Here is a 72089-nt window from a genome sequence, read left to right on the forward strand (position 1 = left end):
CTACTTTTTTTCCCATTGGAAGAGAGCTCCTTCTTTGCTTTTGCTGGGTGCAAGACTGTTTCTTTAGTGCTAAAATCTAGCATTATTAGTATAATGTTTCTAGCTGTGCTCCTCCTGTGATCTTGCTTGTTAGGTGTTCTGTAAGCCTCTGTTATGTAGGTAAGATTTTCTCTTCTAAGTCTGGGGAAAATTTCAGTGATGATTTATTGAATAAGTGTTGCATTCCTTTGTTCTGGTATTCCTTCCCTTCATTCACCACATATATATGAAGGTTCAATTTCTTGGCACTGTCTGCTTGTTCTTGGACTTCCCTTTGACATATTTTCAGGGCTTTTTCCATATCTGTAACTTTTTTTCCATTGCCTGCATTTTGTCTTCAGTATCTGATATTCTACTTTCCAATTCATTCACTCTATTTACTGCAGCTTCCATTGTGGTTTGCATGTAGAAAATTGAATTTTGCATGGAGGAAATTGAGCCATTTACAATTTCTATGTCGTTTCTTAGAGTATTAATCTCATCTTTTAGAGAGGTGTGCACTGCATCTATTTTTGAGTGTATTTCTTGTTTGGAGGCCTGGATCTCTTTTGATAACTTATTCCTTTGTTCTTTAAATTTCTGATCTATTTCTCACTTTAATTCTTGTGTCATTGTCTCTCTCATCTTTTGGGTGTAGCGTTTGTCTTCCATTTCTTTTGTACTTCCACTGGTGTTCTCCCATGTGTGGTTGCTGGCCTAGGGTCTGATTTGCTATCTTGGCCATTGATGAATCTTGTCCTCTGTGATTTTTGCATGTGGTTTCAGGGATTATTGGAGACCAATTCCAGAACTCTGACTGTCTTGGTCACTAGGTGGCTACCTTTGCTTGTTTCTGGATTTAATCCTGGATCAATTGATGTAGCTTGCTCTTGGCACTGGGCTGGTTGAGAATACTTTTTCTGGTCCCAGTTCTACTTCAGGAGGGGCTGCTTTCCAGTTGCTGGTCTGACCCACACAAGGCCTACTCTTGTTAGATTGTGCTGGGCAGACACATTCCGCCCTCTGCTGTGGTGTGCACTCAGATCCTGACCAGTCAGTGGCAAGCGGTTAAGATAGCTCAGGTTTCTGCCTGGGATACAGGTAGGGTTCCTTCACGTGCCTCCTGGATATCCTAGGCAGTTCCTGCCTTTAGTCAAGGACCAGCATCCTAGACTGCTCCTCTTTCCTCCCAGGGGTGCTCTTGGTCAAGCCTGGCCAGCTGGGTGTGCCCACTGGTTTCTGGTGCACTTGCATATTTCCCAGATTCTATAGGACCTGTAGCCCAGGTATTAGAATGGGGGTGTCCCAGTCAAGTTCTGGGGAGTTCCCACCAGTGCTGGTCTCCCGCGGCAGGGGGGGGGGTGAGGTACAGGGGGAGGTGGGGGGGGGTTCCGCTGTTGGGGTACTTACTTATCCTTGTACTGGTTGGTAGCTGTCCAGGGGTGCTGTGTCAGATCCCTGTTTTTGTCGACTGTAGGTTGCTGGTCACCACTGTGTTGCCTGTTCGTTGAGATGACTGTGGGCTGTGCTGGGTGGTGGCGTGGGTGGAGCTGTGTTTCACAGTGTTTGCCACTGTTTATGGGGTCCGCATCCTTGCTGCAGTTGTTTTTTGCGCTGTCATTCTTCGGGTTGGACCGCTGGGTTTCTGGGGTCCCCGGCCACCACCGCCACTGCAGGCCAGCCTGCTTCCACAGGACCTCATGGGGTCACAGCGGGTCAGGGGTCACTCCACCCTACCCCTCTCCCCCCCCACCGCCGCTGCCACCACCACCGCAGGCCGGGACGCTTGTATGGGACAGAGCAGGGAGGTGCAGCTCCACGATTCTGGGCTCCCTTGCTGCAGCTGTCCGCGGCCAGAGCAGAGAGGCGCTGTCCTGCGAGTCTGGGGTTCCTCCCCGCCCCCTGCCCGGACTGGACCGCTTCTGTGAGCCCGAGCGCAGGGAAGCCGCACTGCGAGTCTGGGGTCCCCGCCGCTGCCGCCGTCGCCGCGGATGCTGCCCTTGGCTGGGCTGGAGCAGAGGGTCACCGGGTCACAAGTCCACTGCCTCCACTGCAGCCTCCTCTGCTGCCGCAGCCTGGGCCCCTTCTGCGGGCCTGAGCAGACAGGGGCTGGGACACAAGCCTGAGGGCCGCCGCTGCCGCTGCCGCCGCTGCCGCCGCTGCCTGGGCCCCTTCCACAGGCTGGAGCACACAGGCGCTGCTACTCAAGCCTGAGGGCCGCCGCTGCCGCCGCTGCCGCCGCTGCCTGGGCCCCTTCCGCGGGCCGGAGCACACAGGCGCTGCACTGGAAACTCACACAGGCGCTGCACTGGAAACTGGGATCCTTCCCTGTCGCCGCTGCAGCCGCCACCCGGCTGGGCTGGGCCGCTTCCACGGGCGGGAGCAGAGACTCCACGGCGGCTGAGGGCCTTCAAGCGGGTTCTGAGTTCCTGTATTCTCCCGGTCAGCACCGGCTCTTGGGAATCTTCTGGAAGCCTCAGACCCTTGTGGCTCTGTGGTCCCCGGTGGGTCCCCAGCCAGGCCGCCTGGGCGGCTCGGCAGGGCCGCAGCCACAGGTGGGGACGGGTCTTCCCGCTTTACCGGCTCTGTGTGGCTTCCCACGCGTTTCCTGTTCTTCTGCTCATTCCCGTCTCTCTCTGAGTGCTGGCCTCTTTGCTGGTGTGGGTCTCTTGTGGAAACAGCTTGGAGGCCCAGCTCTCCATTCGGTGGAGAGCCGGTGGTGTTTCCGGTTTTGGCCCCGCCCTCTCAGTGGTGATTGGATTTGCCTTTCTTTGATGGCCAGAGATGCTGAGCATTTCTTCACCTGTCTCTGGGCCATTCGTTTTTCCTCTTCAGAGACGTCTCTCTTCAAGGCTTGAACCCACTTTTTAATGGGGTGGTTGTTATATGGGGGGTTGTTTTGCGGGGAATTTAATTCTTAAGCTGTGGTCATATTTTAGATATGAGGCTCACGTGTGTTGTATGGATATTGAAGATCTTCTCCCAGTCTGGCCAGTTCTTGCTGATGTATTTCTCAAGAACAGCCGAGGTTTAGGATGTGTCGTTTGCAGAATTGAATACACATTGAATACAGCATGTGTCCACTCTTCTGAGCATGTGGAATCTTCAGCCACAAAGTGCTAACCAACCCCTCATATGACATCCTTATGAACACAGATCAGTCCTAATGCAAGTTTTCCACTACTGACCAAAGAAACTACTGTCCTCCCCACTCTGCCCCTAGTTTTGAAAGAGCATGAACAACGCCTAGCTGTATTTCTGTGTATGATGGTGTTTTATTTGATCCTCCAGAGTGAAGATGCTTAAAATGCTCTCTTTTGTATATGTATACTTCCTACCAGAGTACTGTACACTTTGATGAAGACAAAGAAATGTACTCTTACCTGTAGGGCTCAAGTTGTTTATGATATGTATAACCAACATATTATAATTGTTTTGATCTGTAGCAGACTTTCTTCTGTGTGTTACAGTGTCACATCCTCCATGAAACAAGATTTTTGAGTATGATGATAAAAAAAAATGTTTATTTTACTTGGAGCAGTAGAATTGATTTCTGACACATCTGCCAAACAAGGTTTTGTGAGCTCACAAGCATAAGATACCAGTGTCCTCTGATATAGAAAAGGTAAGATACCTATGTTAGTAAGATGTTCTACAGTTTACTTTGAAGTTCCACTTTTAAATGTTTTCTAAATATAAATATAGAACCCCAGTTTTTGGTGTGTGTGTGTGTGTGTGTGTGTGTGTGTGTGTGTGTGTGTGTGAATTCTGGAGCTTGAATTCAGGGCCTGTGCACTGTCCCTGAGCTTTTTGCTCAAGGCAAGCAGTACACCTGTGGAGATACAGTTTCACTTCAGGCTCTTCTGGTGATTAATTGGTGATAAAAGACGTAGACACTTTTCTGCCTTTGCTGGATTTGAACCAAGCTCCTCAGATCTGAGCCTACTGAGTTGGTATGTGTACTGGTATGAACCACTAGCACCAGAAAAGAGCCCATGTTTTATACTTCAGAATCCCCTTAGGACATAAGATTTGCACATTAAAACCCAAGGACTTAACCAAACCAGTCCTCACAATCATATTATAGTCTATCACCTACGTGATTTCTTGTATTAATTTTGTCTCAATGTTGACCAAGAAGGAAGCAGACAGCACACAGGAATTTGAACAGAGAAACTGAATATAAAGAATATTTTACTTACCAGAGAAGATTGAAGAGGTAGGTTCCTGGATTTGAAACATAACAAAACAAACAAGAAAAAGACACTTTTAAGGAAGCACAGATGTAAGGAATAGCCACCATTTACAGAGAACCTGGCTTCAATGTGTATGGTCCTGCAGAGCATGAGCACAGAGGTGCTGGGTTTGGAAAATACGCTGAGGAATGACAGGGAAGTCTTCCTTGAGTACCTTTTGGCTGCATGTGAAAATACATAAGAGACTAGGCTCAGACAGGATCAGAGAGCACCTGTGAGTGACATGAGCAGATAGCTACTTCTTTGACTATCAGCATCTACTTCATTAGCTTCTCCTTCCCCAGAGTATGTCTATGGCCTCTGGAAGTTTCTTGAGAAACATATAGAGACAAATTGAGGAACATAGGTAAACAAAGAAACGGGCTTGTTTGTTTGCAAATTGATCTGCAACAACATTTGTGTACCACCAGAGGGTAGATGGATGCCACCAAATAGACTAATCAGGGGTGACCAAAAAAGAGAAAGACATCAGTGGGATCGTGGGACCATAATCTGGTACTTTTGTTTCCAAGAATCAGAGTTGTGTCTTAGTAGATCTCTGTTCATCTTTGTTTCTGGTGGCTGTGTACAAGTAGGTATTTTAACAATTTGATGGACACTTGCCAAACCATTTTATTCACAATGACCCAATGACAAGAAACTTGACTGTGATCTGAGGCCAACGCTCACTACCCCATCATCTTGGCCTAGTTGATTCCCTTTTGCCAATGGAGGAAAGGATTTGCCTGAATATTCTACATATTCTTCCTTCCTTTCTTTGTATAGAGTTTTAGTGGTAATATATCCATTCCTAACATCTTCCCTTTTGAAAACAATGTGTCTGACATGTTACATTTGAATTATTTACTTAAACTATTCTTACTTCAAGCCCATCACATTAGCTCATTTACTGAGTGATTATGTAATACCCTATAGCAAACTAAAACTTTGAAGACCACTATTCACTCTAGTATGGATTTTCTATCCATTGCCCAGTTATGAAGTTATTACAGGAATCTGCTGATTATCTCCAAGCTGTGCTCAGGTGCTTGGGTTCATTTACAAGAGTATCTCTAAAGTAGTTCTGGTAAAGCAGATCATCATAACAGCAGAAGGATATGATAGAGGGAAGGTGATCACAGGGGAAGGGGGAGAAAAGGGCCAGGGATAGCACAACAATTTATAATAGGCAGGCATTCACCTCCTTTCTCCATATAAGACCCAACTATTACCACAAAGATGGAAATGTGGTGTCTGTTGCTGGGGATTGAACCAAGAGCCTCATGCATGCATGCATGCATTCTCCACTTGAGCCATACTACCAGCTACTGACTTTATTAGTAGACAGTTTGAGATTCAATAAGGCCACTGGATCAGTAGATAATTTCCACAGTCCCCATGAGGGAAGCATTCATACCTGGGACAGGCACAAGCAGTGAAGCAATGTCTGCTCAAGAGGCAGAAAGGTAGGAGGCAACATGCAAAGAAGTTTCTATGGTGATTCTATACATAGGAAGACAAAAGCAAGCCTGAGTCACCTGAGTGACTTCAGTCCAAACCAGAGCAATCACGTTGCCCTGGGCTATCTAGTCCCTGTTCAATGACTGGTCATAGCAGTGGATAGTGCCTTATCATTGAGGAGCCCGGAATGTTGGTAGTTGAGAGTGTGGGGTCTACACTCTTGGATTATGTATGAAAAGTGTACTCATAAGTAAGTTGTTTGCTGTCTCTCAAGTCTAAGAATTGCTGTCCCTTTTGGATCAGCAAGGCCATACATGCCTAAACATGAGTATAAAAAAAGAAATCACAAATATAAAGACTAATTGTGAGGTTAGTTTTTAGTTTAGCATACCCGGGAATTGAGGAGGAAGAGCAAGACTGGGGTAAGGGTGATTGTTCTTCCTCTTTTACCATGGCACAGACACAACCGTGCTAATCTCTGATTTTCCAAATGAGAGGAGAGATACAGGGCTCCTTACAGGACTCCCTCAATGTTTCCCCATCTCTGAGTAGCCTGGCCATGGCTTCTCACCATCTCACAGAAGCCTTTTTACCACTATCTGCCCCTCTCCTTGACCACATTGCAGAATATTAGGGTGGTGTGATAATACACAGCCTTGACCTGGAACCAGGTGCCTGGGCTTCACAGATGTTGGGCCACAACGTGTACAGGGAAGAATCTGATGCAATCTGTTTTCTCATTTTTCAATGTGGAAAAACCTTGTGGATTCACATAAAATATTGGACGTTTATTGATGTTCCACCTGCAATCGTCCACACTATGAATTTCAGATTATGCACCCCTTTGGCCACCTAATATCACATGGGTAATGTTGTTTTTTTAATTATTGTATTATGCCAAAGTACTGTGAAGTGAAGCCTTAGGCCAGCATTTTGCAAAAAGTCCCATAGACTATAATTTCAGGCTAATACATATTGATCAATCAAAAGATGCCACACCTTTTGCTCTAGGCTCATTGTGGAAAAACAAAGCAGTGTGATGGCCATAAAAATGAGCCTTGACTGTCCTTGTGTCCACTCACCAAACAGGCAGTTAACAGAAGAAATTCATAAAGTAGGTTCTAAAAAGAAAGAATCTGTGGTTTTTGGAGTTAGACAATGAGTTGGTATAGTGACTAGTGGTCCTACCTATGCAGGACAGCATGGGTTAAACAGTCCATAGCAAACTGTGTAAAACACATCCTGTTACTCATATATCACTTAGGCCAGTGAGGCTGTAAGAGTTGGTGGCTGTTGATCTGTTTTGGAAGATTGGAACCAGCAGTTATTCACCAGAGAAATGAGGTTAAAATCTCCTGGACAAAGGTTTGCTGCTAGTGAAATTCCTTCATAAAACTGGGGCAGATAAAAAATGTTATTTGTAATCTAATAGCATGTGTCCTTGAACTTTGAAACTTAGCTAAGACATAGAGCAACAAGAGAAATGCATGATGTTAATACTTGAATTTATTTAATGTGACAGTACTTGGGTTAGAACTCAAGGCCTCGTGCCCTCACTCAGCTTCCTTGCTCATGTTTGGTGATCTATCGCATGAGCCACACCTTTACTTCACCATTTTGTTGTTTCGTTGGAGGAAAAGGAAGTCTCCCAGATTTTCCTGCCTATGCAGGCTTCCAGTCATGATTTTCTGAATCTCATTCTCTTAAGTAGTTAAGATTAGAAGCATAAGGCTTCTAATGTTACTCATTTTATGTGGCTGATAGCTATTTGTCTAAAGCATAGGAAGTAGTTAGGCATGAGAGATCAATGCCATCCTAAAAAACAATAATAAGGATGTAGAGAAGACAAAGGAAGCAGTGTATACTTTGGTGGCAGAATATTATGTGAGAGTATGTCCAAATGGTTCTTGTGGAATATCAAATTGTTTATCTATCTATACATATCTACTGAGATAAATATCGATACATACATATATGTTGATATAAATATATAAGTTGATACACACCTATGGATAGGGTAGAGTCTGTGTTGTCTTAGTCTGCCTTTCTGCCCCAGGATGTTAAGTGTTATTAGGGAGATCAGAAGGCCTTCAGAACCTTCTAGGTCTTTGGGGTCCTCCAGTGAGATAAGAGGCCATATAGCAAGTCAAAAGCCACCTAAAATGGAAACCAGACTCATGTTACAATTATCATTGTGATCATGAATCTGTGTCATGCATAACCAGCCAAACTCACCAACTCAGCCCCAGCCTCTGTAGTATAGCTGATCAGAAAGCAGATGCACCATCACTATGAGAAATTTATAGCTACCAGAGTCCATTGCCTGTAACTTAGCATTGCCATAGCATCAGGGTAACCCCAGAGTGCCTTCATCCCACTTAGAACATGCCATTGTCCCTGACAAGAAAGGGCAGATGCTGAGAAATCATGAAAAAGGCAAATCATCTTTGCAAAGTTCATTCTGTGCAGATTTCATGCACTCTGAAAACCCTGGTGTTCTGAAGAGAGCACCACCAGGAAAGGTGAAGTGGAATCACCTCATTCAAGGTTGAGACAGCAGGTTGAGGCAGCAGTACAACAGCCTTTACCTGAGGATTAGAGTTTCCAAGTCTGGGGAGGCAGGGCTCACCTTGCAGCAAGTCCATAGTCAACCTTGGTCTTTGCAGTGATATGTGTGGAAAAAGAGGACCCTAAGAGTTGTGTCTTAGGACTTCAGTGGTGTGCCTTTTCCCCTATGTGTATACAGGGTTTGAGTGAAGCAATAAAGGAAGTCTCTATCTGACCTCAGTAATGACGTGCAGGTTGGTAGAAATAATGTAAAAATCAGCTTTGATCCAAGGCAAGTAGCAACAAGAATTCCATCTGATGAGAATGATTAGCTTTCCTGGATTTCCTGCTTCTCAGTTCTTACAATTACTTGACAAGCATCAATATCCATAAACCTTAGGAGAAACTGATGAACTCATTCCCACATAGGAGTTGTGTGCACACAGATTGACACTGGTTCCAAAATGGCTCATATAGCTCATTTAAAGAAACTGAGTCTTGAAGGGATAACTGAAATTTGTCTCCAACTCTCCTCCAGGGGTGTATACTTGAGAAGCTAAGAATTTGCTCGATGCCCAGATTTTATCAATTTGCACTACACCTACTGCCAATAAGGAAGGACCCTAGAGTGGTGGTGACCAACCTGCGATTTGGGACAATCCGCATGAGGCTGTTCCAGCCGAAGGCAGTGTCCTCCTGCCCTCGTCGAGGCGTCATCTTCTACCACGGAGGGGCTGCAGTGATAGGCAGCCTGGGTAAAGAGCTTTCCTGTGGTGTGTGGTCCTGGAGGAAGGGCCTCATTACCCATCAGCCTCAGCTAGCTATCCAGTGACCCCTGGGTGGGGCCAATTCTAGCAGTCAATGGAGCTTAGTGGAGTTCAACCAAGTAGAGGTGAGGAACACATCATCAGTGGAATTGTACTTTCCTGGCAATGTTCTTCACAATATGGTCCCTCAGTGCAGGTGCAGGTCAGGATATCCCCAAAGGGGCTTCTAGATACATGGCTATGACTCCTCCCTTCCTTTCCATTACTGCCTTTATCATATCTTCTCTGCCTGTAGAACCTGTGACAAACCCCTGCATTAATCACAGTGGGCCACCCAGAGACACTAAATCCTCACCAAAATCAATAGAAAAAATAGTTAATCTTCCTCCTTCTAATGCAAACTCCTTAGTCCAAACTTCTAGTCCAAAGTCAATTTCAGATGCCTGTGCCTTCTAGGGTCTCAATTCACCCTATTGGAAAATAAGCATTGCAGAAGTTAAGCCTCATGGCCCATGTGAGATATGATATGTGGTAAATTGTAGATAGATATGTGACGTTGCCTACACAGAGATTCACAATGTTATTTCAGAGGAGACAATAATAGAACACATGCAGTCTGTTTTCCAGAGCCCTACAACAGCAGCTGCTCTCAGTGGGCCTGTGGTGGCAAGTATTTGTCCCCATCATGGCCTGAACTCTCTTGTTCCTGTCTTGCAGATGTGTACCACAACACGTGCAGTTCATGGTCCTGAAGACAGACTCAGTGGTGCTCTCAGTGGGGTAAGTGGAGTAAGAGGGGTAGGGTAGCAGCCAGAGCAGTCCAGGAGGAGGATGTGCAAGATCCAGGAGTCCTGACCACAGGTTCCCTTTCATACATTCACTCCCAGCCAGCGGTAAACTGCCATAGGATATCAGAAGGGTGGAAAATCCTCACCAACACTGGGCATGCAAGGATCAGCTGTGGTGGAGTAAACACAAGATTTCATCTTTCCATTTTACACAGTCTCCATCACTTTAACAAACACAGAAGGAATGTATCTTATGGAGAAATAGGATTTTAATTTTGCTCACTATTTGAGGAGTTTAGTCCATGCAGGCTAGCGAGCTTGTTTCATTTCTAGGTCCTTCTGTTAAGGTATGTCATGATTGTGGCAAGAGGACATGACAGAGCCTAGCTGCTCTCACAATTGTAGTCAGGAAGTAGAAAGAGCCAGGAATGTATCAGAAATAAGACACAATACAAACACACTTACCTACTTCCTATAGGTCCTATGGAAGGAAGGTGCTCAAGTGTGAGTATAAACTTTCACACTTGATCACCTAAACGGATGGGGTCTGGACCATGTTTGTTTGTTTTTTTCTTTTTGTCAGTTGCAGGGCTTGAACTCTTGGCTTGGGCAATGTCCCTGTGCTCTTTTGCTCAAGGTGAGCACTCTAATTCTTGAGCCACAGGGCTACTTACTGTTTTCTGGTGGTTTATTTGGGATAAGGGTCTCACAGACTTTCCTGCCCAGGCTGACTTTGAGCTGCAATTGTCAGATCGTAGCCTCCTGAGTAGCTAGGATTTCAGGCAAGAGTCACTGGCGCCCAGCTCTGGACAATTCCTGAGATACTCTCAAGGGATGTTTCCTATTCCTTAAGCAAAATGTTGTTTCCTTTTACTTAACTCTTCTCTTTACTCAACCATACTCTTTGACAGCCATACACAATATGTATAACAGTTTTAATAATAGTTTTCTGGAAAAGAGTATCTATTTTTCCAATGTTCCTGCTTAGTCTTTTTGTTTATAATTATCTCTATCTCCCACAAATTCTGAAGGCATGGACAAAATGGAGCGTTTTTGCTATAATGTTACATGAATGGCATTTAATCCGATTCCCAACAGAATGGTGTCTCCACCCCAGACCTCATGAGCACAATCTGTTATGTCAACATTGCTGTCAGCATTCCAGGCTTCAGAACTTCTCCCAGAATCACCGACTTCCCTCCAGTTCCATACATGGGGGCCTTGCACCTTACATAGTGAAGTTTTCAATATTCCTTTCACAGACCAGTTCCTAGGGCTTAAGTGTGGTCATGGCAACCGTCCTACTTCTCAGCACATTAGTTCAGAGAAGTGTCCTCACACTGACCACTTTGTAAAGATTTATTTTAGTTCATGGTCCCCAAAATATCAACTCATAGCCAGTTTGCTCCACTGATTTGGATTGATCATAAGGTCAAAAACCAAAGCAAGGGGCTGGGAAGGTGGCTCAGTGGTAGAGTGCTTGCCTTGTATGCATGAGGCCCTGGATTTGAGTCCTCGGCCACACATAAGCAAAAAGAAAAATGCTGGAAGTGGCACTGTGGCTCAAGGGGTAGAGCGCTAGCCTTGAGCTGAAGAGCTGAGTGACAGCACCCGGGCCAAGTTCAGACCCTGCAACCGGACCCCTCCACCCCAAAATAAAAAACCAAAGCAAAATTCTCATCAAGTAGTTTCAAAAGAAGATAGTGAGAGTCAGTGTCCAGAGACAAGGTATACTTGAACAGCACCATCAGTAATCTACTTCTTGTAACTAGGTCTTATAAACACTGCCTATAATGCTGAGAGATTGTGAGTCAAGGAGTGTTCCATCCATTGTTGAAATAAGAGCCTCACCTTCTTGGTAACACACTGGCATCTCAGTTGGGTGCCATTCTAGGTTCACCTAATTTCCAGCAAAGTATTGAATAAGACATACATGACCTGTCATGCCAGCTATGCAGGTGACTGAGATCTGAAGGTTACAGTTCAAAGCTAGCACAGGTAGAAATGTCTTTGAGACTTCAATTACCTGGCAGAAATGCCAGATGTGTACCTGTGGCTTTAGTGCTACATTGGTAACCTTGAGAAAAAGAAGCTTAAGGACATCCCTGAATTGAGGTACCAAAACAAAACATTACACACATGAGTACTGAGAGAAGCAGAAGTTCATTTGAGGGAAAGTGGGCTTTAGTGAGTAGGCTACACTCCCCAGGAAGCCAGTGAACCTGAGCAAGACTCTCTCTTGCGAGACTCTCTCTTGCAAGGCCAGAGAAAGGTTGGGTGGGATATTAGGCTGTTTAGACCGAGGCAAAGGGTGGGGAATTTCTCCCACAGGACAGATGCTTTGTCATGGGACAGATTTGAGTGGCTGGTGGTGGTAGTATAATAGTTATATAACTGTGTGTCTGTCCTAACAATGGATTCTGGTACAATAATATTAATGGTATGTAGCACATAAACATAGGAGTTAATTTTAGGGGGGTTCTTCCCAGATTTCTCTTAAGAATACCCTGGCAGTGCACTGTGCATATGATGTGACAAGAAGTGGAATTTTATTTAGTTAACCAATCAAAACTGTTTGCCAAATGTACTTTCTGATTGTTTTAAAGGTATAAAGTCAGGAGCAAATTAATGGGCTGCTCTTACAAGTGACTACAAAACAACAGATCCTGGTTTCTCTGTCTGATTCAATCAGGTCATGTCTCAAGGATTGGCTCTAGGATTTAGGAAACAAGACATGGATAAATGAGCCTTTCCAACATACCTCCTATCCCAATTGTAGAATGACTGAGCTATTAGGGAACACACGAGAGATCTTTTGCGAATGAACCCTAAGAGCAGTTAAGATGTTAAGTAATCTTAGTAAAATTAAGGGAAAATTTTCACAAGTATACAAGAAGTCTGCTAATATCCTTGAGAATTAAAAAAAAAAAGAACACCAAATCAATATTTAAAAATTCACCTAGACACAAAGCAAAAATGTAAAAAGAAAAGGAGAAAAGAAGGTGATCTGAGGGTAGCATGTCTTTCAGGGGAGATATGGATGAAGATGGTAGGGAAGCAGCACTGTCTGCAGGCCAAGGTCAATGTCCTGTTCACTGTATATCATACTTGATGGTTCTACAGGTTGACAATTCTTCATTTAAACACCTACTTATTTACCTACCTATGTACCTTCCTATGTACTTGCCAACCTGCGTATGTACATATTTCCCTACCTAACCACTTCCAGACATGCAGAGATGAATGTGGAGAGTAACTAAGAATAAATCACTGTTCTTGGAGAAATCAACAAATCATTGGAATAAAAAAAGAACAGGCATTGGTCAATATGAATCTGTATCTAAGTCTAAAAGGTCATGACGAGTCAGTGTGATACAGTTTAGAGAAGGGAGTGAGTGAAGTTTTTAAGAAGACTATAACGTTATGCCTCGTTGATGGACTCATTCTATTTGGATTTCCTCTGCATGAGGCGCCAAGGCGCTTTAGGACTCCAGTAAGTTACTAAGCATCTCTAGACTATTTTGAAATCACTAAGGAGAGCAAAATCTTTACAGTGTCAAGACCTGATCTCAACTGGCTACTATAGTATCTGAACTTTTAACAAAATAGTCCATGATCCAAAAAGCCTTGGAGAAAATGAAATTGCCTAACAGAGACCACAGCAAGGTATCCTCGAGCACCTGCACTGATGGCTGCGAGGAATTTCACCGTGTGTTGTTATAGCAGATACTTGCAGAGATCTGGCCCATGGATCAGAGCAGATTGATGGGCAGCTTTGGAATTATACAGGGAGAAAAGGAGCTTCAGACTTACCAGAGGGTGCCATAGGAACAGTCGAAGAGAAGAGGGCTGAGAGAAGTTTCAATTCAGAAATAAGTTCTTCCTTCTTATATTACCCTTCTTCTTTCCCATTTATTTTTCTGTGAAAAAAAACAACAATTTCACTATGACACCAAGTATACTTCCCCATGGCTGCTGAAAGGCTGTGAGATCACCAGTAGCTGAAGTTCCTCCCTGTCCCCATCATTGTGTATTTTCTGTTACCAAAGCAAACAGATTGGAAGTTTCTGAAACCTGTGTTTGTTTGCCTGTGGAAGCAGATAGGGGTTTGGATTGGGAACTTCAGCCACGCTGACTCTAAGCAGCTTCTTCATATGCACACACAGAATAGATGGGAATCCACATGTTTTTTGGCTACACACAAGTCTGAGGATTTTATCAGAAGTGGTCTCCTCAGTGTGGTAGAGGACGTTGTTCAAATGGTCTTCTAACCCTCTACTCACTAGGGTCGTGGGTTTCCTTTTTCCTCCACAGGTACCGCAAGCTTCCTGACTACCATCACCCGCTCTGTTTCAGGGAATGTCTGAATGCCACCATCACTTCCTGAAGACACTAGATATCTATGGGGTGAACCCCTCCTGGGTTGTGGTCTCTGGAGACAGCATTGGAGCTACCATTGTGGCATTCGTCAGCCAGGCCTTGGTGGGCAGAACAGATATTCCAAAGCTCTGGGGACAGATCTTGTTTTACCCTGTTCTGGAGAGCATCAATTTTCAATTACCATCATATCAACAGAACAAAAATGTCCCATTTCCCACCAGAGACCTCATTATGTTTCTGCTGATATTTGACAATTGACCCCTCCTGGAAAGATGACTTGTTAAAAGGTGCGTGTGTTCCTACCCATATCTGGGAGAAGTATAAGAAATGGTTGAGCGCTGACAATCTCCCTGAAAGGTTCAGATACAAGTACCAAGCAGAATTTCCCACACCTTTTAATGAGGCTGCCTATCTGTAAACCAGTCATGTATTTGAGGTAGAAAATGCCCCCCTCATAGCTGATGACCAGATTATCACTCAGCTTCCAGGGACTCTCATAGTGACCTGTGAGTAGGATGTCCTCCGAGATGATGCCTTGCTATACAAGAAGCGCCTGGAAGACCAGGGGGTCCCTGTGACCTGGTACCATGCAGAAGATAGTTTTCATGGATGCTTGCCATTATTTCCTAAAATTCTTCTCCATTTCCCCTGTTGTGAGAAAGTATTATCTGCCATAGTCTAATACTTAATGGAAATATGATAAAATTGTTGTGTCTCTGTTGTAATGAATTTTCCTAATACCTACAAGCCTCTGGGTTTGATTTGTAGAACTGAAAACAGGAAAGAGAGAAAAGTAAACAAAAACTATTAAAAAAAACACAGCCCAAATAAACAGAAAGAAGAACTAAATGGCATATACAAGAGACCCTGATGAAGATGAGCTCAGATGATCTCTCCACCAATTCTACAACACTGAGGAAAATGATACTATCAAAGGCAGACAACATGGCTTTGGGTTTGGTCTCTTCTTTGCAGCATAGAGGCCTGTGCAGAATAAATTGTACTTATGTGTCATGCTGTCACTGGGTGAATCATCCTCTTGATGGTCCAAAAGAGCCCAACTTGCAATGCCTCCAGCTGAGCTGTTAAACCAGTCATCCTTGGGAGGGACTTCAAAAAGAGGTCTTCATAAGAAAGAGAGAGAGAGAAGGAGCAAAGTGAGGAGAAATGGCAGCCAAAGGTGAGTTCTGATGAGCTTCAAGCGTTGTGTAGTTCAAGTCGTTAATCAGAATTTCTGAGGTAGATCCCTGATTCTCAAGAACCAGATTCTAAGGGCCAAGGGATCCATGGGAAGTGTAGAGGGATGTGAATGTCTATACCTAAGAGAGTCGGTGCAGATTCCTTTCTCAGGAGAGCCTCTGTGTCCTGCAGGTGTTTAGAGAGTACATAGAGAGTACATACATACTGCTTCTGCAGTGTCAATATCTCTGCTCATAGATAACTGATGGGGACCTCTCATTGCATGCTGGGTCAGCCGCAGTAGTTGCTGCATGGCCAATGTGCAAGATGGGCATCTGTGAGAGCCCCAGCCACATTGTGGTCCTGATGCAGGGAAGAGATGAAGCTGGAGGATCTCTTCTGTGCAACATCGCTTTCCTGTGTTCCAATGCTGTGCTAGTCACACTTTTCATTCCTATAACTAATGCACAAAGAACCGTTTAAGGGAGGAAGCATTGATGGGGGTCTGTGGGGTTCAGAGCTTTTCAGAAGTTCAATCAATTGTGGTGGAGAGGATATTGCAAAGCTAGATACATCACCGAAGTCAAGAAGCAGAAAGAAAAAAGAGGGGGGGCATGGAGGGAGTGAGGGAGAGAGAATATTCACCCACTGGTTTTCTGTTTTTCTCTTTTTTGTTAGTCTGCTCCCTTTGGGATATTGCATCCTAAATTCATATGGGTCTTTCTCCTTTGTTTAATCCTCTCTAGGAACATCCTCACAGAGAACAATATGCTTTTCTAATCTCTCACACACCTCTCAATGCAATTAAGTTGTCAATCAAGAATAATCAACAGAAATAGTAATGGTAACACACTTCTCTACTACCAGAAGGCATGTGGTGGCATCACAGGCATAGCAAACTCTGGGAGAGTCTAGGCTCCATAGCAAAGCCATGTCCCCAAATAATGAAGCACAGATCAATGGTAACAATCCCTCTTATCCTCTATGATTGATGGAGGGAGTTGTCCTTTAGGCCTCTTGTGTCCACATGGTAGATCCAATTGTATTGGGCTCTTGAGAGTCTAAGCAGACATAGTTCATGGTTTACACATCAGCAGCTTCCTGAATATAGTCCCTGAGCTCTTTTGCTCAAGGTTCGCATTCTACCACTTTGATACACAGCTCCACTTCTATATTTCTGGTGGTTAATTGGAGATAAGAAACTTATGGACTTTCCTGCCTAGGCTGTTTTCAAATCAAAGTCCTCAGGTCTCAACCTCCTGAGTAGCTAGGTTTATAGGCATGAGCCACAAGCCCCAGGGTACATTGGCATCCTTTCCTATGTACACAACAAATGCATCCCAAATTGGGTAACAACACAACACACTAATTATGTCTGGTTTCTGAAGCTCAAGGGTCTCACATAGCTCAACTTAGGTCTGGTTTATGGCTCCACTGGTCTTCTAGGAACATGTTGAAGTTCTGTCTTAGTCTCAACAAGAAATGATCTATATCCAACCTTCAGTTGTTACTTAGAGTATAGACCCGTATGTGAGAGATTGAGAGCCTGTGTTTCTTCTAGCTTGGGACCTGATGTCAGCTCTCCTGCCTTCTCAAATCCATTTAATCTTTTCTTCTTCTGACTTCCACTAAATGGCTGCTCCTCCATAAACAAGCATGAAGGACAGAGAAATATCATCACCAGAAATACTCATGGAGTCACAAACATGTAGATGTGTGCATTCAGTCACCAATACCATGTTTGCTCAGAAGCAAGTCGGAGGTCTTGCTCACATGAGGTAATCACACAGAATATGAATCACACTCATGGAGGTTATAGGACTTTAGGATCTGCTTACATGGAAGCTATTTGGTATAACAATGTCATTTGTGATTTAGGGGTTGGTCTCCACTAATGACAGATTATCACTGGAAGTATTGAATCATATCAGCTTTGATAGAATAGCTGATTATATACTTATACCCTGTCCCTTTGACTAGAGTAGCCCATGTTCACACACATAGTTGCTTTTTATAATACCAATGTATTGTCTTGCAGTCTGAGGTCAGAAATCCAAGATGTGTCTACACAATTGCATTCTTTATTTAGGCACTATGTAAATCTGTTTTAATTTTAATGCAGACTTTATGTATGTGTGAGCATGGGTGTGTGTGTCTGTATGCATGCATGTGTTTGTGTGTGCGTGTGTGTGCAAGTGTATACCCACTTACCAAAACACGTATTTAGGGGCAAATTTGCTCTAAAATGCTACAATTTGATTCTCCTACATGTATCACTGGGCCTCCAGATCAAGAGTCTAAGTTCAAGGTTAGCTTTCACTATAGCCTAGGCTGCCCTCGGTGATGAGGCTCCATTTTTTGCTCACACTTGAACTGGGAATAGTTCCACAAGCATCTACAATGTAGATTACATACAATGTAGAGTAGATAGGCTGTACATTGTGCAATTATGTACAGTGTAGAGTAAATAGACTGCAAAGGGTGCAGCACTATCTCATGCCTTGAAATGTCCATATTTGAGGAATCACACAGCCACTTAAAGTTACTTATAATTTGAAGATTAAAATTGGATGCACTGAGTATCTTAGTTGTATATACTTCAGAACAGCAAGACCTTTGAGAATCTGTTTCTAGCAACTTACAGCCTTAGAAAGGTTTTTCTTTTTCTTTCTTTATTATCTTTAAGTAGTTGTACAAAGAAGTTCTCATTCTACAAAACAGTATATGAGTACAAGGTGTCTGACAACATTGTCACCCATCGCTCCTAACCCATCCCTTCTCTCACGTTTCTTTCTTTTACTATTGAGATTAGGTGATTACATAAATTTCACAGTATTATGGAATAGTGACAGTTAAAGTCGCAAACACATTTTAACCTTCACAAGGCAAAATGTCATTATCATGGTCTATGAGGCTTGTCAATTCTTTAAGCTTTGACAATACAATTTTTTTTCCACATCAGGAGATGTTTACATTTCTTTCCTTTAGCTTAGTGTAAGCTGTTCCCTCTTTCCCTCTCATTCTTCCCTTCCCATCGCTGTCTTTGGGTTGCTTTGCTCATTTTCATTAATGTCCAGTGCAGCTGATGAGGCCTTTGTGGTGTGTTGTTGTGTTTCCTGTTAATTCTGTATAATACTGCAAGTTTCCCTCCTTTGTGTGCATATATATCCCATATATATGGTCAAGAACATGGAGTCATTTAGCAATGATACGACAAAATGAGTGGCTGTCCTTTATTTCACGAGTCTTGTTTACTTGGTCATATTTCCTTGTATGTTGGCTTTAGCATCCACATACCAGGGAGACCATGTGCCATTTGTCTCTCTTTTTTTTTTTTTTTTTTGGCTTACATCGCTAAAATGGTTCACTGTAATTCCATCCATTCTCCTGCAATGCTGCATGATATTCCATTGTATATAGGTACCACAATTTATGGATCCACTCATGAGGAGTTGGGCATCTGGGTTGTTTCCATATCTTGGCAATTGTGAACAGTGCTTCAATAAAAATGGAGGTGCATGTAACCTTGTATCCTGGTTCCTGTTGTTCAGGGTAGATGCCTCAGAGTGGTATGCCTGGGACATAGAGGAGGTCTGTATTTAGTTTTCTGAGGTACCTCCAGACTGCTTTCCAAAGTGCTTGTATCAGTATCCATTCCCACCAGCAATGCAGTAGGGTTCCTCTTTCTCCCCATCCCCTCCAGTATTTGTCGTTGGCTGACTTTAGCATGTGAGCCATTCTGACTGGGGTAAGGTGGTATCACAGGGTGTTTTTATTTGCAATTCCTTTACAGCCAGGGAAGATGAACATTTCTTCTTCTTCTTCTTTTCCATTTTGATCTCTTCTTCTGAGAAGTCTCTCTTTAGCTCCCTTGCCCATTTCATGATTGCTTTGTTAGATTTTGGAGATGTTAGTGTCTTGAGTTCCCTGTATTTAATGGCTATTAGGACCTTTTCTGATATATTGCTGGTAAATATTTTTCTCAATTAGTTGTCTTTCTTTATAGTTTGGTTGCCATGTCTTTAGCTGTGCACAAACTTTTTATTTTCAGGTGTCCCTTTGATTGAGTCTCTCCAGTTTGTTTAGACCCTGGGACTCTGTTCAGCAAGATCCTGCCTGTGCCTATAAGTTCAAGTGTTTCTCCTACTCTTTCCTGCTGTAGTTTCAGAGTATCAGATTTGATGTTAAGGTCTTTGATCTATTTTCAGTTCAATTTCAGAGAAATTGAACCCAGGGCCTCAGGCATGCAAGGCAAGCGCTCTACCACTGAGCCACCTTCCCAGCCCTTGGCTAGGATTTTATTGAGGCGCTTTGCATCTGTGTTCATCAAAGAGATTGGTCCGTAGTTTCTCTTTTTTGGTTGGGTCTTTGCCGGTTTGGGGATGAGTGTGATATTGACTTCGTTGAATGAGTTTGGGATTGCTCCCTCTGTTTCTATTTCTCTGATGAGCTTTAGGGTAAAGGTATTAATTGCTCTTTAAAGGTCTTATAGAATTCCATAGTAAATCCATCTGGTCCTACCCTTTTCCTTGTTGAAAGGCTTATGATTGCTTCCTCTATCTCATTGTAGCTTACTGGCATATTTAATTGCTTTATTTCTTCTTGGTTCAGTTCGGGCAAGTTGAATTCTCCAGAAATTCATCCATTTCAAAGTTTATGGAGTCTTACAATAGGTCTTTATAATCATTTGGATGTCTTGGATGTTTGTTGTAATTTTTCCTGTGGCATTCCTGATCTTGTTGATTTGGGTCTCCTCTTTTCTTTTTTTACTTAATCTTGCCAGTGCTCCATCAATTTTTATTGATTCTTTTTTTAAAAAGCCTTTTGTTTTATTCATTTTATAGTTTCATATTCTCTATGTCTCAATTTCTGCTATATTGGATATCTTGCTCTGGCTGGCAACTTTAGGTTCAAATTTTTCTCACTTCTCTAGCAGTTTTAGTTGCATCATGAGATTGTTTACTTGGTCTGTCTCTATTTTCTTGATGTGTGCACTGTAAACGATAAATTTCACCCCCCCCCCAGGTCTGCTTTTGCCACGTCCCATCCCATAGGTTTCTTTTTCATTTTTTTATTTATTGTGAAAATACCGTAGTGAGGGGTTACAATTACATGGGCAAGGAAATGAGTACATTTCTTATCTAGCATTGATGCCTCCTTCTTTGTTTCCCCTTCCCATCCTCCCATAGTTATCTTTGTGATGTTTCTTCATTTTCATTGAATTGTAGGAACTTTTTATTTCTTCTTTAATTTCTTCTGTGACCCAGGTGTTGCTCAGATATGTGCTGTTTAATTTCCAAGTGCTTGAGTTTTTTCTACTTTATGCCTTGTTATTGAGAGCTGGTTTGATTCCACCATGGTCAGATAGAATACAGGGAATTATGTTGATCCTCTTGAATTTGCTTAAATTCCTTGTACAAACTAGGAAATGATCTATTTTAGAAAAAGTTCCAAGGGCTGCTGAGAAGAATGTCTACTGGGTTATTGTTGCGTGGAAAACTTAGTATATGTCAGTTAAGTGCACTTGAGATATGGCATCACATAATTCAGAAATGCCTTTACCAATTCTTTGGGTGGTAGACCTGTCCTTTGGTGATAGTGGAGTATTAAAGTCTCCTAGTATTATTGTATTTGGATCCATCTTTTCCTGTAAATCTGAGAGTATTTGCTTAACATATTTGGGTGCACTGTTGTTTGGGGCATATAGATTAACAATGATGATGTCCTCTTCTTGGATTGTTCCCTGTATTAATACCTTAGTGAACTTCTTTGTCTTTTCATAATGATTTTTATATAAAGTGTATTTTATCAGATATCAGGATGGCAACTCCTGCCTTCTTAATGGGGGCATTTGCATTGTAGACCTTCCTCCATTCTTTCACTTAGAGTTCGCTTTTATCTTTGGCTGTGATGTAGGTCTCTTGGTTTTTTGTTTTTGTCGGTCATGGACCTTGATCTCTGGACCTGGGCACTGTCCCCCAGCTGTTTGGCTCAAGGCTACTGCTCTACCATTTAAGCCACAGCTTCACTTCCAATTTTCTGGTGGTTAATTGGAGATAAGAGTCTCACACACTTTACTGCCCCATGTGGCTTTTAACCATGTTCCTCAGAGCTCAGCCTCCTGAGTAACTAGGTGTGAGCCAGGAACACCCAGCTGCCAACGGTCTCTTGAAGACAGCAAACTAATGGATCTTGTGTTCTGATATAACCTGTAGTTCTTTTTCTTTTGATTAGTGAATTAAGTCCATTAACGTTTATGATTATTATAGAGAGGTATACTGTGCTTCCTGTCATTTTCCTATTTTCCTATGCTTTTTTTCTTTTCTTTCCTCCTTAGTTTACTAAGTTGGTCTCCTAGAGATATCTGCCTGGAATTGTTCCCTGATACTGTTTTTTTCAGATTGTAATCCCCCGCTGGATATTCTTTGTAATGTTACAGTACTGTTTATGACTTCATTGAGATTTTCTTCACTATTAAAAATTTTAGTTTCTCCATCGAATATGGTGAATGCTAGTTTTGCTGGATTTACCAGTCAGGGCTGGCAGTAATTGGTTCTCAGGGCTCAAATGGTATTTTCCCAGGTTTCCTTGCATTTAGTGTCTGTGTGGAGAGATCTGCAGTGATTCTTTTTTCCCATTGTAGTATAGCTCCTTCTTTGCTTTTGCTGGGTGCAAGATTGTTTCTTTAGTGCTAAAATCTAGTATTTTTACTATAATGTGTCTAGCTGTATTCCTCCTGAGATCTTGCTTGTTAAGTGTTCTGTAAGCCTCTGTTATGTAGGTAAGATTTTCTCTTTTAAGTCTGGGGAAAATTTCGGTGATGATTTTATTGAATAAGTGATGCATTCCTTTGTTCTGGTATTCCTTCCCTTCATCCACCCCAAATATACCCCAAATATATGAAGGTTCAATTTCTTGGCACTGTCTGCTTGTTCTTGGACTTCCCTTTGGCATATTTTGAGTGTTTTTTCCATATCTGTAACTTTTTTCCATTGCCTGCATTTTGTCTTCAGTATCTGATATTCTGTTTTCCATTTCATTCACTCTATTTACTGCAGCTTCCATTGTGGTTTGCATGGAGGAAATTAAATTTTGCATGGAGGAAATTGAGCCACTTACAATTTCTATGTGGTTTCTTAGAGTATTAATCTCATCTTTTAGCAAAGTGTGCACCGCATCTATTTTTGAGTGCATTGCTTGTTTGAAGGCCTGGATCACTTTTGATGACTCATTCCTTTGTTCTTTAAATTTCTATTTTTTTGGGGGGTGGTCCAGTCTTGGGGCCTGAACTCTGGGCCTGTGCACTGTCCCTCAACTCTTCAGCTCAAGGCTAGCGCTCTACCACTTGAGCCACAGTGCCACTTCCGGCATTTTTCTTTTTGCTTATGTGGTGCTGAGGAATCGAACCCAGGGCCTCATGCATGCAAGGCAAGCACTCTACCAGTGAGCCACCTTCCCAGCCCCTGTTCTGTAAATTTCTGATCTATTTCTCACTTTAATTCTTGAGTCATTGCCTCTCATGTCTTGGATGTAGCATTTGTCTTCCATTTCTTTTGTGCTTCCACTGGTGTTCTCCTATGTATGGTTGCAGGCCTTGGGTCTGGTTTGATATCTTGACTGTTGATGAATCTTGTACTCTGTGATTTTTTTGCATGTGGTTTCAGGGACAATTGGACGGTTTCGGTCACTATGTGGTACCTTTGCTTGTTTTTGGATTTAGTCCTGGATCAATTGATGTAGCTTGCTCTTGGCGCTGGGCTTGTTGAGAATACTTTTCTTGGTCCCAGTTCTACTGCAGGAGGGGGCTGCTTTCCAGTTGCTGGTATAATCCATGTAGGGCTTACTCTTGTTAAGTGGTGCTTGGCAGACACATTCTGCCCTCTGCTGTGGTATGCACTCAGATCCTGAGCAGTCAGGGGCAAACAGTTAAGACAGCTCAGGTTTCTGCCTCTGATGCAGATAGAGATCCTTCAACTGTCTCCTGGATAATCTCAGCAGTTCCGATCTTTATTCAAGGACCAGCAGCCTTGACTGCTCCCATTACCTCCCGGGAGTGCTCTTGGTCAAGCTGACCAGCTGTGTGTGCCCACTGATTGCTGGTGCTCTTGGACATTTCTCAGATTCCTTAGGACCTGTAGCCTAGGTGGTAGAGGGGGATTATCACCACTGGGAGTTTCCACCCGTGCTGGTCTCCTGTGGAAGGGGTGGGGGTGAGAGGGAAGCAGTGGGCCCTGTGGGTACTCACTTATCCTGGTACTGGTTTGGAGCTGTCCAGCGGTGCTTTGGAAGATGTCTGTTTTTGTGCACTTTAGGTTGCTGGTCACCACCGTGTTCCCAATTTGTTGAGATGATTGTGGGCTGTGCTGGGTGGTGGTGTGGGCTGGGTCTGTGTTTCACTGTGTATGCCACTGTTTATGGGGTCCAGTTCAGCACTGCGGGTGTTTTTGCACTGTCCTTCTACGTGTCCAACCACCTTGTTTCTAGGGTCCCTGGCCACGATTGCCACCACTGGCCAGGCTGCTTCCACAGGACCGCACGGGGTCACATCACGGGTTTAGGAGAACCCCCCCACACTTTTGCCACCTGTGGCCTGGGGGCTTCTGCAAGAAGGAGCAGAGAGTGGTCACACAGCGAGTCTGGTGTCCCTCACCTCTGCAGCCTCTGCCGCTGTCCCGGGCTAGACTGCTTCCGCAGGCCACTGCCCTGGGCTACATCCGGGGGGCTAGAGCAGAGCAGTTGGCTGCCCGAGCGTGTGAGGGCCTTCATGCGGGTTCTGAGTTCCTGTACTCTCCCGGTCAGCACCGGCTCTTGGGAATCTTCTGGAAGCCTCAGACCCTTGTGGCTCTGTGGTCCCCGGTGGGTCCCCAGCCAGGCCGCCTGGCGGCTCGGCAGGGCCGCAGCCACAGGTGGGGACGGGTCTTCCCGCTTTACCGGCGCTGTGTGGCTTCCCACGCGTTTCCTGTTCTTCTGCTCATTCCCGTCTCTCTCTGAGTGCTGGCCTCTTTGCTGGTGTGGGTCTCTTGTGGAAACAGCTTGGAGGCCCAGCTCTCCATTTGGTGGAGAGCCTGTGGTGTTTCCGGTTTTGGCCCCACCCTCTCAGTGGTGATTGAATTTGCCTTTCTTTGATGGCCAGAGATGCTGAGCATTTCTTCACCTGTCTCTGGGCCATTGGTATTTCATGTTCAGAGACGTCTCTCTTCAAGACTTGAACCTACTTTTTAATGGGGTGGTTGTTTTATGGGGGGTTGGTTTGGGAGCAATTTAATTCTTTTTGGGGGGGGGCGAGGGGGTCCGGTCATGGGGCCTGAACTCTGGGCCTGGGCGCTGTCCCTCAGCTCTTCAGCTCAAGGCTAGCACTCTACCACTTGAGCCACAGCGCCACTTCCGGCTTTTTTCTTTTTGCTCATGTGGTGCTGAGGAATCGAACCCAGGGCCTCTGGCTTGCAAGGAAAGCGCTCTACCACTGAGCCACCTTTCTAGCCCAAGTAATTTAATTCTTAAGCATGAACAACACCTAGAAGTATTTATATGTATGATACTGTTTTATTTGATCCTCCAGAGTGAAGATGATTAAAATACACGCTTTTTATACCTTCTATCAGAGTACTGTACACTCTTTATGATGACAAAGTAATGTACTGTTATCTGTAGGGCTCAAGTTGTTTTTGATATGTATAATCAACATTTTATCATTCTTTTGATCTGTAGAAGAGTTTCTGTGGTGTGTTACAGTGTCACATCCTTCATGAAATAAGATTTTTGAGTCCCATGATAAAAAAAATGTTGATTTTACTTGGAGCAGTAGAACTGATATCTGACATGTCTGACCAACAAGGTTTTGAGAGCTCACAGGCATGAGAGACCAGTGTCCTCTGAAATAGAAAAGGTAAGCTACCTTCATTAGTAAGATTTTCTACAGTTTATTTTGAGGTTCCAGTTTTCAATGTTTGCTAAATTTAAATATAGAACCCCAGTTTTTGGTGTGTGTATGGCAATCCTGGGGCTTGAACTCAGGACCTGTGCACTGTCCCTGAGCTTTTTGCTCAAGGCTAGCAGGACACCTGTGGAGATACAGTTTCACTTCAGGCTCTTCTGGTGATTAATTGGTGATTAGAGACTTTTCTGCCTTTGCTGGATTTGAACCATGATCCTCAGATCTTAGGGTCCTGTGTTGGTATGTGTACTGCTATGAGGCACTGGCACTAGGCAAGAGCCCATGTTTTATACTTCAGAATCCCCTTAGGACATAAGATTTGCACATTAAAACCCAAGAACTTAAAAAAGTCAGTCCTCACACCATATTATAGTCTATCACCTACATGATTTCTTGTATTAATTCTGTCTCAATGTTGACCAAGAAGGAAGCAGACAGCACACAGGAATTGGAACAGAGAAAATGAATACAGAGAACATTTTACTTACAAGAGAAGATTGGAGATGTAGATTCCTGGATTTAAAAGATCATAAAACAGGGCTAGGAAGGTGGCTCAGTGGTATAGCACTTGCCTTGCATGCCTGAGGCCCTGGGTTCGATTCCTCAGCACCAAAAAAGGAAAAAGCAAAAAACTGGAAGTGGCACTGTGGCTCAAGTTGTAGAGGGCTAGCCTTGAGCTGAAGAGCTGAAGGACAGCCCCCTCCCCTCAGCCAAAATAAAGAAAAGAAAAGATGCCACACCTTTTGCTCTAGGCTCATTGTGGAAAAACAAAGCAAATGTGATGGCCATAAAAATGAGCCTTGACTGTCCTTGTGTCCACTCACCAAACAGGCAGTTAACAGAAGAAACTCATAGAGTAGGTTCTAAAAAGAAAGAATCTGTGGTCTTTTTGAGTTAGATAATGAGTTGTTATAATGCCTAGTGGCCCTGCCTATGAAGAACAGCATGGGTTAAATAGTCCATAGCAGACAGTGTAAAACATATCCTGTTACTCATATATAACTTAGACAAGTGAGGCTGTAAGAGTCCATGGCTGTTGATATGCTTTGGAAGATTGGAACCAGCAGTTATTCACAGAAGTAATGAGGTTAAATCTCCGGACAAGAGTTTGCTGCCAGTGAAATTCCTTCATAAAACTGGGGAGGGTAAAAAGTGTTATCTGTAACCTAATAGCATCTGTCCTTGAGCTTTGAAACTTAGGCAAGACATAGAACAACAAGAGTAAAGTACGATGTTAATACTAGACTATTTTTTAATGTGACGGACAGTACTTGGGTTAGAACTCAAGGCCTCATGCCCTCAGTTCTCTTGCTCATGTTTGGTGCTCTATCCCATGAGCCACACCTTTAGTTCACCATTTTATTGTTTTATTGGAGGAAAAGGAAGTCTCCAGATTTTCCTGCCTATGCAGGCTTCCAGTCAGGATTTTTTGAATTTCAACTTCTTAAGTAGTTAAGATCAGGGGCATAATCCTTCAGCGCCCAATGAATGTTACTCATTTTATTTGGCAGATAGCTATTTCTCTAAAGCATAGGAAGTAGTTAGGCATGAGAGATCAATGCATTCTTAAAAAACAATAATAAAGATGTAGAGAAGACAAAGGAAGCAGCATATAGTTTGGTAGCAGAAAATTATGTCAGAGTCAGTCTAAGAGGTGCTTTTGGAATATCATATTGTTGATATATCTATATCTATCTGTACATATATCTACTAAGATAAATATTGATATACACACATATATGTATATATACCCATTGCTGTGAATATATAAGTGGGTTCAACCTATGGTGAGAGGAGAGTCTGTCTTGTTTTAGTCTGCCTTCCTGCCATAGGATGCTCAGTGCTATTAGGGAGATCAGAGGCCTTCAGAACCTCCTAGCTCCTTGGGGTCCTCCAGTGAAATGGCAAGTCAAAAGGAACCTCAAATGGACACCAGATTCCATGCTACAATTCCCATTGTGATAATGAATCTGTGTCAGCCATAACCAGCCAAACTCACCAGATTGGGTAAAACACATCCTGTTACTCATATCTCACTTAGGCAAGTGAGGGTGTAAGAATCAGTGGCTGTTGATCTCTTTGGAAGATTGGAACCAGCAGTTGTGCACCAGAGAAATGAGGTTAAAATCTCCTGGACAAAGGTTTGCTGCCAGTGAAATTCCTTCATAAAACTGGGGAGGGTAAAAAAATGTTATCTGTAACCTAATAGCATCTGTCCAGCTTTGAAACTTAGCTAAGGTATAGAACAGCAAGAGAAATGTATGATATTAATACTTTAATGTGACAGTACTTGGGTTAGAACTCAAGGCCTCGTGCCCTCACTCAGCTTCCTTGCTCATGTTTGGTGCTCTATCGCATGAGCCACACCTTTACTTCACCATTTTGTTGTTTCATTGGAGGAAAAGGAAGTCTCCCAGATTTTCCTGCCTATGCAGGCTTCCAGTCATGATTTTCTGAATCTCATTCTCTTAAGTAGTTAAGATTAGAAGCATAAGGTTTCAGTGCTCAGTGAATGTCACTCATTTTATTTGGCAGATAGCTATTTGTCTAAAACATAGGAAGTAGTTAGGCATGAGAGATCAATGCCATCCTAAAAAAACAATAATAAAGATGTAGAGAAGACAAAGGAAGCAGAGTATTTTTTGTTGGCAGAAAATTATGTGAGAGTAGATCTAATGGGTACTTGTGGAATATCATGTTGTTTATCTATCTATCTATATCTACTGAGAAAAATATTGATACATACATAAATGTTGATATAAATATATAAGTTGATACACACCTATGGACAGGATAGAGTCTGTTGTCTTAGACTGCCTTTCTGCCCCAGGATGCTAAGTGATATTAGGGAGATCAGAAAGCCTTCAAATCTTTCTAGGTCTTTGGGTTCCTCCAGTGAGAAAGGAGGCCATATGGCAAGTCAAGAAGCATCTCAAATGGGAACCAGATTCCATGCTACATTCCTATTGTGATAATGAATCTGTGTGATGTATAACCAGTGAAACTCACAGACTCGTCCCCAGCCTCAGTATCACAGCTGATCAGAAAGCAGATGCATCATCAAGGTGAGAAATTTATAGCTACCAGAGTCCAGTGCCTGTAACTTAGCATTGCCATAGCATCAGAGTAACACCAGAGTGCCTTCATCTCACTACCTGCCATTGTCCCTGACAAGAAAGGGTAGATGCTGAAGAAATCATGAAAAAGGCAATTTGTCTTTGCAAAGTTCATTCTGTGCAGATTTCATGCACTCAGAAAACCCTGCTGTTCTGAAGAGGGCACCGCCAGGAAAGGTGAAGTTGAACCACCTCATTCAAGGTTGAGGCAGCAGTACAGCAGCATTCACATGCGGAGTAGAGTTTCCAAGTCTGGGGATGCAGGGCTGAATTTGCAGCAGGTTCATAATCAATCTTTGTCTTTGCAGTGATATGTATGGAAAAAGAGGACCCTAAGTGTTGTGTCTCATGACTTTAGTGGTGTGAATTTTCTCATATATGTGTACAAGGAATGAGGGAAGTAATAAAAGAAGACTCCATTTGACCTTGGTAATGAGGTGCAATATGGTAGAAATTATGTAAGAATCAGATTTCATCCAAGGCAAGTAGCAATAAGAATTCCATCTGATGAGAATGAATAGCTTTCCTGGATTTCCTGCTTCTCCATTCTCACAACCACTTGAGAAGTGTCAATACCCATAAACCTTAGGAGAATCTGATGAACTCATCTCCACATGGGAGCAGTGTACACATTGATTCACACTGGTTTCAAAATGGCTCATATAGATCATTGAAAGGAACTGAGTCTTCAACGATAATTCAAATTTGTCTCCAACTCTCCTCCAGGGGTGTATACTTGAGAAGCTAAGAATTTGCTCGATGCCCAGATTTCGTCAATTTGCACTACATCTACTGCCAATATGGAAGGACCCTAGAGTGGTGGTGACCAACCTGCGATTTGGGACAATCCGTGTGAGGCTGTTCCAGCCGAAGGCAGTGTCCTCCTGCCCTCGTCGAGGCGTCATCTTCTACCACGGAGGGGCTGCAGTGATAGGCAGCCTGGGTAAAGAGCTTTCCTGTGGTGTGTGGTCCTGGAGGAAGGGCCTCATTACCCATCAGCCTCAGCTAGCTATCCAGTGACCCCTGGGTGGGGCCAATTCTAGCAGTCAATGGAGCTTAGTGGAGCTCAACCAAGTAGAGGTGAGGAACACATCATCAGTGGAATTGTACTTTCCTGGCAATGTTCTTCACAATATGGTCCCTCAGTGCAGGTGCAGGTCAGGATATCCCCAAAGGGGCTTCTAGATACATGGCTATGACTCCTCCCTTCCTTTCCATTACTGCCTTTATCATATCCTCTCTGCCTGTAGAACCTGTGACAAACCCCTGCATTAATCACAGTGGGCCACCCAGAGACACTAAATCCTCACCAAAATCAATAGAAAAAATAGTTAATCTTCCTCCTTCTAATCCCAACTCCTTAGTCCAAACTTTTAGTCCAAAGTCTATTTCAGATGCCTGTGCCATCTAGGGTCTCAATTTACCCTATTGTAAAAAAAGCATTGCAGAAGTTAAGCCTCATGGTCTACTTGATCTATGACATGTGGTAAATTGTAGATAGATATGTGACGTTGCCTACACAGAGCTTCACAGTGTTATTTCAGAGGAGACAGTTAAAGACACAGTCTGTTATTCAGAGCCCTACAACAGCAGCTGCTCTCAGTGGGCCTGTGGTGGTAAGTGATCGTCCCCATCATGGCCTGAACTCTCTTGTTCTTGTCTTGCAGATGTGTACCACAACACATGCAGTTTCATGGCCCTGAAGACAGACTCAGTGGTGCTCTCAGTGGGGTAAGTGGAGTAAGAGAGGGAGAGTAGCAGCCAGAGCAGTCCAGGAGGAGGATGTACAAGATCCAGGAGTCCCGACCACAGGTTCCCTTTCATACATTCACTCCCAGCCAGAGGAAAAGTGCCACAGGATATCAGAAGGGTGGAAAATCCTCACCAACACTGGGCATGCAAGGATCAGCTGTGGTGGAGTAAACACAAGATTTCATCTTTCCATTTTACACAGTCTCCATCACTTTAACAAACACAGAAGGAATGTATCTTATGGAGAAATAGGATTTTAGTTTTGCTCACTATTTGAGGAGTTTAGTCCATGCAGGCTAGCTAGGTTGTTTCATTTCTAGGTCCCTCTGTTAAGGTATATCATGGTTGTGGCAAGAGGACATGACAGAGCCTAGCTGCTCTCACAATTGTAGTCAAGAAGCAGAAAGAGACAGGAATGTATCAGAAATAAGACACCACTTAAACACACTTACCTACTTTCTACATGTAGCAACCAATTCTTATTATGTCCAAATAATAACCTGAAATTATTAATTCATCAGTGGATTCATTCATGTGTAAATTTAGATCCTTTCTTTTCCTATAACTTGCAATAATTGGTGTCAATTACTATGAAACCAGCCTTCAACCCTAAGGTTTTAGAGATATAACATGTCAACACCACAACATACTGTTATGGACTTCAAGGGCTCAAGGCCATCTCACAATGCAAAAGACATTGGTCCCTGTCCAAGAGTCCTAAAAGTGTTACTTGTTACAAAATTGTTCACAAGTTCAAGTCCAGGGACCGAGAATGTGGCTTAGTGGCAGAGTGTTGGCCTAGCATGCATGAAGGCCTGAGTTTGATTCCTCAGTACCACATACACAGAGTGAGAAGTGGTGCTGTGGTTCAAGTGGTAGAATGCTGGCCTTGAGCAACAGAAGCTAGTGCCTAGACCCTGAGTTCAAGAACCAGTACTGTCAAAAAAGTTCAAATCCAAAGTAGTTTCTGAGACTCAAAATAAATTTCTCTCATGGGTCCTTGAAAACTTAAGAGCAAGTTAAATTCTTTCAAGAGGAAATGGGACAGAGTAAATAATCTCATTCCAAAAGGAAAGTATGGGAGTTCCAGAGCAAGAAGGAGAACAGAGCAAGCCCAAACCATTGCTGGGAAAGCATGAAGCCATGTGGTGCCTTTCCATCATCTGGAGCAGTTGTTGCTCCAGCCTGTGGGCTATGTGATTAAAACCCAACTTCTTCTGTGTTGCACTGGCTCCCATCACTGCCTGCAGATTTACTTAGCATAAAACCCATTTTCCTGACGTCATCAACTTCTTTATGTCTCCACTGCAGCATAGCTTCACCCTCACACCTTCCCCACCAATTACCCATCTCAAGCACTGCCTTCCTGCGGGGACTCCAACACTGCTCTGCTTTGGCTAGTTTCTCAGGCTTTCCTTTGAATTCTTAGTGGAACTATACAAAACTTTCCAGAGTAGTCATGAATGATGCCAAAAACTGTGTACCAACAACACATGGAGTAGCTGGGCCTCTTTGGACCACTGTGGCATTAGCCAACTAGTGCAAGGGTTACTGACCATGGTAAAATGAATCCTAGACACATAACTTCCTATAAGTCCTATGGAAAGAAGGTGCTCAAGTGTGAGTATAAACTTTCACACATGATCTCCTAATCAGATGGTGTCTAGACAATGTTTATTATTTTTGGTTTGTTTTTTGTCGGTAGTGGGACTTGAACTCTTGGCTTGGGCACTGTCCATGCGCTCTTCAGCTAAAAGTGAGCACTCTATGACTTGAGCCACAGCACCACTTCTGGTTTTTTAGTGGTTTCTTGGAGATAAGAGTCTCATGGACTCTCCTGGCCAGGCTGGCTTTGAACTGTATTAATCAGATCTCAGCCTCCTGAGTAGCTAAGATTACAGGCATGAACCACTAGTGCCCAGAAAGTCTGCATAATTCTTGAGATCCTCTCCAGGGATCTTTCCCATTCCTTAAGTGAAGTGTTCTTTCCTTTTTCTTAACTATTTTCTTTACTCAACTATTCCCTTTAACAACCATACCCTCTTTGTCCAACAGTTTTAATAATAACTTTCTGCAAGAGACTATCTATTTTTCAAATGTTCCTGCTCTGTCTCTTTGTTTCCAATTGTCTGTATCTCCCACAAAGTCTCAAGGCATGGGCAAAGTGGAGAGTTCTTTGCCAAAATGTCACACGAATGGCATTTAATCCGATTCACAAAAGAATTGTGTCTCCACCTCAGACCTCATGAGCAACATCTGTTATGTCAACATTCCTGTCAGCATGCTAGTCTTCAGAACTTCTCCCAGAATCACCTACTTCCCTCTAGGTCCACACTTGGGGGCCTTGCCACCTAACATACCAACGTTTTCCATATTCCTTCCACAGACAAGTTCCTAGGGCTTAAGAACCATATTCTAGTGTGGTCATAGCAACCATCCTACTTCTCTGCACATCAGTTCAAAATTTTCCTCACTCTAACCACTTTGTAAAGATATATTTTAGCTCATGGTTCCCAAAGTATTATCTCATAGCCAATTTGCTGCACTAATATGGACTGATCATAAATTCCAAAACCAAAGCAAAATTGTCATCGAGTGGTATCAGAAAGATGACAGTGAGAGTCAGTGTCCAGAGAGAAGGTATACTTGAACAGCACCTTCAGATTTCTACTTCTTCTAACTAGGTCTGACCACTAGTCACTGCCCTTTAATGCTGAGAGATTGTGAGTCAAGAAGTGTTCCATCCATTGTTGAAGTAAGACCCTCACCATCTTGTTACCAGACTGCCATCTCAGTTGGGTGTCATTCCAGGTTCACAAAATTTCCAGCAAATAATTGAATGAAACATACTTGACCTGTGATCCTAGCTATGCAGGTGACTGAGATCTGAAGATTACAGTTCAAAGCTAGCCCAGGTGGAAATGTCTCTGCGACCTGTATCTCCAATTACCTGCCATTGTCAGATGTGTACCTGTGGTTCAAGTGCTATATTAGATAAAAGAAAAAGACCCTTAGGAATAGCTCTGAGTTCATGTACCAAACCAAAACACCACACACATGAGTAATGAGAGAAGCAGAAGTTCATTGAAGGGAAAATGAGCTATAGTGAGTAGGCTACACTCCACAGGTAGGGAGTGAACCTGAGCAAGAGAGAGGCAAGGCCAGAGGAACGTTAGGCTGTTTAGTGTAGAGGGAAAGGGTAGAGAATTCCTCCCAAAGGAAGGATGCTTCATGATGGGAGATATTTGAGTGGCTGGTGGTTGTAGTATAATAGTTACGTAACTGTGTGTCTGTCCTAACAATGCATTCTGTTACAATAATATTAATGATATGTAGCACATAAACATAGGAGTTAATTGTAGGGGGGTTCTTCCCAGAATTCTCTTAAGAATACCCCGGCAGTGCACTGTGCATATGATGTGACACGAAGTAGAATTTTATTTAGTTAACCAATCAAAATAGTTTGCCAACAGTGCTTTGTGATAGTTATAAAGGGAAATTCAGGAGCAAATTAATGGGCTGCTCTTACAAGTGAGTATAGAACAACAGATCCTGGTTTCTCTGTCTGATTCAATCAGGTCATGTCTCAAGAATTGGCTCTACCAAGTAGGAAACAAGACATGGATAAATGAGCGTTTCCAACATACCTCCTATCCAAACTATAGAATGACTGAGCTAATAGGGAACATTCAAGAGATCTTTTGCAAAGGAACCCTAAGAATAGTTAAGATGTTAAGTAATCTTAATAAAATTAAGGGGAAAATTTTCACAAGTATATGAAAAGTCTGCTAATAACCTTGAGAATTAAAAAAAAACACCAAATCAATATTTAAAAATTTTCCTCGACCCAAAACAACAGTGTAAAAAGAAAAGGACAAAATAAGGTGAATCTGAGGGTAGTATGTCTCTCAGAGGAGATATAGATGAAGATGGTAGGGAAGCAGCATTGTCTGCAGGCCCAGGTCAATGTCCTGTTCACTGTACACCATCCTTGATGGTTCTACAGGTTGACAATTCTTCCTTTAAACACCTACATATTTATCTACCTATGTACCTTCCTATGTACTTGCCTACCTGCGTATGTACATACTCCCCTACCTAACAACTGCCAAGAATGGGGAGATGAATGTGGAGAGTAACTAAATATAAATCACTGTTCTTAGAGATAGCAACAAATCATTGGAGTGGAGAAAAAATTAGTAGGCACTGGTACTGGTATGATTCTATATTTAAGTACAAAGAGTCCTGAAAAGTCAGTGTGATACAGTTTGGAGAAGGGAGTGAGTGAAGTTTTTAAGAAGACTATAACTTTATGCCTCCCTGATGGACTCATTCCATTTGGATTTCCTCTGCATGAGGCGCCACAGCAGCAGTAGGACTCCAGTAAGTTACTAAGCATCTCTAGACTATTTTGAAATCACTAAGGAGAGTGATTTTACAGTGTCAAGTCTTTACAGTGTCAAGACTTGATCTCAACTGGCTACTATAGTACCTGAGCTTCTAACATAATAGTCCATGATACAAAAAGCCTTGGAGAAAATGAAATTGCCTCACAGAGTCCAGAGCAAGGTGTCATCGAGCACACCTGCACTGATGGCTGCGAGGAATTTCACCGTGTGTCGTTATAGCAGATACTTGCAGAGATCTGGCCCATGGATCAGAGCAGATTGATGGGCAGCTTTGGAATTATGCAGAGAGAAAAGGAGCTTCAGACTTACCAGAGGGTTCCATAGGAACAGTCGAAGAGAAGAAGGCTGAGAGAAGTTTCCATTCAGAAATAAGTTCTTCCTTCTTACATTACCCCTCTTCTTTCCTGTTTATTCCTCTGTGAAAAAAAAGGACAATTTCACTACGACATCAATCTTAGCTTCCAATGAATGCTGAAAGACTATGAGACCACCAGTAGCTGAAGTGCTTCCCTGCCCCATCATTGTGTATTTTCTGTTTCCAAAGCCAACAGATTGGATGTTTCAGAAACTTGGGTTTGCTTGCCTGTGGAAGCAGATAGGGGTTTGGATTGGGCCAGTCTGACTCTAAGCAGGTTCTTCATATGCACACATAGAAAACATAGGAATCCACGTGTTTTTTGGCTATACACAGTCTGAGGACTTTATCGGAAGTGGTCTCCTCAGTGTGGTAGAGGACGCTGTTCAAATGGCATCTTCTAAACCCTCTGCTCAGTAGTGTACTGGGTTTCCTTTTTCCTCCACAGGTACCGCAAGCTTCCTGACTACCACCACCCAGTCTCTTTCAGGGATTGTCTGAATGCCACCATCCACTTCCTGAAGACACTAGATACCTATGGGGTGGACCCCTCCCGGGTTGTGGTCTCTGGAGACAGCTTTGGAGCTATCATTGTGGCATTCGTCAGCCAGGCCTTGGTGGGCAGAACAGATATTCCAAAGCTCCGGGGTCAGATCTTGGTTTACCCTGCTCTCCAGGGCATCAATTTGCAGTTACCATCACATCAACAGAACAAAAATGTCCCAATTCCCCTCACAGAAGTCATGACAGTTTTATGCCGTTATTTTACAATTGACCCCTCCTGGAAAGATGCCTTGTTAAAAGGTGCTTGTGTTCCTCCCCATATCTGGGAGAAGTATAAGAAATGGTTGAGCGCTGACAATCTCCCTGAAAGGTTCAGATACAAGTACCAAGCAGAATTTCCCACACTTTTTAATGAGGATGCCTATCTGGAAACCAGACATGCTTTTGAAGTAGAATATGTACCCCTCATAGCTGATGACCAGATTATTGCTCAGCTTCCTGGGGGCTCTCATAGTGACCTGTGAGTGGGACTCCTTCAGAGATGATGGCCTACTGTATAAGAAGCGCTTGGAAGACCAAGGGGTCCCTGTGACCTGGTACCACGCAGAAGATGGTTTTCATGGATGCTTGCCATTTTTACTAAAATTATTTTCAATTTCCCCTGTTGTGAGAAAGTTATGTCTGCCATAGTCAAATACTTAAGGGAAATATGATGGATTGGTTGCGTCTCTGTTTTAATGACTGTGTTTAGTAACTACAAGGCCCTGGATTTGATATGAAACATTGATAATAGGGATGAGAGAAAAAAAAAAACAAAGACAAAAACAGCACCAAATAAATAGAAGCAAGGACTAAATGGTATATACCCTAATGAAGATGAAAGATGATCTATCCACCAGGTCTACAGCACTGAGGAAAATGATGCTATCAAAGGCAGAGAAAATAGCTTTGGTTTGGTCTTTTCTTTGCAGCATATAAGCATGTGCAGAATAAATTGCACTTATATGTCATGCTGTCACTGGGTGAATCGTTCTCTTGATGCTAAAGCTTGCCAAAGGCATACTCTTACTAAAGGTGGAGTCACCTCATTACTCCTGAGGTCATCGTCGGTCCAACAAAGCCCAACTCCCAATGCCTCCAGCTGACCTTTGTAAGCAGTTTTTCTTGGGCTGGACTTCAAAAATAGGGCTTTATAAGAAACAGAGAGAGAGAAGGAGCAAAGTGAGGAGAAATGGCAGCCAAAGATGAGTTCTGATGAGCTTCAAGCTTTGTGTAGTTCAAGTCTTATTCAGAATTCCTGAGGTAGATAGATCCCTGACTCCCAAGAGCCAGGTTCTTAGGGCCAAGTCTTCCCTGGGAAGTGTACAGGGATGTGAACATCCATCCTTAAGAGAGTCAGGTGCAGACTCCTTTCTCAGGAGACCCTCTGGGTCCTGAAAGTGGTTAGAAAGTACATAGTCTTTGCTATTCCAGTGTCATTCTCTCTGTTCATAAATAACTGATGGGGACCTCTCATTGCACACTAGGTCAGCCACAGTAGTGGCTACATGGCCAATGTGCATCTGTGAGATCCCCAGCCCCATTGTGGTCCTGATGCACTGAAGAGATGAAACTGGAGGATCTCTTCTGTGCAACCATCGCTTCTCTGGGTTCCAATACTGTGTTAGTCACTCTTTCATTCTTATAACTAATGCACAAAGAACCATCTAACGGAGGAAGCATTGATGCTGGTCCATGGGGTTCAGAGCTTTTCAGAAATTCAATCAGTTGTGGTGGAGTGGATATTGTTAAGCTAGTCACATCACAAAAGTCAAGAAGCAGAAAGAAAAAAGACAGGGGCAATGGAGGGAACGTGGGAGAGAGGGAGAGTGAGGAGTGTACACCCACTGGCTTTCTGCTTTCCTCTTTTTTGTGAGTCTGCTCTCTTTGGGATATTGCATCCTAAATTCATATGAGTCTTTCTCCTTTATTTAATCCTCTCTAGGAACATCCTTACAAAGAAAAATATGCTTTTCTAATCTCTCACACAACTCTCAATCCAATTAAGTTGTCAATCAAGAATAATCAACATAAATAGCAATTAAAACACACTCCTCTAATACCAGAAGGCATGTGGTGGCATCATAGGCATAGCAAAGTCTGGGAGACTCTGGGCTCCATAGCAACGCCATATCCCCAAATAATGAAGCACAAATCAATGGTAACAATGCCCCTCATCCTCTATGATTGATGGAGAGTGTTGTCCTTTAGGCCTCTCCTGTCCACATGGTAGATCCAATTGTATTGGGCTCATGAGACACTAAGCAGACATGGTTCATGGTTTACACATCAGCAGCTTCCTGAGTACAGTCCCTGAACTCTTCTGCTCAAGGCTAGCATTCTACTGGTTTGATACACAGCTACACTTCTGGTTTCCTGGTGGTTAGTTGGAGCTAAGAACCTCATGGACTTTCTTGCCAAGGCTAGTTTCAAATCAAAATCCTCAGGTCTTAAACTTAAAAAGTAGGTACTTTTACAGTCATGAGCCAGAGGCCCCTGGCTATATTGGCATTCTTTTCTTTCTATACAGCAATTGTATCACACATTTGGTAACAACAAAACATACTCATTATATCGTGGTTTCTGAAATTCAAGGATCTCACATAGCTCAGCTAAGTTCTGGTTTAGGGCTCCACTAGGCTTCCAGGAACCCGTTGGAGTTCTGTCTCAGACTCAGCTGGAAATGATCCATATTCAACCTTTCGTTGTTAGGTAGAGTACAGACCTCTCAGGTGAGAGATTGAGAGCCTGTGTTTCTTCTAGCTTTTGGCCAGATGTCAGCTCTCCTGACTTTAGGTGATTACATAAATTTCACATATTTCCCAGCATTTCTTTTTTTTTTTTGTCGGTTGTGGGGCTTGAACTCTGGGCCCGGGCCCTGTCCCTCAGCTCTTCAGCTCAAGGCGAGCGGTCTACCACTTGAGCTACAGCGCCACTTCCGGTTTTCTGGTGGTTTATTGGAGATAGGAGTCTCACGGTCTCTCCTGCCCGGGCTGGCTTTGAACCGCGATCCTCAGATCTCAGCCTCCTGAGTAGCTAGGATTACAGGCGTGAGCCACCAGCGCCCGGCGTTTCCCAGCATTTTGGAATAGTAATACTTACTTAAAATCACAAATAAATTTTAACCTTCACAAGACAAATTGTCATTATCATGGTTTATGAAGTTTGTGAATTCTATGAGCTTTGACAATACAATTATTTTTTCCACATCAGGTGATGTTTACATTTCTTTTCTTTTGCTTGCTGTAAGCTGTTCCCTCTTTCCCTCTCATTCCTCCCTTCCCATCGCTGTCTTCGGGTTGCTTAGTTCATGTTCATCTTTGTCCGCTGCAGCTGATGGGGCCTTTGTTGTGTGGTGTTCCATTTCTCACTTATTCTGCATCCTCCTTCTAGTTTCCCTCCATTGTGTGCATATATATATATACCATATATATGGTCAAGAACATGGAGTCATTTAGCAATGATATGACAAAATGAGAAGCTGTCCATTGTCTCTACAGTCCTGCTACTTTGTCATATTGCCTTGCATATTGGATTTAGCATCCACATATCAGGGAGACCATGTGCCATTTGTCTATTTGTTTTCGGGATACCTCTCTCAAAATGGTTCACTCTAGTTCCATCCATTCCCTTGAAAATGCCATTGTTGAATCCTTTGTAATGGCCGAATAATATTCCATTGTATATAGGTAACACAATTTTGGATCCACTCATCAGGAGTGGGGCATCTGGGTTGTTTCCATATCTTGGCAATTGTGAACAGTGCTGCAATAAAAATGGAGGTGTATGTATCATTGCATCTTGGTTCCTGTTGTTCAGGGTAGATGCCTCAGAGTGGTATGGCTGGGTCATAGGGGAGGTCTATATTTAGTTTTCTGAGGTACCTCCAGACTGCTTTCCAAAGTGCTTGTATCAGTATCCATTCCCTCCAGCAATGCAGTATGGTTCCTCTTTCTCTCCAACCCCTCCAGCGTTTGTCGTTTGCTTACTTAAGATGTGGGCCACTCTGACTAGCATAAGGTGGTATCACAGGGATGTTTTTATTTGCAATTCCTTTACAGCCAGGGAAGACGAACATTTCTTCTTCTTCTTCTTTTTTTTATTTTTTAAATTTTATTTTATTTTATTTGAGAACATACTGTACAGAGGGGTTACAATTACATGGGCAGGATAATGCATACATTTCTTACCAAGCATTGCAGCCTCCTCCTTTGTTTACCCTTCACCTCCCTTCCCAGCCTCCCCCCTCCCCCTCACCCAATCATACCCCCCTTCCCCCCCACACACCTACATTGTAAAGCTGGTTTTGACATGACACTTTGTACTTCTCATTGTTGAAACAGGTCCACCTGAATCCTTAAACGACTTGTTTGTCCCTATCTCCTCCACATGTTATACTGACATCAAATATAGTGAAAGCGGGGGTTACACTGTGGGTGAGGGACATACAAAGCAACAAAGAAATAACCTTATAAATGCGTTCTTCTTCTTCTTCTTTTCCATTTTGATCTCTTCTTCTGAGAAGTCTCTCTTTAGCTCCCTTGCCCATTTCATGTTTGCTTTGTTAGATTTGGGAGGGGTTAGTGTCTTGATTTCCCTGCATATAATGGCTATTAAGACATTGTCTGATATATTGCTGGCAAATATTTTTCTCAATTAGATGTCTTTCTTTCTAGTTTGGTTGCTATGTCTTCAGCTGTGCAGAAACTTTTTATTTTAAGGTGTCCCTTTGATCGAGTCCCTCTCTAATTTGTTGTGACCCTGGGACTCTGCTCAGCAATATCCTGCCTGTGCGGATAAGTTCAAGTGTCTCTCCTACTCTTTCCTGCAGTAGTTTCAAAGTATCAGGTTTGATGTTAAGGTCTGTGATCCATTTTGAGTTGATGTTAGTGCACGGTGAGAGGCTAGTGTCCACTTTTAGTTTTCTGTTTGTGGCCACCTATTGTTCCCAGCACCAGTAGTTGAAGAGGCTATGATTCTTCCACTGTATGTCTTTCGCTCCTTTGTCAAATATCAACTGACTGTATATATGCAGTTTTATTTCTGGGTCCTCTAGTTTATTCCATTTGTCTTTGGGTCTCTTTTTGTGCCAGTACCAAGCTGTCTTTGCTATTAGGTCTATATAGTAGAGCTTGAAATCTGGTATCATGATGCCTCCTGAATTCTTTCTTTTGTCTAGAATTGCTTTGGCTAGTCTAAGTCTTTTGTTTTTCCACATGAATTGTAGGACTGTTTTCTCTATTTTAGCATAGTAGGTCATTGGGGTTTTAATGGGAATTGCATTGAATATGTATACCAATTTTGGCAGTATGGTCATTTTCACTATATTAATTCTGCCTATCCAGGGACATGAGAGGTCTTTCCATTTCCTGGTATCCTCTATGATTTCTTTATTTTTTAAGGCTTTTCTACTTTTCATGAAATAGATCCTTTACATCTTTGGATAGGTTAACTCCTAGATGCTTTATTTTTTTGAGGTTATTGTGAATGGGATTGTTTCCTTCATTTCCTTTTCTGCTTGTACATGGTTAGTATACAGGAAGGGGACTTATTGTTGTGGGTTAGTTTTGTGTCCTGATACTTTGCTGTGTGGTTTATAAGCTCTAAGAGTTTGGGGATGGAGCTTTGGGATCAATAAAATATAAAATCATGTCATCTGCAAAAAGAGATAATGTAACTTCTTCCTCCCCTTTGTGGATCCCTTTAATGCCTTTCTCTTGCCAAATTGCTCTGGTTAAGGATTCCACATCTATACTGAAGAGGAGTGGAGAGAGTGGGCATCCTTGCCTTGTTCCTGTTTTTAGGAGAATTGGTTGTAATTTTCCCCATTAAGTATAATATTGGCTATTGGTCTGTCATATAAGGCTCTGGTTGTTTTAAGGAATGTTCCTTCCTTTTTTGGGCGGGTCCGGTCATGGGGCCTGAACTCTGGGCCTGGGCGCTGTCCCTCAGCTCTTCAGCTCAAGGCTAGGGCTCTACCACTTGAGCCACAGCACCACTTCTGGCATTTTTCTTTTTGCTTATGTGCTGCTGAGGAATCAAACCCAGGGCCTCATGCTTGCAAGGCAAGCACTCTACCACTGAGCCACCTTCCCAGCTCAGGAATGTTCCTGCTATTCCTATTTTTACCAGAGCTTTTAACATGAATGAGTGCTGTATTTTATCAAAAGCCTTTTCTGGGACAATGGAGATAATCATGTGGTTCTTGATCTTGGATCTGTTGATTTGATGGAATACATTCATTGATGTATGTATGTTAAACCATCCCTTCATGTGTGGGATGAAGCCTACTTGGTTCTAATGTATGATGTTGTGATATGTTCTGGATTTGTTGGCTAGAATTTTATTGAAGAGCTTTGCATCTGTGGTCATCAAAGAGATTGGTCTGTAGTTCTCTTTTTAGTTCGGTCTTTGCCTGGTTTGGAGATGAGTGTGATATTGACTTCATAGAATGATTTTGGGATTGCTCCCTCTGTTTCTATTTCTCTGAAGAGCTTTAGCAATATGGATATTAGTTCCTCTTTAAAGGTGTTATATAATTCCATAGTGAATCCATCTGGTCCTGGGCTTTTCCTTGTTGGAAGACTTCTGATTACTTCCTCTGTCTCATTGTAGGTTATTGGCATATTTAATTGCCTTTTTTTTTTTTCTAGTTTCTGCTTGGGCAAGTTGTATTTATCCAGAAATTCATCCATTTCTGCTAGGTTTTCCTTCCTTAGTGAGTATAGAGTCTGCAAGTAGTTCTTTATTGTTTGGATGTCTTCGATGTTTGTTGTAATTTTTCCTGTGGCATCCCTGATCTTGTTGATTTGGGTCTTCTCTCTTCTATTTTTAGTTAATCTTGTCTTTGGTTTGTCCATTTTTATTGATTTTTGTTTAAAATAACCCAGCCTTTTATTACTTTTATTTGTAGTTTTCCTGGTCTCTATCTCATTAATTTCAGCTATTTTGGATATCTTGCTCTGTCTGGCAACTTTAGGTTCAACTTTTTCTTATTTCTCTAGCAGTTTTAATTGTGTCATGAAATTGTTTACTTGGTCTATCTCTGTTTTCTTGATGTGTGCACTGAACGCAATAAATTTGCCCCTCAGGACTGCTTTTGCCATGTCCCATATGTTTCTTTGTAATTATGTCTTCATTTTCATTGAATTGTAGGAACTTTTTAATATCTTCTTTAATTTCTTCTGTGTCCCAGGTGTTGCTCAGATATGTGCTGTTTAATTTACATGTGTTTGAGTCTTTTCTACTTTATGTCTTGTTATTGAGAACTGGTTAGAACCCACTATGGTCAGGTAGAATGCAGGGAATTATATCAATCCTGTTTTTTTTCTTGTTGTTGTTGTTGTTGTTTTTGCTTAAATTCCTTGTATGAACTGTGGTATGATCTATTTATGGAAAGTATTATGGGCTGCTGAGAAGAATGTCTACTGGGTTGCTGTTGGGTGGAAAACTCAGTATATGTCAGTTAAGTCCACTTGAGATATGGCATCACATAATTCAGAAATGCCTTTGCCAATCCTTTGGGTGGTAGACTTGTCCTTTGGTGATAGTGGAGTATTAAAGTCCCCTAGTATTATTGTATTTGGATCTATCTTTTCCTGTAAATCTGAGAGTATTTGCTAAACATATTTGGGTGCACTGATGGTTGGGACATATAGATTAACAATGGTGATATCCTCTTCTTGGATTGTTTCCTGTATTAGTATGTAGTGACCTTCTTTGTCTTTTTGAAATGATTTTAATGTAAAGTGTATTTTATCAGATATCAGGATGGCAACTCCTAACTTCTTACTGGGCGTATTTGCATGGTAGATCTTCCTCCATTCTTTCACTTAGAGTTTGCTTTTATCTTTGGCTGTAATGTAGGTCTCTTGTTTCTTTTTTGTCGGCCATGGGCCTTGAACTCTGGACCTGGGCATTGTCCCTCATCTGTTTGGCTCAAGGCTACGGCTCTACCACTTGAGCCACAGCTTTACTTCCAGTTTTCTGGTGGTTAATTGGAGATAAGAGTCTCAAAGACTTTCCTGCCCAGGCTGGTTTTGTTTATGGTTATTATGGAGAGGTATATTGTGCTTCCTGTCATTTTCCTACTTTCCTACACTTTTCTTTTCTTTCTTCCTTCTTTTACTAAGTTCGTCTCCTAGATATATGTATGTGGTATGGGTTTCTGATCTTATTTCTTAAGAATGTAATTCTCCTCAATATTCTTTGTAATGTTAATGTACTGTTTATGAATTCATTGAGATTTTCTTTGCTATTAAATTTTAGTTTCTCCATCGAATATGAATGATAGTTTTGCTGGATTTACCAGTAAGGGCTGGCACTTATTGCTTCTCAGGGCTCAGATAGTACTTTCCCAGTCTTTCCTTGCATTCAGTGTCTGTGTGGAGAGATCTGCAATGATTCTACTTTTTTTCCCATTGGAAGAGAGCTCCTTCTTTGCTTTTGCTGGGTGCAAGACTGTTTCTTTAGTGCTAAAATCTAGCATTATTAGTATAATGTTTCTAGCTGTGCTCCTCCTGTGATCTTGCTTGTTAGGTGTTCTGTAAGCCTCTGTTATGTAGGTAAGATTTTCTCTTCTAAATCTGGGGAAAATTTCAGTGATGATTTATTGAATAAGTGTTGCATTCCTTTGTTCTGGTATTCCTTCCCTTCATTCACCACATATATATGAAGGTTCAATTTCTTGGCACTGTCTGCTTGTTCTTGGACTTCCCTTTGACATATTTTCAGGGCTTTTTCCATATCTGTAACTTTTTTTCCATTGCCTGCATTTTGTCTTCAGTATCTGATATTCTACTTTCCAATTCATTCACTCTATTTACTGCAGCTTCCATTGTGGTTTGCATGGAGGAAATTGAATTTTGCATTGAGGAAACTGAGCCATTTACAATTTCTATGTCGTTTCTTAGAGTATTAATCTCATCTTTTAGAGAGGTGTGCACTGCATCTATTTTTGAGTGTATTTCTTGTTTGGAGGCCTGGATCTCTTTTGATAACTTATTCCTTTGTTCTTTAAATTTCTGATCTATTTCTCACTTTAATTCTTGTGTCATTGTCTCTCTCATCTTTTGGGTGTAGCGTTTGTCTTCCATTTCTTTTGTACTTCCACTGGTGTTCTCCCATGTGTGGTTGCTGGCCTAGGGTCTGATTTGCTATCTTGGCCATTGATGAATCTTGTCCTCTGTGATTTTTGCATGTGGTTTCAGGGATTATTGGAGACCAATTCCAGAACTCTGACTGTCTTGGTCACTAGGTGGCTACCTTTGCTTGTTTCTGGATTTAATCCTGGATCAATTGATGTAGCTTGCTCTTGGCACTGGGCTGGATGAGAATACTTTTTCTGGTCCCAGTTCTACTTCAGGAGGGGCTGCTTTCCAGTTGCTGGTCTGACCCACACAAGGCCTACTCTTGTTAGATTGTGCTGGGCAGACACATTCCACCCTCTGCTGTGGTGTGCACTCAGATCCTGACCAGTCAGTGGCAAGCGGTTAAGATAGCTCAGGTTTCTGCCTGGGATACAGGTAGGGTTCCTTCACGTGCCTCCTGGATATCCTAGGCAGTTCCTGCCTTTAGTCAAGGACCAGCATCCTAGACTGCTCCTCTTTCCTCCCAGGGGTGCTCTTGGTCAAGCCTGGCCAGCTGGGTGTGCCCACTGGTTTCTGGTGCACTTGCATATTTCCCAGATTCTATAGGACCTGTAGCCCAGGTATTAGAATGGGGGTGTCCCAGTCAAGTTCTGGGGAGTTCCCACCAGTGCTGGTCTCCCGCGGCAGGGGGGGGGGTGAGGTACAGGGGGAGGTGGGGGGGGGTTCCGCTGTTGGGGTACTTACTTATCCTTGTACTGGTTGGTAGCTGTCCAGGGGTGCTGTGTCAGATCCCTGTTTTTGTCGACTGTAGGTTGCTGGTCACCACTGTGTTGCCTGTTCGTTGAGATGACTGTGGGCTGTGCTGGGTGGTGGTGTGGGTGGAGCTGTGTTTCACAGTGTTTGCCACTGTTTATGGGGTCCGCATCCTTGCTGCAGTTGTTTTTTGCGCTGTCATTCTTCGGGTTGGACCGCTGGGTTTCTGGGGTCCCCGGCCACCACCGCCACTGCAGGCCAGCCTGCTTCCACAGGACCTCATGGGGTCACAGCGGGTCAGGGGTCACTCCACCCTACTCCTCTCCCCCCCCACCGCCGCTGCCACCACCACCGCAGGCCGGGACGCTTCTATGGGACAGAGCAGGGAGGTGCAGCTCCACGATTCTGGGCTCCCTTGCTGCAGCTGTCCGCGGCCAGAGCAGAGAGGCGCTGTCCCGCGAGTCTGGGGTTCCTCCCCGCCCCCTGCCCGGACTGGACCGCTTCTGTGAGCCCGAGCGCAGGGAAGCCGCACTGCGAGTCTGGGGTCCCCGCCGCTGCCCCCGTCGCCGCGGATGCTGCCCTTGGCTGGGCTGGAGCAGAGGGTCACCGGGTCACAAGTCCACTGCCTCCACTGCAGCCTCCTCTGCTGCCGCAGCCTGGGCCCCTTCTGCGAGCCGGAGCAGACAGGGGCTGGGACACAAGCCTGAGGGCCGCCGCTGCCGCCGCTGCCTGGGCCCCTTCCGCGGGCCGGAGCACACAGGTGCTGCACTGGAAACTGGGATCCTTCCCTGTCGCCGCTGCAGCCGCCACCCGGCTGGGCTGGGCCGCTTCCACGGGCGGGAGCAGAGACTCCACGGCGGCTGAGGGCCTTCAAGCGGGTTCTGAGTTCCTGTATTCTCCCGGTCAGCACCGGCTCTTGGGAATCTTCTGGAAGCCTCAGACCCTTGTGGCTCTGTGGTCCCCGGTGGGTCCCCAGCCAGGCCGCCTGGGCGGCTCGGCAGGGCCGCAGCCACAGGTGGGGACGGGTCTTCCCGCTTTACCGGCTCTGTGTGGCTTCCCACGCGTTTCCTGTTCTTCTGCTCATTCCCGTCTCTCTCTGAGTGCTCGCCTCTTTGCTGGTGTCGGCTCTTGTGGAAACAGCTTGGAGGCCCAGCTCTCCATTCGGTGGAGAGCCGGTGGTGTTTCCGGGCTTGGCCCCGCCCTCTCAGTGGTGATTGGATTTGCCTTTCTTTGATGGCCAGAGATGCTGAGCATTTCTTCACCTGTCTCTGGGCCATTCGTTTTTCCTCTTCAGAGACGTCTCTCTTCAAGGCTTGAACCCACTTTTTAATGGGGTGGTTGTTATATGGGGGGTTGTTTTGGGGGGAATTTAATTCTTAAGCTGTGGTCATATTTTAGATATGAGGCTCACGTGTGTTGTATGGATATTGAAGATCTTCTCCCAGTCTGGCCAGTTCTTGCTGATGTATTTCTCAAGAACAGCCGAGGTTTAGGATGTGTCGTTTGCAGAATTGAATACACATTGAATACAGCATGTCCACTCTTCTGAGCATGTGGAATCTTCAGCCACAAAGTGCTAACCAAACCCTCATATGACATCCTTATGAACACAGATCAGTCCTAATGCAAGTTTTCCACTACTGACCAAAGAAACTACTGTCCTCCCCACTCTGCCCCTAGTTTTGAAAGAGCATGAACAACGCCTAGCTGTATTTCTGTGTATGATGGTGTTTTATTTGATCCTCCAGAGTGAAGATGCTTAAAATGCTCTCTTTTGTATATGTATACTTCCTACCAGAGTACTGTACACTTTGATGAAGACAAAGAAATGTACTCTTACCTGTAGGGCTCAAGTTGTTTATGATATGTATAACCAACATATTATAATTGTTTTGATCTGTAGCAGACTTTCTTCTGTGTGTTACAGTGTCACATCCTCCATGAAACAAGATTTTTGAGTATGATGATAAAAAAAATGTTTATTTTACTTGGAGCAGTAGAATTGATTTCTGACACATCTGCCAAACAAGGTTTTGTGAGCTCACAAGCATAAGATACCAGTGTCCTCTGATATAGAAAAGGTAAGATACCTATGTTAGTAAGATGTTCTACAGTTTACTTTGAAGTTCCACTTTTAAATGTTTTCTAAATATAAATATAGAACCCCAGTTTTTGGTGTGTGTGTGTGTGTGTGTGTGTGTGTGTGTGTGTGTGAATTCTGGAGCTTGAATTCAGGGCCTGTGCACTTTCCCTGAGCTTTTTGCTCAAGGCAAGCAGTACACCTGTGGAGATACAGTTTCACTTCAGGCTCTTCTGGTGATTAATTGGTGATAAAAGACGTAGACACTTTTCTGCCTTTGCTGGATTTGAACCAAGCTCCTCAGATCTGAGCCTACTGAGTTGGTATGTGTACTGGTATGAACCACTAGCACCAGAAAAGAGCCCATGTTTTATACTTCAGAATCCCCTTAGGACATAAGATTTGCACATTAAAACCCAAGGACTTAACCAAACCAGTCCTCACAATCATATTATAGTCTATCACCTACGTGATTTCTTGTATTAATTTTGTCTCAATGTTGACCAAGAAGGAAGCAGACAGCACACAGGAATTTGAACAGAGAAACTGAATATAAAGAATATTTTACTTACCAGAGAAGATTGAAGAGGTAGGTTCCTGGATTTGAAACATAACAAAACAAACAAGAAAAAGACACTTTTAAGGAAGCACAGATGTAAGGAATAGCCACCATTTACAGAGAACCTGGCTTCAATGTGTATGGTCCTGCAGAGCATGAGCACAGAGGTGCTGGGTTTGGAAAATACGCTGAGGAATGACGGGGAAGTCTTCCTTGAGTACCTTTTGGCTGCATGTGAAAATACATAAGAGACTAGGCTCAGACAGGATCAGAGAGCACCTGTGAGTGACATGAGCAGATAGCTACTTCTTTGACTATCAGCATCTACTTCATTAGCTTCTCCTTCCCCAGAGTATGTCTATGGCCTCTGGAAGTTTCTTGAGAAACATATAGAGACAAATTGAGCAATATAGGTAAACAAAGAAACGGGCTTGTTTGTTTGCAAATTGATCTGCAACAACATTTGTGTACCACCAGAGGGTAGATGGATGCCACCAAATAGACTAATCAGGGCTGACCAGAAAAGAGAAAGACATCAGTGGGATCGTGGGACCATAATCTGGTACTTTTGTTTCCAAGAATCAGAGTTGTGTCTTAGTAGATCTCTGTTCATCTTTGTTTCTGGTGGCTGTGTACAAGTAGGTATTTTAACAATTTGATGGACACTTGCCAAACCATTTTATTCACAATGACCCAATGACAAGAAACTTGACTGTGATCTGAGGCCAACGCTCACTACCCCATCATCTTGGCCTAGTTGATTCCCTTTTGCCAATGGAGGAAAGGATTTGCCTGAATATTCTACATATTCTTCCTTTCTTTCTTTGTATAGAGTTTTAGTGGAATATATCCATTCCTAACATTTTCCCTTTTGAAAACAATGTGTCTGACATGTTACATTTGAATTATTTACTTAAACTATTCTTACTTCAAGCCCATCACATTAGTTCATTTACTGAGTGATTATGTAATACCCTATAGCAAACTAAAACTTTGAAGACCACTATTCACTCTAGTACGGATTTTCTATCCATTGCCCAGTTATGAAGTTATTACAGGAATCTGCTGATTATCTCCAAGCTGTGCTCAGGTGCTTGGGTTCATTTACAAGAGTATCTCTAAAGTAGTTCTGGTAAAGCAGATCATCATAACAGCAGAAGGATATGATAGAGGGAAGGTGATCACAGGGGAAGGGGGAGAAAAGGGCCAGGGATAGCACAACAATTTATAATAGGCAGGCATTCACCTCCTTTCTCCATATAAGACCCAACTATTACCACAAAGATAGAAATGTAGTGTCTGTTGCTGGGGATTGAACCAAGAGCCTCATGCATGCATGCATGCATTCTCCACTTGAGCCATACTACCAGCTACTGACTTTATTAGTAGACAGTTTGAGATTCAATAAGGCCACTGGATCAGTAGATAATTTCCACAGTCCCCATGAGGGAAGCATTCATACCTGGGACAGGCACAAGCAGTGAAGCAATGTCTGCTCAAGAGGCAGAAAGGTAGGAGGCAACATGCAAAGAAGTTTCTATGGTGATTCTATACATAGGAAGACAAAAGCAAGCCTGAGTCACCTGAGTGACTTCAGTCCAAACCAGAGCAATCACGTTGCCCTGGGCTATCTAGTCCCTGTTCAATGACTGGTCATAGCAGTGGATAGTGCCTTATCATTGAGGAGCCCGGAATGTTGGTAGTTGAGAGTGTGGGGTCTACACTCTTGGATTATGTATGAAAAGTGTACTCATAAGTAAGTTGTTTGCTGTCTCTCAAGTCTAAGAATTGCTGTCCCTTTTGGATCAGCAAGGCCATACATGCCTAAACATGAGTATAAAAAAAGAAATCACAAATATAAAGACTAATTGTGAGGTTAGTTTTTAGTTTAGCATACCCGGGAATTGAGGAGGAAGAGCAAGACTGGGGTAAGGGTGATTGTTCTTCCTCTTTTACCATGGCACAGACACAACCGTGCTAATCTCTGATTTTCCAAATGAGAGGAGAGATACAGGGCTCCTTACAGGACTCCCTCAATGTTTCCCCATCTCTGAGTAGCCTGGCCATGGCTTCTCACCATCTCACAGAAGCCTTTTTACCACTATCTGCCCCTCTCCTGACCACATTGCAGAATATTAGGGTGGTGTGATAATACACAGCCTTGACCTGGAACCAGGTGCCTGGGCTTCACAGATGTTGGGCCACAACGTGTACAGGGAAGAATCTGATGCAATCTGTTTTCTCATTTTTCAATGTGGAAAAACCTTGTGGATTCACATAAAATATTGGACGTTTATTGATGTTCCACCTGCAATCGTCCACACTATGAATTTCAGATTATGCACCCCTTTGGCCACCTAATATCACATGGGTAATGTTGTTTTTTTAATTATTGTATTATGCCAAAGTACTGTGAAGTGAAGCCTTAGGCCAGCATTTTGCAAAAAGTCCCATAGACTATAATTTCAGGCTAATACATATTGATCAATCAAAAGATGCCACACCTTTTGCTCTAGGCTCATTGTGGAAAAACAAAGCAGTGTGATGGCCATAAAAATGAGCCTTGACTGTCCTTGTGTCCTCTCACCAAACAGGCAGTTAACAGAAGAAATTCATAGAGTAGGTTCTAAAAAGAAAGAATCTGTGGTTTTTGGAGTTAGACAATGAGTTGGTATAGTGACTAGTGGTCCTACCTATGCAGGACAGCATGGGTTAAACAGTCCATAGCAAACTGTGTAAAACACATCCTGTTACTCATATATCACTTAGGCCAGTGAGGCTGTAAGAGTTGGTGGCTGTTGATCTGTTTTGGAAGATTGGAACCAGCAGTTATTCACCAGAGAAATGAGGTTAAAATCTCCTGGACAAAGGTTTGCTGCTAGTGAAATTCCTTCATAAAACTGGGGCAGATAAAAAATGTTATTTGTAATCTAATAGCATGTGTCCTTGAACTTTGAAACTTAGCTAAGACATAGAGCAACAAGAGAAATGCATGATGTTAATACTTGAATTTATTTAATGTGACAGTACTTGGGTTAGAACTCAAGGCCTCGTGCCCTCACTCAGCTTCCTTGCTCATGTTTGGTGATCTATCGCATGAGCCACACCTTTACTTCACCATTTTGTTGTTTCGTTGGAGGAAAAGGAAGTCTCCCAGATTTTCCTGCCTATGCAGGCTTCCAGTCATGATTTTCTGAATCTCATTCTCTTAAGTAGTTAAGATTAGAAGCATAAGGCTTCTAATGTTACTCATTTTATGTGGCTGATAGCTATTTGTCTAAAGCATAGGAAGTAGTTAGGCATGAGAGATCAATGCCATCCTAAAAAACAATAATAAGGATGTAGAGAAGACAAAGGAAGCAGTGTATACTTTGGTGGCAGAATATTATGTGAGAGTATGTCCAAATGGTTCTTGTGGAATATCAAATTGTTTATCTATCTATACATATCTACTGAGATAAATATCGATACATACATATATGTTGATATAAATATATAAGTTGATACACACCTATGGACAGGGTAGAGTCTGTGTTGTCTTAGTCTGCCTTTCTGCCCCAGGATGTTAAGTGTTATTAGGGAGATCAGAAGGCCTTCAGAACCTTCTAGGTCTTTGGGGTCTTCCAGTGAGATAAGAGGCCATATAGCAAGTCAAAAGCCACCTAAAATGGAAACCAGACTCATGTTACAATTATCATTGTGATCATGAATCTGTGTCATGCATAACCAGCCAAACTCACCAACTCAGCCCCAGCCTCTGTAGTATAGCTGATCAGAAAGCAGATGCACCATCACTATGAGAAATTTATAGCTACCAGAGTCCATTGCCTGTAACTTAGCATTGCCATAGCATCAGGGTAACCCCAGAGTGCCTTCATCCCACTTAGAACATGCCATTGTCCCTGACAAGAAAGGGCAGATGCTGAGAAATCATGAAAAAGGCAAATCATCTTTGCAAAGTTCATTCTGTGCAGATTTCATGCACTCTGAAAACCCTGGTGTTCTGAAGAGAGCACCGCCAGGAAAGGTGAAGTGGAATCACCTCATTCAAGGTTGAGACAGCAGGTTGAGGCAGCAGTACAACAGCCTTTACCTGAGGATTAGAGTTTCCAAGTCTGGGGAGGCAGGGCTCACCTTGCAGCAAGTCCATAGTCAACCTTGGTCTTTGCAGTGATATGTGTGGAAAAAGAGGACCCTAAGAGTTGTGTCTTAGGACTTCAGTGGTGTGACTTTTCCCCTATGTGTATACAGGGTTTGAGTGAAGCAATAAAGGAAGTCTCTATCTGACCTCAGTAATGACGTGCAGGTTGGTAGAAATAATGTAAAAATCAGCTTTGATCCAAGGCAAGTAGCAACAAGAATTCCATCTGATGAGAATGATTAGCTTTCCTGGATTTCCTGCTTCTCAGTTCTTACAATTACTTGACAAGCATCAATATCCATAAACCTTAGGAGAAACTGATGAACTCATTCCCACATAGGAATTGTGTGCACACAGATTGACACTGGTTCCAAAATGGCTCATATAGCTCATTTAAAGAAACTGAGTCTTGAAGGGATAACTGAAATTTGTCTCCAACTCTCCTCCAGGGGTGTATACTTGAGAAGCTAAGAATTTGCTCGATGCCCAGATTTTATCAATTTGCACTACACCTACTGCCAATAAGGAAGGACCCTAGAGTGGTGGTGACCAACCTGCAATTTGGGACAATCCGCATGAGGCTGTTCCAGCCGAAGGCAGTGTCCTCCTGCCCTCGTCGAGGCGTCATCTTCTACCACGGAGGGGCTGCAGTGATAGGCAGCCTGGGTAAAGAGCTTTCCTGTGGTGTGTGGTCCTGGAGGAAGGGCCTCATTACCCATCAGCCTCAGCTAGCTATCCAGTGACCCCTGGGTGGGGCCAATTCTAGCAGTCAATGGAGCTTAGTGGAGTTCAACCAAGTAGAGGTGAGGAACACATCATCAGTGGAATTGCACCTTCCTGGCAATGTTCTTCACAATATGGTCCCTCAGTGCAGGTGCAGGTCAGGATATCCCCAAAGGGGCTTCTAGATACATGGCTATGACTCCTCCCTTCCTTTCCATTACTGCCTTTATCATATCTTCTCTGCCTGTAGAACCTGTGACAAACCCCTGCATTAATCACAGTGGGCCACCCAGAGACACTAAATCCTCACCAAAATCAATAGAAAAAATAGTTAATCTTCCTCCTTCTAATGCAAACTCCTTAGTCCAAACTTCTAGTCCAAAGTCAATTTCAGATGCCTGTGCCTTCTAGGGTCTCAATTCACCCTATTGGAAAATAAGCATTGCAGAAGTTAAGCCTCATGGCCCATGTGAGATATGATATGTGGTAAATTGTAGATAGATATGTGACGTTGCCTACACAGAGATTCACAATGTTATTTCAGAGGAGACAATAATAGGACACAGGCAGTCTGTTATCCAGAGCCCTACAACAGCAGCTGCTCTCAGTGGGCCTGTGGTGGCAAGTATTTGTCCCCATCATGGCCTGAACTCTCTTGTTCCTGTCTTGCAGATGTGTACCACAACACGTGCAGTTCATGGTCCTGAAGACAGACTCAGTGGTGCTCTCAGTGGGGTAAGTGGAGTAAGAGGGGTAGGGTAGCAGCCATAGCAGTCCAGGAGGAGGATGTGCAAGATCCAGGAGTCCTGACCACAATTTCCCTTTCATACATTCACTCCCAGCCAGCGGTAAACTGCCATAGGATATCAGAAGGGTGGAAAATCCTCACCAACACTGGGCATGCAAGGATCAGCTGTGGTGGAGTAAACACAAGATTTCATCTTTCCATTTTACACAGTCTCCATCACTTTAACAAACACAGAAGGAATGTATCTTATGGAGAAATAGGATTTTAATTTTGCTCACTATTTGAGGAGTTTAGTCCATGCAGGCTAGCGAGCTTGTTTCATTTCTAGGTCCTTCTGTTAAGGTATGTCATGATTGTGGCAAGAGGACATGACAGAGCCTAGCTGCTCTCACAATTGTAGTCAGGAAGTAGAAAGAGCCAGGAATGTATCAGAAATAAGACACAATACAAACACACTTACCTACTTTCTACAAGTAGCACCCAATTCTTATTATGTTCAAATAATACCCTGAAATTATTAATTCATCAGTGGATTCATTCATTTTCGAATTCAGAACCTTCTTTGTCCTATAACGTGGGGCTGGGAAGGTGGAACAGTGGTAGAGTGCTTGCCTTGTATGCATGAGGTTCTGGGTTCGATTCCTCAGCACAACAGAAGCAGGAAAAGCTGGAAGTGGCACTGTGGCTCATGTGGCAGAGCACTATCCTTGAGCCGAAGACCTGAGGGAGGACAGTGCCCAGGCTCAGAGTTTAGGCCCCACGACCCGTAAAAATAATAATAATTGGTTCCAATAACTATAGAACAAACATTCATGAGTTTTTAGGGACACCATGTATCCAAACCAGAACATTTGCCATGGACTTCAAAGGCTCATAGCCATCTCACAATGTAAAAGACTTTGGTCCTTGTCCAATAGTCCTCAAAGTCTTACTAGTTGCAAAATTATTCAAAAGTTCAAGTGCAGGGAGGGTCTGAGTATGTGGCTTAGCTGGAGAGTGTTTGCCTAGCATGCGTGAAGACCTGGGTTTGATTCCTCAGCACCACATAAAGCAGAAAAAACCAGAAGTGGCACTGTGGCACTGTGGTGAAGAGCTGAGGTACAGTGCCCAGGCCCAGAATTCAGGCCCCACAGCTGACAAAAGAAGCTCAAGGACAGTGAGTGCCCAGGCCCTGAGCCTCAGGACTGGCTAAAAAAGTTCAAGTCCAAAGTCGTTTCTGAGACTCAAAATAAATTACTATCATGGGTCCTTGAAAACTTAAGGGCAAGTTAAATTCTTTCAAGGTGAAATGAAAAAGAGTAAATATTCCCATTCCAAAAGAGAAGTATGGGAATTCCAGAGCAAGAAGAGACCAGAGCAAGATCCAACCATAGCTGGGAAAGCATTAAGCCATGTGGTTCCCCTTCCACCATCTGGAGCAAGAGTTGTGTGGTGTGATATCCAAATGTTCCTGTGGGCTGCGTGGTTAAAACCCAACTTCTTCTGTGTTGCACTGGCTCTCATCACTGCCTGCAGATTTACTTAGCATACAAGCCATTTTCCTGACATCATCAACTTCTTTGTGCCTACACTGCAGCATAGCTTCACCCTCACACCTTCCCCCACCAATTACCCAACTCAAAGACTGCCTGCCTGCGGGGACTCCAACACTGCTCTGCTTTGCCTCGCTTCTCAGGCTTTCCTTTGAATTTTCAGTGGAACTATACAACACTATCCAGAGTAGTCGTGGATGATGCCAAAAATTGTGTACCAACAGCATATGGAGTAGCTGGTCCTCTGTGGACCACTGTGACATTAGCCAACTTGCATGAGTTACTGACCATGGTAAAATGAATCCTAGAGACAGAACTTCCTATAGGTCCTATGGAAGGAAGGTGCTCAAGTGTGAGTATAAACTTTCACACTTGATCACCTAAACGGATGGGGTCTGGACCATGTTTGTTTGTTTTATTCTTTTTGTCAGTTGCAGGGCTTGAACTCTTGGCTTGGGCAATGTCCCTGTGCTCTTTAGCTCAAGGTGAGCACTCTAATTCTTGAGCCACAGGGCTACTTACTGTTTTCTGGTGGTTTATTTGGGATAAGGGTCTCACAGACTTTCCTGCCCAGGCTGACTTTGAGCTGCAATTGTCAGATCGTAGCCTCCTGAGTAGCTAGGATTTCAGGCAAGAGTCACTGGCGCCCAGCTCTGGACAATTCCTGAGATACTCTCAAGGGATGTTTCCTATTCCTTAAGCAAAATGTTGTTTCCTTTTACTTAACTCTTCTCTTTACTCAACCATACTCTTTGACAGCCATACACAATATGTATAACAGTTTTAATAATAGTTTTCTGGAAAAGAGTATCTATTTTTCCAATGTTCCTGCTTAGTCTTTTTGTTTATAATTATCTCTATCTCCCACAAATTCTGAAGGCATGGACAAAATGGAGCGTTTTTGCTATAATGTTACATGAATGGCATTTAATCTGATTCCCAACAGAATGGTGTCTCCACCCCAGACCTCATGAGCACAATCTGTTATGTCAACATTGCTGTCAGCATTCCAGGCTTCAGAACTTCTCCCAGAATCACCGACTTCCCTCCAGTTCCATACATGGGGGCCTTGCACCTTACATAGTGAAGTTTTCAATATTCCTTTCACAGACCAGTTCCTAGGGCTTAAGTGTGGTCATGGCAACCGTCCTACTTCTCAGCACATTAGTTCAGAGAAGTGTCCTCACACTGACCACTTTGTAAAGATTTATTTTAGTTCATGGTCCCCAAAATATCAACTCATAGCCAGTTTGCTCCACTGATTTGGATTGATCATAAGGTCAAAAACCAAAGCAAGGGGCTGGGAAGGTGGCTCAGTGGTAGAGTGCTTGCCTTGTATGCATGAGGCCCTGGATTTGAGTCCTCGGCCACACATAAGCAAAAAGAAAAATGCTGGAAGTGGCACTGTGGCTCAAGGGGTAGAGCGCTAGCCTTGAGCTGAAGAGCTGAGTGACAGCACCCGGGCCAAGTTCAGACCCTGCAACCGGACCCCTCCACCCCAAAATAAAAAACCAAAGCAAAATTCTCATCAAGTAGTTTCAAAAGAAGATAGTGAGAGTCAGTGTCCAGAGACAAGGTATACTTGAACAGCACCATCAGTAATCTACTTCTTGTAACTAGGTCTTATGAACACTGCCTATAATGCTGAGAGATTGTGAGTCAAGAAGTGTTCCATCCATTGTTGAAATAAGAGCCTCACCTTCTTGGTAACACACTGGCATCTCAGTTGGGTGCCATTCTAGGTTCACCTAATTTCCAGCAAAGTATTGAATAAGACATACATGACCTGTCATGCCAGCTATGCAGGTGACTGAGATCTGAAGGTTACAGTTCAAAGCTAGCACAGGTAGAAATGTCTTTGAGACTCCAATTACCTGGCAGAAATGCCAGATGTGTACCTGTGGCTTTAGTGCTACATTGGTAACCTTGAGAAAAAGAAGCTTAAGGACATCCCTGAGTTGAGGGACCAAAACAAAACATTACACACATGAGTACTGAGAGAAGCAGAAGTTCATTTGAGGGAAAGTGGGCTTTAGTGAGTAGGCTACACTCCCCAGGTAGCCAGTGAACCTGAGCAAGACTCTCTCTTGCGAGACTCTCTCTTGCAAGGCCAGAGAAAGGTTGGGTGGGATATTAGGCTGTTTAGACCGAGGCAAAGGGTGGGGAATTTCTCCCACAGGACAGATGCTTTGTCATGGGACAGATTTGAGTGGCTGGTGGTGGTAGTATAATAGTTATATAACTGTGTGTCTGTCCTAACAATGGATTCTGGTACAATAATATTAATGGTATGTAGCACATAAACATAGGAGTTAATTTTAGGGGGGTTCTTCCCAGATTTCTCTTAAGAATACCCTGGCAGTGCACTGTGCATATGATGTGACAAGAAGTGGAATTTTATTTAGTTAACCAATCAAAACTGTTTGCCAAATGTACTTTCTGATTGTTTTAAAGGTATAAAGTCAGGAGCAAATTAATGGGCTGCTCTTACAAGTGACTACAAAACAACAGATCCTGGTTTCTCTGTCTGATTCAATCAGGTCATGTCTCAAGGATTGGCTCTAGGATTTAGGAAACAAGACTTGGATAAATGAGCCTTTCCAACATACCTCCTATCCCAATTGTAGAATGACTGAGCTATTAGGGAACACACGAGAGATCTTTTGCAAATGAACCCTAAGAGCAGTTAAGATGTTAAGTAATCTTAGTAAAATTAAGGGAAAATTTTCACAAGTATACAAAAAGTCTGCTAATATTCTTGAGAATTAAAAAAAAAAGAATACCAAATCAATATTTAAAAATTCACCTAGACACAAAGCAAAAATGTAAAAAGAAAAGGAGAAAAGAAGGTGATCTGAGGGTAGCATGTCTTTCAGGGGAGATATGGATGAAGATGGTAAGGAAGCAGCACTGTCTGCAGGCCAAGGTCAATGTCCTGTTCACTGTATATCATACTTGATGGTTCTACAGGTTGACAATTCTTCATTTAAACACCTACTTATTTACCTACCTATGTACCTTCCTATGTACTTGCCAACCTGCGTATGTACATATTCCCCTACCTAACCACTTCCAGACATGCAGAGATGAATGTGGAGAGTAACTAAGAATAAATCACTGTTCTTGGAGAAATCAACAAATCATTGGAATAAAAAAAGAACAGGCATTGGTCAATATGAATCTGTATCTAAGTCTAAAAGGTCATGACGAGTCAGTGTGATACAGTTTAGAGAAGGGAGTGAGTGAAGTTTTTAAGAAGACTATAACGTTATGCCTCGTTGATGGACTCATTCTATTTGGATTTCCTCTGCATGAGGCGCCAAGGCGCTTTAGGACTCCAGTAAGTTACTAAGCATCTCTAGACTATTTTGAAATCACTAAGGAGAGCAAAATCTTTACAGTGTCAAGACCTGATCTCAACTGGCTACTATAGTATCCGAACTTTTAACAAAATAGTCCATGATCCAAAAAGCCTTGGAGAAAATGAAATTGCCTAACAGAGACCACAGCAAGGTATCCTCGAGCACCTGCACTGATGGCTGCGAGGAATTTCACCGTGTGTTGTTATAGCAGATACTTGCAGAGATCTGGCCCATGGATCAGAGCAGATTGATGGGCAGCTTTGGAATTATACAGGGAGAAAAGGAGCTTCAGACTTACCAGAGGGTGCCATAGGAACAGTCGAAGAGAAGAGGGCTGAGAGAAGTTTCCATTCAGAAATAAGTTCTTCCTTCTTACATTACCCTTCTTCTTTCCCATTTATTTTTCTGTGAAAAAAAACAACAATTTCACTATGACACCAAGTATACTTCCCCATGGCTGCTGAAAGGCTGTGAGATCACCAGTAGCTGAAGTTCCTCCCTGTCCCCATCATTGTGTATTTTCTGTTACCAAAGCAAACAGATTGGAAGTTTCTGAAACCTGTGTTTGTTTGCCTGTGGAAGCAGATAGGGGTTTGGATTGGGAACTTCAGCCACGCTGACTCTAAGCAGCTTCTTCATATGCACACACAGAATAGATGGGAATCCACATGTTTTTTGGCTACACACATGTCTGAGGATTTTTATCAGAAGTGGTCTCCTCAGTGTGATAGAGGACGTTTTTCAAATGGTCTTCTAACCCTCTACTCACTAGGGTCGTGGGTTTCCTTTTTCCTCCACAGGTACCGCAAGCTTCCTGACTACCATCACCCGCTCTGTTTCAGGGAATGTCTGAATGCCACCATCCACTTCCTGAAGACACTAGATATCTATGGGGTGAACCCCTCCTGGGTTGTGGTCTCTGGAGACAGCATTGGAGCTACCATTGTGGCATTCGTCAGCCAGGCCTTGGTGGGCAGAACAGATATTCCAAAGCACTGGGGACAGATCTTGTTTTACCCTGTTCTGGAGAGCATCAATTTTCAATTACCATCATATCAACAGAACAAAAATGTCCCATTTCCCACCAGAGACTTCATTATGTTCCTGCCGATATTTGACAATTGACCCCTCCTGGAAAGATGACTTGTTAAAAGGTGCGTGTGTTCCTACCCATATCTGGGAGAAGTATAAGAAATGGTTGAGCGCTGACAATCTCCCTGAAAGGTTCAGATACAAGTACCAAGCAGAATTTCCCACACCTTTTAATGAGGCTGCCTATCTGTAAACCAGTCATGTTTTTGAGGTAGAAAATGCCCCCCTCATAGCTGATGACCAGATTATCACTCAGCTTCCAGGGACTCTCATAGTGACCTGTGAGTAGGATGTCCTCCGAGATGATGCCTTGCTATACAAGAAGCGCCTGGAAGACCAGGGGGTCCCTGTGACCTGGTACCACGCAGAAGATAGTTTTCATGGATGCTTGCCATTATTTCCTAAAATTCTTCTCCATTTCCCCTGTTGTGAGAAAGTATTATCTGCCATAGTCTAATACTTAATGGAAATATGATAAAATTGTTGTGTCTCTGTTGTAATGAATTTACCTAATACCTACAAGCCTCTGGGTTTGATTTGTAGAACTGAAAACAGGAAAGAGAGAAAAGTAAACAAAAACTATTAAAAAAAACACAGCCCAAATAAACAGAAAGAAGAACTAAATGGCATATACAAGAGGCCCTGATGAAGATGAGCTCAGATGATCTCTCCACCAATTCTACAACACTGAGGAAAATGATACTATCAAAGGCAGACAACATGGCTTTGGGTTTGGTCTCTTCTTTGCAGCATAGAGGCCTGTGCAGAATAAATTGTACTTATGTGTCATGCTGTCACTGGGTGAATCATCCTCTTGATGGTCCAAAAGAGCCCAACTTGCAATGCCTCCAGCTGAGCTGTTAAACCAGTCATCCTTGGGAGGGACTTCAAAAAGAGGTCTTCATAAGAAAGAGAGAGAGAGAAGGAGCAAAGTGAGGAGAAATGGCAGCCAAAGGTGAGTTCTGATGAGCTTCAAGCTTTGTGTAGTTCAAGTCGTTAATCAGAATTTCTGAGGTAGATACCTGACTCTCAAGAACCAGATTCTAAGGGCCAAGGGATCCATGGGAAGTGTAGAGGGATGTGAATGTCTATACCTAAGAGAGTCGGTGCAGATTCCTTTCTCAGGAGAGCCTCTGTGTCCTGCAGGTGTTTAGAGAGTACATAGAGAGTACATACATACTGCTTCTGCAGTGTCAATATCTCTGCTCATAGATAACTGATGGGGACCTCTCATTGCATGCTGGGTCAGCCGCAGTAGTTGCTGCATGGCCAATGTGCAAGATGGGCATCTGTGAGAGCCCCAGCCACATTGTGGTCCTGATGCAGGGAAGAGATGAAGCTGGAGGATCTCTTCTGTGCAACATCGCTTTCCTGTGTTCCAATGCTGTGCTAGTCACACTTTTCATTCCTATAACTAATGCACAAAGAACCGTTTAAGGGAGGAAGCATTGATGGGGGTCTGTGGGGTTCAGAGCTTTTCAGAAGTTCAATCAATTGTGGTGGAGAGGATATTGCAAAGCTAGATACATCACCGAAGTCAAGAAGCAGAAAGAAAAAAGAGGGGGGGCATGGAGGGAGTGAGGGAGAGAGAATATTCACCCACTGGTTTTCTGTTTTTCTCTTTTTTGTTAGTCTGCTCCCTTTGGGATATTGCATCCTAAATTCATATGGGTCTTTCTCCTTTGTTTAATCCTCTCTAGGAACATCCTCACAGAGAACAATATGCTTTTCTAATCTCTCACACACCTCTCAATGCAATTAAGTTGTCAATCAAGAATAATCAACAGAAATAGTAATGGTAACACACTTCTCTACTACCAGAAGGCATGTGGTGGCATCACAGGCATAGCAAACTCTGGGAGAGTCTAGGCTCCATAGCAAAGCCATGTCCCCAAATAATGAAGCACAGATCAATGGTAACAATCCCCCTTATCCTCTATGATTGATGGAGGGAGTTGTCCTTTAGGCCTCTTGTGTCCACATGGTAGATCCAATTGTATTGGGCTCTTGAGAGTCTAAGCAGACATAGTTCATGGTTTACACATCAGCAGCTTCCTGAATATAGTCCCTGAGCTCTTTTGCTCAAGGTTCGCATTCTACCACTTTGATACACAGCTCCACTTCTATATTTCTGGTGGTTAATTGGAGATAAGAAACTTATGGACTTTCCTGCCTAGGCTGTTTTCAAATCAAAGTCCTCAGGTCTAAACCTCTTGAGTAGCTAGGTTTATAGGCATGAGCCACAAGCCCCAGGCTACATTGGCATCCTTTCCTATGTACACAACAAATGCATCCCAAATTGGGTAACAACACAACACACTAATTATGTCTGGTTTCTGAAGCTCAAGGGTCTCACATAGCTCAACTTAGGTCTGGTTTATGGCTCCACTGGTCTTCTAGGAACATGTTGAAGTTCTGTCTTAGTCTCAACAAGAAATGATCTATATCCAACCTTCAGTTGTTACTTAGAGTATAGACCCGTATGTGAGAGATTGAGAGCCTGTGTTTCTTCTAGCTTGGGACCTGATGTCAGCTCTCCTGCCTTCTCAAATCCATTTAATCTTTTCTTCTTCTGACTTCCACTAAATGGCTACTCCTCCATAAACAAGCATGAAGGACAGAGAAATATCATCACCAGAAATACTCATGGAGTCACAAACATGTAGATGTGTGCATTCAGTCACCAATACCATGTTTGCTCAGAAGCAAGTCGGAGGTCTTGCTCACATAAGGCAATCACACAGAATATGAATCACACTCATGGAGGTTATAGGACTTTAGGATCTGCTTACATGGAAGCTATTTGGTATAACAATGTCATTTGTGATTTAGGGGTTGGTCTCCACTAATGACAGATTATCACTGGAAGTATTGAATCATATCAGCTTTGATAGAATAGCTGATTATATACTTATACCCTGTCCCTTTGACTAGAGTAGCCCATGTTCACACACATAGTTGCTTTTTATAGTACCAATGTATTGTCTTGCAGTCTGAGGTCAGAAATCCAAGATGTGTCTACACAATTGCATTCTTTATTTAGGCACTATGTAAATCTGTTTTAATTTTAATGCAGACTTCATGTATGTGTGAGCATGGGTGTGTGTGTCTGTATGCATGCATGTGTTTGTGTGTGCGTGTGTGTGCAAGTGTATACCCACTTACCAAAACACGTATTTAGGGGCAAATTTGCTCTAAAATGCTACAATTTGATTCTCCTACATGTACCACTGGGCCTCCAGATCAAGAGTCTAAGTTCAAGGTTAGCTTTCACTATAGCCTAGGCTGCCCTCGGTGATGAGGCTCCATTTTTTGCTCACACTTGAACTGGGAATAGTTCCACAAGCATCTACAATGTAGATTACATACAATGTAGAGTAGATAGGCTGTACATTGTGCAATTATGTACAGTGTAGAGTAGATAGACTGCAAAGGGCGCAGCCCTATCTCATGCCTTGAAATGTCCATATTTGAGGAATCACACAGCCACTTAAAGTTACTCATAATTTGAAGATTAAAATTGGATGCACTGAGTATCTTAGTTGTATATACTTCAGAACAGCAAGACCTTTGAGAATCTGTTTCTAGCAACTTACAGCCTTAGAAAGGTTTTTCTTTTTCTTTCTTTATTATCTTTAAGTAGTTGTACAAGGAAGTTCTCATTCTACAAAACAGTATATGAGTACAAGGTGTCTGACAACATTGTCACCCATCGCTCCTAACCCATCCCTTCTCTCACGTTTTTTTCTTTTACTATTGAGATTAGGTGATTGCATAAATTTCACAGTATTATGGAATAGTGACAGTTAAAGTCGCAAACACATTTTAACCTTCACAAGGCAAAATGTCATTATCATGGTCTATGAGGCTTGTCAATTCTTTAAGCTTTGACAATACAATTTTTTTTCCACATCAGGAGATGTTTACATTTCTTTCCTTTAGCTTAGTGTAAGCTGTTCCCTCTTTCCCTCTCATTCTTCCCTTCCCATCGCTGTCTTTGGGTTGCTTTGCTCATTTTCATTAATGTCCAGTGCAGCTGATGAGGCCTTTGTGGTGTGTTGTTGTGTTTCCTGTTAATTCTGTATAATACTGCAAGTTTCCCTCCTTTGTGTGCATATATATCCCATATATATGGTCAAGAACATGGAGTCATTTAGTAATGATACGACAAAATGAGTGGCTGTCCTTTATTTCACGAGTCTTGTTTACTTGGTCATATTTCCTTGTATGTTGGCTTTAGCATCCACATACCAGGGAGACCATGTGCCATTTGTCTCTCTTTTTTTTTTTTTTTTTGGCTTACATCGCTAAAATGGTTCACTGTAATTCCATCCATTCTCCTGCAATGCTGCATGATATTCCATTGTATATAGGTACCACAATTTATGGATCCACTCATGAGGAGTGGGGCATCTGGGTTGTTTCCATATCTTGGCAATTGTGAACAGTGCTTCAATAAAAATGGAGGTGCATGTAACCTTGTATCCTGGTTCCTGTTGTTCAGGGTAGATGCCTCAGAGTGGTATGCCTGGGACATAGAGGAGGTCTGTATTTAGTTTTCTGAGGTACCTCCAGACTGCTTTCCAAAGTGCTTGTATCAGTATCCATTCCCACCAGCAATGCAGTAGGGTTCCTCTTTCTCCCCATCCTCTCCAGTATTTGTCGTTGGCTGACTTTAGCATGTGAGCCATTCTGACTGGGGTAAGGTGGTATCACAGGGTGTTTTTATTTCCAATTCCTTTACAGCCAGGGAAGATGAACATTTCTTCTTCTTCTTCTTTTCCATTTTGATCTCTTCTTCTGAGAAGTCTCTCTTTAGCTCCCTTGCCCATTTCATGATTGCTTTGTTAGATTTTGGAGATGTTAGTGTTCCCTGTATTTAATGGCTATTAGGACCTTTTCTGATATATTGCTGGTAAATATTTTTCTCAATTAGTTGTCTTTCTTTATAGTTTGGTTGCCATGTCTTTAGCTGTGCACAAACTTTTTATTTTCAGGTGTCCCTTTGATTGAGTCTCTCCAGTTTGTTGAGACCCTGGGACTCTGTTCAGCAAGATCCTGCCTGTGCCTATAAGTTCAAGTGTTTCTCCTACTCTTTCCTGCTGTAGTTTCAGAGTATCAGATTTGATGTTAAGGTCTTTGATCTATTTTCAGTTCAATTTCAGAGAAATTGAACCCAGGGCCTCAGGCATGCAAGGCAAGCGCTCTACCACTGAGCCACCTTCCCAGCCCTTGGCTAGGATTTTATTGAGGCGCTTTGCATCTGTGTTCATCAAAGAGATTGGTCCGTAGTTTCTCTTTTTTGGTTGGGTCTTTGCCGGTTTGGGGATGAGTGTGATATTGACTTCGTTGAATGAGTTTGGGATTGCTCCCTCTGTTTCTATTTCTCTGATGAGCTTTAGGGTAAAGGTATTAATTGCTCTTTAAAGGTCTTATAGAATTCCATAGTAAATCCATCTGGTCCTAGGCTTTTCCTTGTTGGAAGGCTTATGATTGCTTCCTCTATCTCATTGTAGCTTACTGGCATATTTAATTGCTTTATTTCTTCTTGGTTCAGTTCGGGCAAGTTGAATTCTCCAGAAATTCATCCATTTCAAAGTTTATGGAGTCTTACAATAGGTCTTTATAATCATTTGGATGTCTTGGATGTTTGTTGTAATTTTTCCTGTGGCATTCCTGATCTTGTTGATTTGGGTCTCCTCTTTTCTTTTTTTACTTAATCTTGCCAGTGCTCCATCAATTTTTATTGATTCTTTTTTGAAAAAGCCTTTTGTTTTATTCATTTTATAGTTTCATATTCTCTATGTCTCAATTTCTGCTATATTGGATATCTTGCTCTGGCTGGCAACTTTAGGTTCAAGTTTTTCTCACTTCTCTAGCAGTTTTAGTTGCATCATGAGATTGTTTACTTGGTCTGTCTCTATTTTCTTGATGTGTGCACTGTAAACAATAAATTTCACCCCCCCCCCCCCAGGTCTGCTTTTGCCACGTCCCATCCCATAGGTTTCTTTTTCATTTTTTTATTTATTGTGAAAATACCGTAGTGAGGGGTTACAATTACATGGGCAAGGAAATGAGTACATTTCTTATCTAGCATTGATGCCTCCTTCTTTGTTTCCCCTTCCCATCCTCCCATAGTTATCTTTGTGATGTTTCTTCATTTTCATTGAATTGTAGGAACTTTTTATTTCTTCTTTAATTTCTTCTGTGACCCAGGTGTTGCTCAGATATGTGCTGTTTAATTTCCAAGTGCTTGAGTTTTTTCTACTTTATGCCTTGTTATTGAGAGCTGGTTTGATTCCACCATGGTCAGATAGAATACAGGGAATTATGTTGATCCTCTTGAATTTGCTTAAATTCCTTGTACAAACTAGGAAATGATCTATTTTAGAAAAAGTTCCAAGGGCTGCTGAGAAGAATGTCTACTGGGTTATTGTTGCGTGGAAAACTTAGTATATGTCAGTTAAGTGCACTTGAGATATGGCATCACATAATTCAGAAATGCCTTTACCAATTCTTTGGGTGGTAGACCTGTCCTTTGGTGATAGTGGAGTATTAAAGTCTCCTAGTATTATTGTATTTGGATCCATCTTTTCCTATAAATCTGAGAGTATTTGCTTAACATATTTGGGTGCACTGTTGTTTGGGGCATATAGATTAACAATGATGATGTCCTCTTCTTGGATTGTTCCCTGTATTAATACCTTAGTGAACTTCTTTGTCTTTTCATAATGATTTTTATATAAAGTGTATTTTATCAGATATCAGGATGGCAACTCCTGCCTTCTTAATGGGGGCATTTGCATTGTAGACCTTCCTCCATTCTTTCACTTAGAGTTCGCTTTTATCTTTGGCTGTGATGTAGGTCTCTTGGTTTTTTGTTTTTGTCGGTCATGGACCTTGATCTCTGGACCTGGGCACTGTCCCCCAGCTGTTTGGCTCAAGGCTACTGCTCTACCATTTAAGCCACAGCTTCACTTCCAATTTTCTGGTGGTTAATTGGAGATAAGAGTCTCACACACTTTACTGCCCCATGTGGCTTTTAACCATGTTCCTCAGAGCTCAGCCTCCTGAGTAACTAGGTGTGAGCCAGGAACACCCAGTTGCCAACGGTCTCTTGAAGACAGCAAACTAATGGATCTTGTGTTCTGATATAACCTGTAGTTCTTTTTCTTTTGATTAGTGAATTAAGTCCATTAACGTTTATGATTATTATAGAGAGGTATACTGTGCTTCCTGTCATTTTCCTATTTTCCTATGCTTTTTTTCTTTTCTTTCCTCCTTAGTTTACTAAGTTGGTCTCCTAGAGATATCTGCCTGGAATTGTTCCCTGATACTGTTTTTTTCAGATTGTAATCCCCCGCTGGATATTCTTTGTAATGTTACAGTACTGTTTATGACTTCATTGAGATTTTCTTCACTATTAAAAATTTTAGTTTCTCCATCGAATATGGTGAATGCTAGTTTTGCTGGATTTACCAGTCAGGGCTGGCAGTAATTGGTTCTCAGGGCTCAAATGGTATTTTCCCAGGTTTCCTTGCATTTAGTGTCTGTGTGGAGAGATCTGCAGTGATTCTTTTTTCCCATTGTAGTATAGCTCCTTCTTTGCTTTTGCTGGGTGCAAGATTGTTTCTTTAGTGCTAAAATCTAGTATTTTTACTATAATGTGTCTAGCTGTATTCCTCCTGAGATCTTGCTTGTTAAGTGTTCTGTAAACCTCTGTTATGTAGGTAAGATTTTCTCTTTTAAGTCTGGGGAAAATTTCGGTGATGATTTTATTGAATAAGTGATGCATTCCTTTGTTCTGGTATTCCTTCCCTTCATCCACCCCAAATATATGAAGGTTCAATTTCTTGGCACTGTCTGCTTGTTCTTGGACTTCCCTTTGGCATATTTTGAGTGTTTTTTCCATATCTGTAACTTTTTTCCATTGCCTGCATTTTGTCTTCAGTATCTGATATTCTGTTTTCCATTTCATTCACTCTATTTACTGCAGCTTCCATTGTGGTTTGCATGGAGGAAATTAAATTTTGCATGGAGGAAATTGAGCCACTTACAATTTCTATGTGGTTTCTTAGAGTATTAATCTCATCTTTTAGCAAAGTGTGCACCGCATCTATTTTTGAGTGCATTGCTTGTTTGAAGGCCTGGATCACTTTTGATGACTCATTCCTTTGTTCTTTAAATTTCTATTTTTTTGGGGGGTGGTCCAGTCTTGGGGCCTGAACTCTGGGCCTGTGCACTGTCCCTCAACTCTTCAGCTCAAGGCTAGCGCTCTACCACTTGAGCCACAGTGCCACTTCCGGCTTTTTTCTTTTTGCTTATGTGGTGCTGAGGAATCGAACCCAGGGCCTCATGCATGCAAGGCAAGCACTCTACCAGTGAGCCACCTTCCCAGCCCCTGTTCTGTAAATTTCTGATCTATTTCTCACTTTAATTCTTGAGTCATTGCCTCTCATGTCTTGGATGTAGCATTTGTCTTCCATTTCTTTTGTGCTTCCACTGGTGTTCTCCTATGTATGGTTGCAGGCCTTGGGTCTGGTTTGATATCTTGACTGTTGATGAATCTTGTACTCTGTGATTTTTTTGCATGTGGTTTCAGGGACAATTGGACGGTTTCGGTCACTATGTGGTACCTTTGCTTGTTTTTGGATTTAGTCCTGGATCAATTGATGTAGCTTGCTCTTGGCGCTGGGCTTGTTGAGAACACTTTTCTTGGTCCCAGTTTACTGCAGGAGGGGGCTGCTTTCCAGTTGCTGGTATAATCCATGTAGGGCTTACTCTTGTTAAGTGGTGCTTGGCAGACACATTCTGCCCTCTGCTGTGGTATGCACTCAGATCCTGAGCAGTCAGGGGCAAACAGTTAAGACAGCTCAGGTTTCTGCCTCTGATGCAGATAGAGATCCTTCAACTGTCTCCTGGATAATCTCAGCAGTTCCGATCTTTATTCAAGGACCAGCAGCCTTGACTGCTCCCATTACCTCCCGGGAGTGCTCTTGGTCAAGCTGACCAGCTGTGTGTGCCCACTGATTGCTGGTGCTCTTGGACATTTCTCAGATTCCTTAGGACCTGTAGCCTAGGTGGTAGAGGGGGATTATCACCACTGGGAGGTTCCACCCGTGCTGGTCTCCTGTGGAAGGGGTGGGGGTGAGAGGGAAGCAGTGGGCCCTGTGGGTACTCACTTATCCTGGTACTGGTTTGGAGCTGTCCAGCGGTGCTTTGGCAGATGTCTGTTTTTGTGCACTTTAGGTTGCTGGTCACCACCGTGTTCCTAATTTGTTGAGATGATTGTGGGCTGTGCTGGGTGGTGGTGTGGGCTGGGTCTGTGTTTCACTGTGTATGCCACTGTTTATGGGGTCCAGTTCAGCACTGCGGGTGTTTTTGCACTGTCCTTCTACGTGTCCAACCACCTTGTTTCTAGGGTCCCTGGCCACGATTGCCACCACTGGCCAGGCTGCTTCCACAGGACCGCACGGGGTCACATCACGGGTTTAGGAGAACCCCCCCACACTTTTGCCACCTCTGGCCTGGGGGCTTCTGCAAGAAGGAGCAGAGAGTGGTCACACAGCGAGTCTGGTGTCCCTCACCTCTGCAGCCTCTGCCGCTGTCCCGGGCTAGGCTGCTTCCGCAGGCCACTGCCCTGGGCTACATCCGGGGGGCTAGAGCAGAGCAGTTGGCTGCCCGACCGTGTGAGGGCCTTCAAGCGGGTTCTGAGTTCCTGTACTCTCCCGGTCAGCACCGGCTCTTGGGAATCTTCTGGAAGCCTCAGACCCTTGTGGCTCTGTGGTCCCCGGTGGGTCCCCAGCCAGGCCGCCTGGGCGGCTCGGCAGGGCCGCAGCCACAGGTGGGGACGGGTCTTCCCGCTTTACCGGCGCTGTGTGGCTTCCCACGCGTTTCCTGTTCTTCTGCTCATTCCCGTCTCTCTCTGAGTGCTCGCCTCTTTGCTGGTGTGGGTCTCTTGTGGAAACAGCTTGGAGGCCCAGCTCTCCATTCGGTGGAGAGCCGGTGGTGTTTCCGGGCTTGGCCCCGCCCTCTCAGTGGTGATTGGATTTGCCTTTCTTTGATGGCCAGAGATGCTGAGCATTTCTTCACCTGTCTCTGGGCCATTGGTATTTCATGTTCAGAGACGTCTCTCTTCAAGGCTTGAACCTACTTTTTAATGGGGTGGTTGTTTTATGGGGGGTTGGTTTGGGAGCAATTTAATTCTTTTTGGGGGGGGGCGAGGGGGTCCGGTCATGGGGCCTGAACTCTGGGCCTGGGCGCTGTCCCTCAGCTCTTCAGCTCAAGGCTAGCGCTCTACCACTTGAGCCACAGCGCCACTTCCGGCTTTTTTCTTTTTGCTCATGTGGTGCTGAGGAATCGAACCCAGGGCCTCTGGCTTGCAAGGCAAGCACCCTACCACTGAGCTACCTTTCTAGCCCAAGTAATTTAATTCTTAAGCATGAACAACACCTAGAAGTATTTCTATGTATGATACTGTTTTATTTGATCCTCCAGAGTGAAGATGATTAAAATACACGCTTTTTATACCTTCTATCAGAGTACTGTACACTCTTTATGATGACAAAGTAATGTACTGTTATCTGTAGGGCTCAAGTTGTTTTTGATATGTATAATCAACATTTTATCATTCTTTTGATCTGTAGAAGAGTTTCTGTGGTGTGTTACAGTGTCACATCCTTCATGAAATAAGATTTTTGAGTCCCATGATAAAAAAAATGTTGATTTTACTTGGAGCAGTAGCACTGATATCTGACATGTCTGACCAACAAGGTTTTGAGAGCTCACAGGCATGAGAGACCAGTGTCCTCTGAAATAGAAAAGGTAAGCTACCTTCATTAGTAAGATTTTCTACAGTTTATTTTGAGGTTCCAGTTTTCAATGTTTGCTAAATTTAAATATAGAACCCCAGTTTTTGGTGTGTGTATGGCAATCCTGGGGCTTGAACTCAGGACCTGTGCACTGTCCCGGAGCTTTTTGCTCAAGGCTAGCAGGACACCTGTGGAGATACAGTTTCACTTCAGGCTCTTCTGGTGATTAATTGGTGATTAGAGACTTTTCTGCCTTTGCTGGATTTGAACCATGATCCTCAGATCTTAGGGTCCTGTGTTGGTATGTGTACTGCTATGAGGCACTGGCACTAGGCAAGAGCCCATGTTTTATACTTCAGAATCCCCTTAGGACATAAGATTTGCACATTAAAACCCAAGAACTTAAAAAAGTCAGTCCTCACACCATATTATAGTCTATCACCTACATGATTTCTTGTATTAATTCTGTCTCAATGTTGACCAAGAAGGAAGCAGACAGCACACAGGAATTGGAACAGAGAAAATGAATACAGAGAACATTTTACTTACAAGAGAAGATTGGAGATGTAGATTCCTGGATTTAAAAGATCATAAAACAGGGCTAGGAAGGTGGCTCAGTGGTATAGCACTTGCCTTGCATGCATGAGGCCCTGGGTTCGATTCCTCAGCACCACATAAGCAAAAAGAAAAAAGCTGGAAGTGGCACTGTGGCTCAAGTGGTAGAGCACTAGTCTTGAACCGAAGAGCTGAGAAACAGTGTCCAGGCCCAGAGTTCAGGCCCCATGACCGAACCCAAAAATAAATAAGTAAATAAAACATAACAAAACAAACCAGAAAAAGACACCTCTAAGGAAACACAGATATAAGGAATAGCCACCATAGACGTAGAAACTGGCTTCTTAAATATGGATGTGGCTATGCCCTGCAGAGCGTGAGCACAGAGGTGCTTGGTTTGGAATGTACTCTGAGCAATGAAGGGGAAGTCTTCCTTGAGAAACTTTTGGCCACACGTGAAAATACATAAGAGACTAGGCTCAGACAGGATTAGAGACAGCCTGTGAGTGACATGAGCAGATAGCTAGTTCTTTAACCACCAGCATCTACTTCATTGGCTTCTCCTTCCCCAGCATATGACTATGGCCTCTGGAAGTTTCTTGAGAAACAAAGATAGACCAATTGAGAAACAAAGGTGGACAAACAAACGAGCTTGTTTGTTTGCAAATTGACCTGCAACAACATTTGTGCACCACCTGAGGGTAGATGGATGCCACCAAATAGACTAATCAGGGGTGACCAGAAAAGAGAAAGACATCAGTAGGATTGTGGGAGCACAATCTGATCTTTTGTTTCCAAGAATCAGAGTTGTATCTTAGTAAATCTTTGTTCATATTTGTCCCTGGTGGCTGTGATGTAAGTAGGTATTTTAACAATTTGACGGACACCTGCCAAACCATTTTATTCACAATGACCCGATGACTAGAAACTTGACTGTGATCTTAGGCCAACGCTGACTACCCTATCATCCTGGCCTAGTTGATTCCCCTTTGCCAGTGGAGGAAAGGATTTCCCTGAGTATTCTACATATTATTCCCTTTCTTTCTTTTTATAGAGTGTAGTGGTAATATGTGCATTCCTAACATTTGTACTTTTGAAAAGAATGTATTTCACTTAGGTTAAACTTGAATTTTTTACTTAAATCATTATTACCTCAAGCC

General features: G+C 43.0%; 1 protein-coding gene and 2 pseudogenes across 1 annotated transcript; all 3 read left to right on the forward strand.

The window, feature by feature from the left end:
* The first annotated feature begins 5651 nt into the window (after nt 1–5651).
* On the forward strand, nt 5652–14878 carry LOC122121432 (annotated as a pseudogene).
* Nucleotides 14879–15702: 824 nt separating this feature from the next.
* On the forward strand, nt 15703–36158 carry LOC122121433 (arylacetamide deacetylase-like 4). The gene is given in 8 exon segments (XM_042695650.1): nt 15703–15852; nt 23860–24281; nt 28550–28706; nt 29152–29368; nt 30093–30156; nt 35390–35945; nt 35947–36067; nt 36070–36158. Coding segments are annotated over 8 exon segments (1776 nt in total).
* Nucleotides 36159–49658: 13500 nt separating this feature from the next.
* On the forward strand, nt 49659–60020 carry LOC122121434 (annotated as a pseudogene).
* The last annotated feature ends 12069 nt before the right edge of the window (nt 60021–72089 follow it).

This window comes from Dipodomys spectabilis, unplaced genomic scaffold (genome assembly GCF_019054845.1).
Source record: "Dipodomys spectabilis isolate Male_0828 unplaced genomic scaffold, ASM1905484v1 ptg000188l, whole genome shotgun sequence".
NCBI lineage: Eukaryota > Metazoa > Chordata > Mammalia > Rodentia > Heteromyidae > Dipodomys > Dipodomys spectabilis.